Source organism: Protopterus annectens, chromosome 8.part0 (genome assembly GCF_019279795.1).
Source record: "Protopterus annectens isolate FY-2018-M chromosome 8.part0, PAN1.0, whole genome shotgun sequence".
Classification (NCBI taxonomy): domain Eukaryota; kingdom Metazoa; phylum Chordata; order Ceratodontiformes; family Protopteridae; genus Protopterus; species Protopterus annectens.
The window spans coordinates 1,078,446,530-1,078,518,618 of NC_056741.1; positions in this window are offsets into that span (position 1 = coordinate 1,078,446,530).

Sequence of the window (72,089 nt, forward strand, 5' to 3'; positions counted from 1 at the left end):
GTAAGTTGGCATTTTACAATCATGCAATACATCTGACACATTGTGTCAGTAACCATTTTACTTTCACACAGTAGCCCTGACACACTGTCGGTTCCCATTTTACTATCACACAGTACCCCTGACACACTGTGTCAGTTCCCATTTTACTGTCACACAATACCCCTGACACACTGTCAGTTGGCATTTTCCAATCACATAACATGTCTGACACACTATGTCAGTTGGCATTTTACTGTCACAAAGTACCTCTGACACACTGTGTCAGTTGTCATTTTACTGTCACACAGTACCTCTGACACACTGTGTCAGTTGAAAAATAAAAGGCAGCTGTTGCAAGACAGAAGCGACGCTTGGTCGATGGTAGATGGTAAATCCTTTATAAGCAGAAAGCTCCAAATCCAGAAAAATACAGACTATATTCATCCAAGATAAAACAGTACAAGCAAACACAGCAGTATTAAGTGCTTTCGTCTGGTAGATGACTTCCTCAGAATACAAAATACTGAAATTAGCACCTGTTTAAATACATTGCTTTCCCAATCACAAATAAACTGACATCATTTCCCCCATTAACAAGGCTACAAATACTTAATACAAGCCAAATATAAAACAATAATACATATAAAAAGTTTAAAACATCCCTAACAGTATATATGACTAAATGAAAAACATAGATTTTAATTTCAACAGAGAATTTAAAGAAATTCTATCATTTAACCCAGGAGCATGATAAGCATCAAGCCTAATTTGCCACTTGAGTTCTACAAACTCCAAATACTCATTCAAGGGTTCCCCACGAGGTCCCAGATCTGAGTTGCAATTTTACTTTCAGATAGTACCCCTGACATAGTGTCAGTTCCCATTTTACCATCACATAGTACCCATCACAAACTGTCAGTTGCCATTTTACTGTCATACAATTCCTCTGACACTCTGCGTCAGTTGCCATTTTTCTGTCATACAGTACCCCTGATACACTGTGTCAGTTGCCATTTTACTGTCACACAGTACCTCTGACACAATGTGTCAGTTGCCATTTTACTGTCACACAGTACCCCTCACACACTGTCAGTTGCCATTTTACTGTCACACAGTACCCCTCACACATTGTCAGTTGCCATTTTACTGTCACACAGTAGCCCTGACACACTGTGTCAGTTTCCATTTTACTGTCACACAGTACCCCTGACACACTGTCAGTTGTCATTTTACCATCACACAGTACCTCTGATGCACTATGTCAGTTGCCATTTTACTGTCACACAGTACTCCTGACACACTGTGTCAGTTCACATTTTACTGTCACACAGTACCTCTGACACTCTGTGTCAGATGAATGAAGTACCTCTACATCTAGGTTTGGCCTCCTCATTTAGATTACCCTTCTCCACTACACCCTCAACATATTTCAGGCTGTTTTCCTGTTCCACTATGTTCCATTCTATCTCAATGTTCAGCTTCTTCTGATTTCTCCATTTGCTGCCATGACTACTGTCTTGACAAGGATGGATGCAGAGCTGAACCCTGATGCACACCCACTCTCACTGGAAATCCCTCTGTGATTCCAAAAACTGTCGGTGCTCATGTCATCTGGTCCTTTTCCATAGCTGACAGTAATACCACCCATGTTTTTAATTTTTGCCTGGACCATATCAATTAGACATAAATGTAAATTTTCACAAAATTATCTGCCTACATGCTGGGTAAGCCACGGTGGTGCAGCGGTATAGTTGTTGCCTCACAGAAAGAGGTTCTCCCTTTTGATTGTCAGCTGGAGTGCCTTCTTGTGGAGTCTGCGTGTCCTCCCCATGGTCGAGTGGCATTCAAACGACATGCATGAATGGGCATGCCTTCGATGAAAATTGGGCATTGGGCTGGCACCTCGGCACTGTAAAAATCTACTGCCAATCATTAGCAGACCGGAGTTCCGCTGTGGCGACCCCTAACTGAGAAAAGCTGAAAGAAGAACAAACAAACCTGTCTACATGCTGCATCTGTTGTTGTTTATTTACCATCTGTATCAGTCCCGAGTCAGAGACCTAGCACAGATCATCATCATCATCATCATCTTCAATAATAGTCCCCCTTTTCCCATTTTATGAGCTAAGTTTGTTTCAGAACTCTAACCACTTCAAAGATATTCTTCCTGGTTTGCAGTCATGCTAGAGTATTGCAAATCTTTTTTATGCAGTTCATCCATCTGTTGGTGAATTATCCTTGTCTTCTCTTGTCTTCTTTAAATCTCCCCCAAATCTTCTTTACAGACTAAATCTATTCCCAAGTGACATTTTCTGCAATTGGAGGCATTTTGGCTTTTCTTCTGAGGTCTTCATTTCACATGTGTCTCACATCCTTCTAGCCACCTCAGGTACTTCATATCCATCACCTCACACTTTTTCAGCTTCACCCCCCCTCATTGTGAAAGTTTTTGTGCCATACAGAAGCATAGTTCACACCATTGTCTAGTACACCCTACCTTTCGTCTTCTTTGGCATTTTACTATCACACACCACCCCAGCACACTGTATCTGTTGCCATTTTAAAATCACACACTACCCATAGATCACTGTGTCAGTTGCCATTTTACCATCACACACTACTCCTAACACACTGTGTTATTTGCCATGTGACTATCACACACTACTCCTAACACACTGTGTCATTTTGCATTTTACCCTAACACAGTACCCCAGACACACTGCCATTTCGCATTTCTACCATCACACAGTACCTCTGACACACTGTCTCAGTTGCCATTTTACCATCACACAGTACTACTGACACACTGTCAGTTGCCATTTGAGTATCACACACACTACCCCTGACATACTGTGTCAGTTCCCAATTTACTGTCGCATAGTACCTCTGATACACTGTGCCACCTGCCATTTTACCCTCACACAGTACCCCTGACGCACTGTGTCAGTTCCCATTTTACCTTCACATAGTACCCTTGACAGATTGTCAGTTGGCATTTTACCATCAAACAGTACCTCTGACGCACTGTGTCAGTTGGCATTTTACTATCACACAGTACCCCTGACACAATGTCAGTTTGAGTTTTACCATCACACAGTACCTATGACACACTATGTCAGTTGCCATTTTACCATTGGACAGTACCTCTGACACACTGTGTCAGTTCCCATTTGACTGTCACAAAGTACCCCTGACACACTGTCAGTTCTCATTTTTCTGTCACATAGTACCTCTGACACACTGTGTCTGTTGCCATTTTACCATTACACAGTACCCCTGACACACTGTCAGTTGGCATTTTACCATCACATAGTACCTCTGACACACTGTGTCAGTTTGCATTTTACTGTCAAACGGTACACCTGACACACTGTGTCAGTTCCCATTTTACTGTCACACAGTACCCCGGACACACTGTGTATGTTCCCATTTTACTGTCAGACAGTAACTCCCACACAATGTCAGTTGCAATTTTACCATCACACAGCACCCCTGACACAATGTGCAAGTTCCCATTTTAATGTCACACAGTACCCTTGACACACTGTGTCTGCTCCCAATTTACTATCATGCAGTACCCCTGATACACTGTCAGTTGGCCTTTTACAATCACACAGTACCTCTGACACACTGTCTCTGTTGCCATTTTACTGTCACACAGTACCCTTGATACACCGTCAGTCCCATTTTACAATCACACAGTACCTGTGACACACTGTGTCAGTTGCCATTTTACTGTCACACAGTAACTTTGACACACTGTCAGTTCCCATTTTACTGTCACACAGTAGCCCTGACACACTGTCAGTTCCCATTTTACTGTCACACTGTACCCCTGTCACACTGTCAGTTGGCATTTTACCATCACGCAGTACCTCTGATGCACTGTGTCAGTTGCCATTTTACTGTCACATAGTACCCCTGACACACTGTCAGTTACCATTTTACTGTCACACAGTAGCCCTGACACACTGTCAGTTCCCATTTTATCATCACACAGTACTCCTCACAAACTGTCAGTTGCCATTTTACTGTCACACAGTACCTCTGACACACTGTCAGTTGCCATTTTACTGTCACACAGTACCCCTGATACACTGTCAGTTGCCATTCTACTGTCACACTGTACCCCTGACACACTGTGTCAGCTGAATGAAGCACCTCTACATCTAGGTTTGGCCTCCTCATTTAGACTTCCATTCTCCACTACACCCTCTACATATTTCAGGCTGTTTTCCTCTTCCACTATGTTCTGTTCTAACTCAATTTTCAGCTTCTTCTGATTCTCCATTTGCTGCCATGACTACTGTCTTGACAAGGATGGGTGCAGAGCTGAACCCTGATGTACACCCACTCTCACTGGAAATCCCTCTGTGATTCCAAAAACCATCTGTGCTCATGTCATCTGGTCCTTTTACATAGCCTACATTAATACCACCCATGTTTATGAAACTTTAAGCTGTCACAAGACTGCCCAAATCAGCTTTCTTGGGAACTTGTTATATGCTCTCTCCAAGTTTAGGAATACCTAGTTGGACTCTTCCCTTATTGCTGATTTCTTCTCCATTATCTGTCTTAACTGCAAAGGTCAGGTCAGTTGTACTGCATCCTGACCTGAATCAAAACTAATCATCTTCAGTCTTACTTTCTCTTCACTGTGCACTCGTATGTCAGTCATCCATCCTGTGCCAAGAGTTTCTTACATCTGTACTATATTACCAGAACATTCGCTACTAGCTACTTCAGTGATTGTAATCCCAATGGAGTGTTTCCTGGCAATAACATTTGTAAACCACCACACACCAGATATCCTCAGCATTTCTATAAAAGAAAATATGAATTATTGGCAGATCCCCTCGTTTAGCTCTTGGCATGTTTCAAGCTAACAACTGATATGTATTTTAATGTGTGCAGACTAGTAAAGAGACTATATTGAAATACTAGTAGGCTGTAACCGGTTTAACTTGTTGTTACAGGAAACAACTTTTGAAAATTTGTGTGTGGATAGCTACTGGAAACCACCAGTACACTTTGTTGATCCATATATATTATGGCACAATGTCTATATATGATAATGAAAGTATGCATTTTTCTGATTATATGGGAATTATGCATTTGAATATACTTTTGATCTGTTGCATGCTTGTCCCTTCATGTTATTAGTACACCTAGTCATAAGAAAGGGGTCCTGTATTTAATGCTATCCCAGAACTATTCTATTCACCTCTTGGGGTATACTTGAAAAAAGGTCTATAACATCCACTGTCAATAACTTAATTCCCTCATCCCAAAGTTCAGGTTTCAGTCTCCCCAAAAGTCCCAAGAATCTTTTAACAAGTGCATACAAATCTTGCACTGGTTTCAGGGGCCTGTCAACCCTCACTGTAAGTGGATAGGTCTTAGAGCCACCTGCTGCCACAATAGGCCTGAGGGGGCAGTTTAAAATGTCTTTGTGAACTTTGGGAATGCCAAAAATAGTTGGAGTAGCTTTATAAGTGTTATACCTTTAAATATTGTTTAGGTTGCAGTTACTTTTTAATTAATTATTGGCCATGTGACTAAATAAACCTGTAGATGTGGGAAAGACGACTTCTTCTGACGAAGTTCCATTGTTGTATTCATAAGGGATGAAAAGCATTTTAGCTTAAACATGAAGGACTAAGACATTTTATACTAGTCAATAAACAATTTCTTTGTTAGTGTGCTCCAGTGGTTTGCTGCATTCATTACTTCAGTACTGCTGCAGTATTTGAGTTTGTTGAGTCTAGTTTTCTTTGCACCGAAGCCTGTTGTGTGAAATACCCCGGGTCACCTGAATACAAGAAGAGAATCTTCCTTGTAGAAATTCATGTCAGTCATTTTGTAAAAAGATTAAAACAATATATCTCAAAGGCTTACATGCTTAAGGAATAAATTTACCTCTCTTTTAAACTCAGATTATTAATTCAGATTTTAGTTTGGAAGCAATGATGTGGAAACCCACAAGTACAACATGGGATGAAAGTTGCAAAAGTCCCACTTGGAACTAGTTTGTCAAACCTTCATACTTATGATGCTATGTGATCTCTGAAAGGTATACAGTTTTACACAATATAGATCTTAACCTGAAAGATACCCACAGTTTCCTTTCAGAATTATTTTTGTCTCTGAGAGGACATGTTGGTCAGGATCTTGTTGTGTCAGTAAGACAATCTCTACAGTAATTGGAGCTAAGCCATACTTAAGCAATAACCCACGCCTGGGTGTGGGTAATGCTGGATTTACCTATGGTTGGTGTGATTTGGTCATGAGGGCAAAGCCCGAGTGGCCAAACAAAGACAACCGTGGGTAATTTCAGCATTACACACACCCAGAAGTGGGTTATTGCTGTTATACAATGACATTATTTAAGAAAAAAAATATTTACTTTTCTTAAATAATGGCATTGTATAATGTGTCTGTACTGCCCTTCTGCAACTGGCCGGTATCCTGGAGCAGTTCTGATGTGTACTGCGCATGGGTATGCTTACACAGTACATCAGAGCTGTGTGTAGAGGAAGCAATGGAGAAAGGAAGATCTCCGTTGCTTTTTTAAAGTTGTTTCACTATGTTAAAATGATTTTGACATAGCAAGACAGCTTCAAAAAAAGCAATGGAGAAAGGAAGATCTCTGTTGCTTTTTTTTAAGATATCTTGCTATGTTAAACTCATTTAACATAGCGAGATTACAGCAATGTAGCTCTTCCATTCTCCATTGCTGCCTAACACAAAAAAAGTAAAGACTTACACTAATGGAAAAAGTCCGGGTGACCGGACCTTTGTCCATTATTATAAGTCTGATTTACAATGGGCATGCTGACCAATCAGCGTGCATGTTTTGGAATATTAATGGGGGTCATTGTATAATTAATTATAATCCACTTCATATCATTTCAAAATAGGCAAACTGTCCTTGAATCTGATAATCACATCTACTAGCCATATTTCAGGATTTTGTATGATGAGATAATTACTATTTGCTTAAAAATTATCTGCACAGGCATTATGTTTCAAAAAGAAAAAAAAAATCATGTACCAGCTAAGAATCAAAGCTCTCAAATTTTCTACATAGCTAGATTGACAATACTTTTGTTTTTATCAATGATATTAGAGCAGTTAGCTTTGGATGATGCAAGTGTTTTTCTGTAAGAGAAAATATGATTCCAAACTTTGTACTAATAGGCTGCTTTCCTTTCTACAAAATATCAAAAGGTATTCAAAAGAAATTTAACTTCATTGCCGCCTGACTGCCTAATACATGCAAGAAGAATATGAATGTCAATATGACAGTATATTAAGATAGGCCTCATGATCTATCAGTTCTTCAACACACTGTTCTGGACATTGCACTTCAGTTACTGTAGACCTTTTTCATCATCATCATCATCATCATCATCATCATCATCATCACCACTATCAACCCCTTTTTCCTATTTTCTACATGAATTTAGTGTCGCTTCAGCTGTCACAACCTCTCTCAATGTATTGTCCCTCTCCTACTTTTTTCAACAGTCATGCCTGATTGTCAAAGGTCTTCATTCATACTATCCAATATCCATCCATCTATTTGCTGGATGCCCTCATTTTCCTTTTGATGTTTGATGTCTGTTCCAAATATTCTACACCATACTGCCTTTTGCTTTCTTGTACATGTACCTGAGCCACCATTATCTGTTCTATTTCTCCTTCTCTGGAATTGGAGCTACTTGGAATTCAGCTTTGATGTGCATCCCACCACCCTTCTCTGTCACTTCATCTCCATCACCTCTAGTTTTATTAACTACAAACTACTTCTACTGTTCTTCCTTCACTGCCCAAGTTTCTGTACCATACAATTTGCATATTTTAATTTTAATCTTCTCTGACATTCTCTTGTTGTACACTACCCTTGACGTTCTGTGGCAAATTACTATAGCCCCTCTGATTCTATCTTTCACCTCCTCAACCAGACTTATCTTCTCTTTAACCACTCCTATCAGATAGTTAAAGCTGTTAACCTGTTCACTTTTTCCCTTTTATCTCAGTTCTCAGCTTCTTCTTCACCCATTGAACTGCATTAGAACTGTCTTATCGGTACTTAGTTTCATCCCTTTGCTTTCAGTTTTGCATTCCATTCTTTTTCTCATGATTAAAATCTTGTTCCAGATCTGCTTGTAATGCCACATCATCTGCATATGGCAACATTGTTGATTTGTACCCTTCAACTTGTTTGCCAATGTAGTTCATCATCAGCATGAACATCAGTGGGCTCAGAGCTGAACCCTGATGCACACCCACTCCCACTGGGAACCTCCTCTGTGAGTCTGAACATTGTTCATACTTGTATCATTGGGTCATTGTGCATAGCCTGCCCTAATTTTATCAGTGTTTCTGGGACTTCACAATATCACAGAATAGCATCAATCAGTTTCTTGAGACATTTTCATATACTTTCTCCAAGTTTAGAAATGCCCAGTTGTACTCCTTCCTTATCTCTTTTTTCTTCTCAATTATCTGTTTCACTACAAACATTAGGTCAGTTGTGCATCCTGATTTGAATCCAAACTGTGCATCTCCTATATTACTTTCTACTACTCTGCATATTCATTTATCAATCACCTTCTCCAAAACTTTCATGCAATGTGAGAGGAGTATGATACCTCTGTACTGTCCTCAGTTGTGGATGTCCCAATTATTCTTGCACTCTGACACTAGTATGCTTATTCTCCAGTCATCTGGGATACACCTTTCTCTACACACTGCTATGAGTGCCTTCAGGAATCATTTTTCCCATAACTCACCCAACATCTTCATCATATCTGTTGTGACCTCATCAAAGCCTGCTGTTTTCCCTAACTTAATTTTCATTAATGTTGTTCTTACTTCTTCTAAAGTGATGTCTTCTTCTCATTTTACTGTAGGCTGTGTCTGGGGCAGTACAACTTCTTTTACCTTTCTTCATTCAGGAGATGCCGAAAATACTCCCATCTGCCTTTGATGTCTTAGGGACTAGTGAGCAGATTGTTGATGGCAGCCGTTATGAAGGGTGTCTGATGACTATCTTTATCTTCCTGTCTTTGCCTTGCAACCTGAGAGTTTTTGTACCATCTACAGACTCAATTTTCAGAAGTTGGTAGAGTGACTCATACCTTGTTCTTCACTATTGAGACTGCTCTCTCATTCTTTGTTAGCCAACGGTATACCTTCTTTGACTAGTCCATCTTTTCCATTTCCCACTTTTTTACACTTCTTTCTTTTCATGACTTCTTGGACTTCTTCATTCCACCACAAGCTTTCCTTATGTACCTTATTTCTATACTTGTCTCTGCACATATCTATTCTATAGTCCTCACATATACTTTTTTGAGGCACTGCTTTGCTTGTTCAACTCCACTTACTTCCTTTACTTCCAGAAGTGATACAGCCCTGAGTATTTTCTTGAACTCATGTGCTTTCTATCCAGTCAACTTCCAGGACTTCAGCCAAGTCACTGTTGACCTTCGACCATCCACTGCTTACAGCTGATTGCTGTAACCACTAGTTTATGCTGTGGAATGACTGTTTCAGTGGTGAGGACTTTGCAATTTCTGATTCTGCCCTAATGTCCTTTGCTTCCTCAGGGGAAGTCTTCCTGAGATGCACATTGTTCACTGTTGCATGTGATCTTGTGGGTGTCTCTCTTGCTAAACCATGTGTTGACCATCATCAAGCCATTTAACAGACAGAAGTCTAGAATGACCTCTCCTTCTTTATTCCTGTTGGCCGACCCGTGGTGACCCATATGGATGCAGGAAGTCCTCATATCCTGTTTTTTTTTTGTCCCAGTACATGCATTCAGGTTCCGGATTGTCAGCCCAACTCTCCTTGTCATGCTTTATCTATTAGGTCCTGAAACTGCTGCCAGAATGCACTCTTTTCCTCTCTATCACAACCCTGTGATGTGGCATATGGTGAGAAGATGAATTGTGCCCCATCTTTACACTGGAGTCTGACATGAATTTGTCACTAATTCTGAAGACATCCCTGTCTTTTAAAGCTTCTTCATCACCACAGTTCTCACCCCATGTCTAGTCTGTTCTCCTTCTGAGAAGTATACTCAGGATCCCAAGCCAAGTGGCTTTTTTTCATTACTCTTACATATTTTCTCCTGGCTACAGAGGATATTAAGCCTCATCTTTACCATCATGTTATCCACTTCCAAATTGCATCCTGTCAGTGAACCTATACTGAGTTTAGCAATCCTTAGTTCATGTTTGGTGGATTTTATGTCCAGCTTTTGCTCAACAGAGCTATCCCAGTTAACCCAAGTTAGGCAACTGGACACAGTCCAGCCAATAGCTTCTATGGCAGGCAGACACTGGCCAATAGAGGCACATGGATCTCTACTACTGTTAGCATGAGTCCCTGGCATGATTTTGAGTAGACTGGGAGCTCAACTCACTTTTCACTGACAAATACCCATGCCCATTTCTGACTGCCTTAGTCAGGCTCTATTATGAAACACCAACTTCCTGAAAGTCATAATTTCAAAAGAATAGAAAACAATGCCCGAAAACCAAAGCGCTGAAAATTTCCATTTTCCTTGTTTTTTTTCAGGGGGGGGGGCACATTTCCCACACCCTCAAACTTATATATACAAACTCCATGGTCACACCTACTCAAAGAAGGGAAAAACATCTCTCTAAAAAGTGAATCATTGCCAGTGCACAATTAGAAATTGTACCAGCAATGATTTCCAATGAAAAAATCATTCAAAGTTATACCACTCATTTTTTTTTCCCGCAGGCTACTGACTTTTAAGCAATTTCATCTCAAGCATGTGTAGGGTAGCCCATTAGTCAACATAGCAAAATCATCTAGAGATAATTTTTACATTGTTGAATGATGAGCCCTGACAAGGGATACATTCTGTGATCTGTGTTCTCGTATACAGGGGATACTGTGCCAACTGTTATTAGCCAAAATGGTCAAACAGAATAAGTACTTCACACATGTGTTATCTGCAATACAACTAATAAGCCCTCACCCAAAAAAGGAAAAGACATAGATGACAGCATACCTATGACTGCACTATAAACAGATTTTGTTCACATTCAGAAGAGCCATTTGTCTTTTAACTGTGGATTGCTATTACAAGTTCCCTGAAATAATTAAACTGGCAAACACAGGAAGTGCAAGTATGACTAATGCATTAAAGTCTATATTCATGAAACAGCGAATACTGCATGTTCATGTATTTGTCAATGCTCACAAATAAGATAAAAGATTTGTGCAGAAGCAGAAATTCAGATATTTAATGTCCAGTCCACTCTACCCTCAGTACAATGGAAGAACGGAAACAACTATCTCATTTTGGAATATAGAAGCACTCCATTCATGAGCTCAGCCTCTTACCAGCTTAGATGTTAATAGACAAAAGGTTGAAAAAAAGATTATCTACTCCACTTACATTATCAGTGAGTGAAAATCAATATGATACACAACAAATGTTACAGATGTCAGCAGTGGCAAAATTATTACTGAGGCAGGAGTGGCAAAAGACTGTCAGACTTAAAGGAAAGAGACAAAGTAAGAGTGAAAATGCCAGCAAAAGCCTACAGCCATATTTTTAGTAAAGAAGCAGAACCAAGTTTCTTTGCTATTCTTGGAACATAGCTGTATGGAATAAATCACAGATGTTTGCATACGTTAACTACATTAAGACTGAAGTTCTCGCAACACAAGCAGCCACAACTGCCACAAACAGTCCTACTGCATGAAAATTGAAACTGAAAACTATGATGTTGAAGAGAATGAGAGAGACGTTGCAGAATTCATGTCTCCCAGTGAAGCTGTATTGTAGCAAGAACTGCCCCAAAGGTGAAGAGCAGGTACCCCAGTTAAGTGGGCATGTTAAATTATTCAAATATGGCAGACTGTTAAAGAAATAGAACAGACATATGGACTGGTTCAGAACTGAAAACAATTCTAAGGAATAAATAATTGAATAATTAAACATTCTACTTCAATGTGCATAAAGTATTTGATTTTGTGTCATTAGTCCATGATATACACATTATAGTACACAGGTTAATTTTCAATGATCAGTAATACAAAATATTGTTCTATATAGATATAGACACTCCATTGGTTTAAAACATAGGAATGCTAGATTTGGGATCTTTATACATTTAAATGCTAATGGGCTAAGTACAGTGATTTTATCTAACTTATTAGCATTTAAAGGTACACATCACATTTTAATGCTAATGTTAATGAGGTAGGTACAGTGATTTGAATGCCATGCAGAACACAGAAGATTTCAGAGAATTCAACTAAATGTATACCTTATGGAGGTTATATCACAATCATCACATGTGTGCACTATTTAACAAGCCTCCAGATATGTTAGTGACTTTACAGAAGCTCCCCCATAAAAGTATCTCCTAACATAACCCTAGATTTAACCCTAACCCACAAGCAGAAACTCAGCCAATCCCCTTACCTAACCCTAATCCCTCAAACACAAGCAAAGATATTATCGTCCTTTTAGAAAAAACACTGACATGATTTCTGGATTGTCTGTCTGCTTTTCTTCAACATCGTAGTTTTCACCAAACCTGGTACCTTTGCTTGTCTATCCTGCAATCAATGCAGATACATTGCCAATACTCATATCTACACACATCCTGATACACAAAGAATATATACATTCAAACATCATGCCACTTGCAAATCTACCAATCTGATTTATCTAGCTGACTGCCAAACATGTAGGAAATTTTATGTAGGGATGACAAGTAGATCACTAAGAGAACGCATTAGGGAACACGTTTATGCAATAACTAGAAGAAACGTATTGAATGCCTTGGCCAAACATACAGTGGACCTAGGTGACAACCATACGTTTAGATTTTTGGTCCTTGAAATGGTGCACACTGATGGAAGATTAGGCAATATAAAAAATAGAATTGAAGAAAGGGAAGGCAATTGGATTGTGAAGCTACAAGCCCATAGATTTGGGCTCAATGAAAGGCTTACCATTAAGCCTTTTTTAGCTTCAAGACCCTTGAAGCATTAATGTGTATATTTATACATAGATATACGTTTTGCACAGACAGTTGACGCATTTATTTTAACCAGAACTGTGTTTTAATGGAAATTGTGTGTTTATATGCTTGTTTCTTTAAGGGACCTGTGACATCATTATACACAGGTGTTTATAAAGGGAGAGTTTTTTATCATTTTTATGTCTGATGAAGCGTTGGTTAACAACGCGAAAGCGCTTACTACTTGCTACTTGCTGCAGTTTTCAGTGTCTACAATAAACGTGGATTTTATCTATCAAGAAGACCGTTTGGATTTATTTTATCTTACTTTTGATCTACAAACTCAGTCCATGGTGCACTCATCGTCTTGTTTGCTTGCTATTTTTATATTTTGAGGAGAGTGCTTTACCTGGCAGTGTGGTTCTTTTTCACAAACATACATTTGATAAATTGCATGAGAACCATAAATATATGTACAGAGTGTGTGTGTGTGTGTGTGTGTGTGTGTGTGTGTGTGTGTGTGTGTGTGTGTGTGTGTGTGTGTGTGTGTGTGTGTGTGAGTGTGTGTGTGTATGTATCTGTGACACAGATATTGAGAGACAGAGACAGAGAGAGAGAAAGAGAGAGAGACAGGCACTTCCTGTTAAAAAGCAGTCACACATCCATTATCAATACAGTTTTCTACAATGACAGTAAACCTAAGGTAATAAAATTAATAATTTACTTAAAAAATCACTTAGCTAAATTGTCACACTCCAACTTAATTCACCCGTTTAAATCTGAAGAAAAAAAATACAAAAACATAGGGGACATATGTTTTAATAATGCTGAACTTCTAATAACACTTCTAAAAATCAGCAATAGAAAAACTATATGGGCCAGATTCATGAAGGCTTGCACAAAGTCTAAGAGTAGAGTAAGACTCCATGCAGCCAACATGTCTGCCGAGCAATCCAGGAACAGCCGGTAGGGGCGTGCAACAGAGCTCTCAAAACTAGTCCTACATGGACAGGGCTTGCATATGCAAATTACCTCAATTGCAGGCGAAAGCTATGCAAATTAGGTAAATTTGCAATCCAGGAAACCCGAACCTGTCCGAGTAGGAGTAGTGTTATTTACAGAAATGTACTCAGTTGACAACTGAGTACGGTTCTGCAAATAGCAAAACGGAGCCGTGACAGCTCCAAAAAAAGGATGCATTTACAGAGGAAGCATGCCAATGGCCAAAAATACAGCCATTGGCAATGTTAAGTGATGCAAAATAAAAATAAAATAACTTTTTTTTTCATCCCGATCTCAGGGGTTTAAGCGTAGCGCAACGCCACGCAAACGCACTGTGCACTAAAAAGCAGAAAATCAATAATTAAGATCCACAAATGTGGATTTTATTGCTAATATGAATTTACAATGCAAGTGAATGGCAGGCTGAAGACAACATGGCCACTGAGTAGAGGTTGCTAAGGGGGGAAGCTCATTCTAAGAGATGTAACCAAGCATTAGTAGGCAGTCCTATGCAAATGAGGGTAAGGATAGTGAATCACAAGTTTACATAGCAAATGAGCACAGTCAGTGGAGTGTAGGAGTAGGATAAGGGGAGTAACAGAGTAGAAGATAGGTGACATCACAAGGGGAGTATGTATCTATGAAAGAAGTGAAGCTCATTGGAGCAGTGTGGCATGTGTCAGCTGTCATTTACATATCACTGAAAGAGGTGTGTCAACAGGTAGGCTAGGTAAAGTCAAGAAATTGAAGGTGTATGCCGTGGATAACACCAAAGTTTCTTGCTGAGCGTCTATGCGTGTGTGTGCACGCCAGTAAACCCGAGTAAAACAGTGTGCGCACGTGCAAGCCTGTGTGCATGCGTGTAAGCCGGATTAAGCATATATAAGGCTGTGTAAAGAGTTGTAAGCACGTTTGCACTGGTGTGCATGCATTTTAACAAGAATAAGCAATTTTTAGTCAGTGTAAGCATGTGTGCACATGTATGAGCTGCTGTGCGTGTGTTTGCACTTGTGTGCGTGGCGCTGTCCCCCTGAGGAAACAGAAAGGGAAAAAGGAAGAACAACAAAAAGTAGGAAGTTACCAGGGAGTACTAGCAGAGCTAGCAGGTGAAAACAATCAGAATCAGGCAATTACACAGGCAGTACACTAGCCCAGCCCAGCCCAGCACTTAAAACTCTGCAAACAACAGTCCATTATGTTTCTCTCAAGAGACACTGCAACACTACAGTAAGCTAATAGAAGTGAAAACTGAAAAAGCTTTACTGAGACAAAGAAATGTTAGGGGCTGCCATTGCTGTTATAAGGCGACATATGCAACATGCTGTGGGTGGTGACAATGCAAATGCTGCTGGACAACCCACAGTGAGGAGACGGAGAACAGTGTACAGGCCCAGGGTAACCTACCAGGGGCTACATGAGCTGGAGATAGTGGAGCGTTATTGAGTGGACAGAGACCTCTTGCAGCAAATTGTTGAGTTGTGCAGGCCACGCCTCACACACAGAACCAACCGAAGGGAACCCATCCCAGTGGAAACCAAGGTATGTGTTGGCCTAAGAATATTAGCAACAGGTACCTTCCAGAGACCAACTGGTAATATGATGGGAATATCACAGGCATCAGCATCCAGGGTACTGCACCAGTTCCTGTATGCCATGTCAGCACATGTTGGTGGTCATGTATATTTCCCCAATTCCCATGAGGTATTGGCCAGTAATATGCGTCTCTTCCAGCAAATAGTGGAATACCCTGAGGTAGTGGGTGCAATAGACTGTACGCACATATGCATCAAAGCACCAGCCAGTGAGTGGGGTAGGGTCTACTTCAAACGCAAGGGCTTCCCCTCCATCAACTGCCAGGTCATGTGTAATGCCCAGGGCATAATACTGAATGTGTGTGCTGGTTGCCCTGGAAGCTACCATGATTCCCATATCTGGCATCTGACGCAGCTGTACCAGACATTTGCCAATGGGGACATCCACATGGTCACCTAGTGGGGGATGCTGGCTATGCACTGGAGCCGTGGCTGATGACACCCATCAGAAATGCACACACACCCGAACAAGAACGCCATAATGAGGAACACGCACAAACACGAAATGTAATCGAGTGTGTGTTTGGGCTGCTCAAGTCATGGTTCCGGTGCCTAGACGCATCTGGTGGAGCCTTGCAGTACTCACCAACTACATGTACCCAAAGTGTCATGGCATGTGCTATGCTGCATGATATGATCCTGCGAAAACAGCTGCAGCAGGACCAGCATAGGCCTGGGCCAAACAGCCCCCCACCATTGCCAAGGCCATCACAGGCAGAGCGTGACTTGTGGGAGGAACAACCTGAGCCTGCCCCAGTAGGCAGAAGGAGGCGTGCCCAGTATGCTTTGGCCTTGGCAAAGAGGCAACGCGTAGCACATACACTGGCTCAGTAGGAACTCTGGAAATGATACCTCTCTCTGACTCACACATATAGTAAAAGGGATGCCTAAGTTGACACTACCTGGTTTCAAACATGTATAGGGAGTGTAGTATGTGCATCCAACATAGGCAGCCCTGCAGCACCACCTGAGGCATGATTGCTATGTGTTAACCAATATAAAGCAGTGCTAAACAGCATTTACCACCATGTAGTATATGTAAAGAAAATCGCACACACCAGCTAGCACAACTGTGGTCAACATTGAGTAATATTGGCCAATGTCCAGCAATGTTGGTTAATAGTGAGCAAAGTTGGACAAGCTGGGCCTAAGTAGGGCATAGCTGAACAAAAGCCAACATGCTCATATTTGCTCTACTGGCCCTTAAGCAGTCTGGTCTGCTCAGTATGAAAATATAAAGCAGTGATGGGCCTCGAACCCAGGATACTGCGCACTATAGTCATAGTACTGAACCACTCAACCATGACAGTATTGCAGTGGTCAGCCTGTATGAAGAAATGTTGAGAAGTCTATGCAAAGTATCTCATGGCAACCCTGCAGGCATAGCATAATCCCTGTCGAGTTATGACACAAAGGTGAGTCCTGCAGTAAGAATAGAACATGACTTTCAACACACACAGCATAAATGTTAATATTGGACATATACACATACATCAAAAAATGTAGTGGACCTCAGACAGCAACATACTGAAAGGTCACACTGGGCATGCTCACACACTTGAATAAATGAGACAAATGTCAGGCAACAAAACACTGACAGTCTGAACTGGGCATGCTCACACACTTAGGCCATGTTGGAGTACAGCAGTGGGCCACACATATCTGGCATGTGTTAACCCAGGAACCTCTCACTATCCAGCAATCTACCCTGTGCACACAGTTATATGACAACAGACACATATATAATATAGTGGAACCCTGTCATAATCAAATATGTTCTGCAGATACCTTGGTTGTTCATAGAAAGTGGGAAAGCAAAGACGATAAAAACCTGCAATCAGTATCATCAATAAACATCGTGCATCCTGAACATTATCATAGGTTCAGAGGTTGATACTAGGCTATCTGCCCTAGGGCATGTACAAGCCTAGCCAGAGTGTGTTTGGCTTTTGCAACCCTGTCAAATTAGAATACTGTGCCTGTCAATAGTAGGTCACACAAGATAGCCCATTTACTTTTAGTCTATTGTGCCTCTGTCTAGCAGGGACCCAGAAGATATCCCATGGGTTAACATACGATCACCCATCCACTTGTCAAGATGTCTCTGTAGGTAGTCAGTGGGTGGCTCTGCCTATGCGAAACCAGGATTACAATCCGGAGTGAGTGGAGCCTTTGGGATAAGAATCTGTCCCTCGAGCATGTCCTATTAACATCTGTGCTGAGGTATATGTCCCTGGAGTGTGTATCTCCAAGGGAGTCGGATATCCTGAAGTGGAGCATGTCCATAATTCTGGGTCAGATATTTCCTTAAACAACAGGTACACATCACATCCGAGTAGTAGGTAAGTGACTGAGTAGAGCTGGAGTTACTGTATCTGAACTGTGCAGGGCATCCATGTGAGTCCCTATATCTGCTTGTTGAGCAACATTTGTGGCCATTACAGTTGCTGCAGGTGTCGGGTAAGGTACATCCCAAATGTGGCATTGTAACCAAGCATGGTCATGATGAGCACAGGGGCACAATGACCTCACTTGATCTACATGTGAAACCATATGGGATAAGGTGGTCTATATAGAAGGTCTGTCTAACCACTTTGGCAATGTGATTGTCAAAGGCAAGAGTACGAACAAGTCGTGTCCCCAAACCCCTACCAACTACTACCGTATGTAATGGATTACTACCTATGTGGTCTGAGCCATATTTACCACTGTCCCAGGGTCTCTGAAGGATACCACTTTGGTTTGGAGAAGTGTGACGTTTGCTTTTGAGAAGTTCACCAAGATTACCCAGGATGGGTGTGGGGACGGGATATGGATGTCCAGTGAGATATCTCAGGTGTGGAAGATAGAGTCCCCATGTTGGTGATGATCAGGTCCAATATGTTGTCCCCTCTTGTGGGTGTGGTGACCGATTGTGCCATAGCATATGAGTTTACAAATAATAGCAACTGTTGTGCGAGGGTGTTGGGGCCTGAGTAGTATCCCCAGTCAATGTGTGGGTATTTGAAGTCACTCAATATAATGGTGTTTGGGGAGACCTTCATATTGTCCAGTGTTCCCAGGAAAGCCGAGTGTGGTTCCTGCATTTGTTAGGGTGGTCTGTAGCAGTCAACAAACTGAAAGGCAGATTTGCACAATGTTAATTGCATATGTATGGTCTGTGATGCTTTGTGCAGTGCTACTAACCTGGAGGTATGTGTATCTGTGATGTATATGGATACTCCCCCTATTTGTGTTGGCCATTCTGAGTTTTGTGGTCAGAAAGCATGGTATGAAATATAACCTGGTAGTGCTGGTGTGCATTTGGGAGCCTGAACCAGGTGTCTGTTAGTGCACAGATATCGCTATTCTCCATACTGAGGAGAGTCCTGACTGGGTGCAATTTGAGGGTAACACATCTGGTGTTGAGCAGCATTGGCCTTAGTTTCATATACTCTGTAATGTCTATGGAGGTAGGTTTGTCTTTTGGGCCCTGCTTAAAAAAGGCACTATGGTGGTATCAAGTGCCTTAGCCAGTATTCGAAAGTCCAAGGGTGACAGGTGCAAGCTGTCCATAGGGAAGCTACATGGCATGTCGAGCATGTCACCCCAGGCTGACAGACACTGGATCCCCTTTGAATGACACCAATATGTTAGCCAACTGTTAAACATGATCAGTTTGTTGGTATACTGTGACATCATACTTGGTGAGTGTAAGATGCTAGACAAGGTCAGGGTCATACTGTCCTGGGCTACATGATCAGAGAGTTCCTCTATGTATCATGTCATGTGGTCCAGGGAGGAACGTCTGAGGTTTTACACACCAGCATGGACAATGATGGAGCCAGTCCTGTACTTGCTTTGGAGTGACCTAAGTGCATGTGTTATGTGGTGGATCCTGGCACCCGACTGACAGCTCAAAGTGACTATTCCCTTATTTGGTCTGGTGAGTGGGACATCAGTGTGTCTGACAATACGTGTCACCTATTACAAGTGTATTAGGTGTGTTGTTTAGCCCGAAGGGCAGTGACTGTGTGGCACACTGACATTGTGAACTATGTGATATGTGGGTATTGTAGTGGGGTAGCAATTGTTTGTGTGTCTGCTTTGGAGGTCTCTGCTGCTTAGACAGAGTTTATTTAGAACCACCGAGTATGTTTATGTGTGATAATGTGGCTTGATTGCTGTCGCTATAGGTTTATGTGAGACTGATATGTGGTGTGTGTGGTTACCTTCACCACCTGATAGACTGTCCCAGGGTCTCTGAAGGATACCACCTTGGTTTGGAGAAGTGTGACGTTTGCTTTTGAGAAGTTCACCAAGATTACCCAGGATGGGTGCGGGGACGGGATATGGATGTCCAGTGAGATATCTCAGGTGTGGAACATAGAGTCCCCATGTTGGTGATGATCAGGTCCAATATTTTGTCCCCTCTTGTGGGTGTGGTGACCGGTTGTGCCATAGCATATGAGTTTACAAATAATAGCAACTATTGTGCGAGGGTGTTGGGGCCTGAGTAGTATCCCAAGTCAATGTGTGGGTATTTGAAGTCACTCAATATAATGGTGTTTGGGGAGACCTTCATATTGTCCAGTGTTCCCAGGAAAGCCGAGTGTGGTTCCTGAGTTTGTGAGGGTGGTCTGTAGCAGTCAACAAACTGAAAGGCAAATTTGCACAATGTTAATTGCATGTGTATGGTCTGTGATGCTTTGTGCAGTGCTACTAACCCGGAGGTATGTGTATCTGTGATGTATATGGATACTCCCCCTATTTGTGTTGGCCATTCTGAGTTTTGTGGTCAGAAAGCATGGTATAAAATATAACCTGGTAGTGCTGGTGTGCATTTGGGAGCCTGAACCAGGTGTCTGTTAGTGCACAGATATCACTATTCTCCATACTGAGGAGAGTCCTGACTGGGTGCAGTTTGAGGGTAACACATCTGGTGTTGAGCAGCATTGGCCTTAGTTTCATGTACTCTGTAATGTCTATGGAGGTAGGTTTGTCTTTTGGGCCCTGCTTAAAAAGGCACTATGGTGGTATCAAGTGCCTTAGCCAGTATTCGAAAGTCCAAGGGTGACAGGTGCAAGCTGTCCACAGGGAAGCTACGTGGCATGTCGAGCATGTCACCCCAGGATAACAGACACTGGAACCCCTTTGAATGACACCAATATGTTAGCCAACTGTTAAACATGATCAGTTTGTTGGTATACTGTGACATCATACTTGGTGAGTGTAAGATGCTAGACAAGGTCAGGGTCATACTGTCCTGGGATACATGATCAGAGAGTTCCTCTATGTATCATGCCATGTGGTCCAGGGAGGAACGTCTGAGGTTTTACGCACCAGCATGGACAATGATGAAGCCAGTCCTGTACTTGCTTTGGAGTGACCTGAGTGCATGTGTTATGTGGTGGATCCTGGCACCCGACAGACAGCTCAAAGTGACTATTCCCTTATTTGGCCTGTTGAGTGGGACATCAGTGTGTCTGACAATATGTGTCACCTATTACAAGTGTATTAGGTGTGTTGTTTAGCCCGAAGGGCAGTGACTGTGTGGCACACTGACATTGTGAACTATGTGATATGTGGGTATTGTAGTGGGGTAGCAGTTGTTTGTGTGTCTGCTTTGGAGGTCTCTGCTGCTTAGACAGAGTTTATTTAGAGCCACCGAGTATGTTTATGTGTGATAATGTGGTTTGATTACTGTCGCTATAGGTTTATGTGAGACTGATATGTGGTGTGTGTGGTTACCTTCACCACCTGATAGACTGTGCCATTCATGGGTCGAGAGAGCTCAGCCTCCTGTATGTCTATATAGTTGCATCTCTCACATATATCTGAGTTTGTTGGAAGGAGGAGAGGGTTGTCTGTGTACATGAAGCAGATGTGACATTGTGTCAAAATCACAATATTCACCAGCTGGACTGGAGAGTACACACGAAACCGACCCCTGGATATGCCAAGATATTAGGATGACATACTCCGTAGCCTGATCACAAAGGATCAGTAGGGTGTTAAGTGTGTAAAAGAGTATAACAGGGATTAGTGCTCAGGTTTGTTGGTGTTTTATAAAGACTAGCTGAGAAGGAGTCCAGACTGAATCATGACACCTCCTTCAGCTATGTCATAAATAGCAATGTACACTCATATATGTCCTGAGTCAGGGCCAACTGTACCTGACTGACAATGCCGACATCCTGTCAGACAGGTCCATATATACATACCCACCTCCTACTGATGATAGTCCCTATCATCATACCAGGAGATATCACATGTAGAATGGCTGAACAGTACCCCCCAAAGCCAAAAGCATGGCAGCAATTGGATTACATTGTTTCCCAATATGTGTCATGCATGAACTACAGAACAAACAGACCCTGCACCTGAACAGTCTGTTGAGCCTCACCCTCTCCACAGGATCTGGAACCGTTGAATGTGTTACAGCAACATATGGCACTCCCCACAAGTACAATGCACCATGGGAAGTATAGACCAGTAAGCCTATGAAGTCTGATCTGCAAGGCCATGGAGTCCATCATGGTTGAAGTCATAAAGACAGCTATTGGAAGCTGACAAATACACAACCCTACCAGCTGTGGTAAGTTCATGTGCAGATCATGGTTCCCAAACATGCTAGGCTGTTTGCAAGGCAGCCACCCAGAACATACATCACTGAAAAGAGCTACACATGTCCCACATAGACTTTGCATAGCCATTTATCAACATCCCAGACACATGTGGTATCCACAAAACCAACAAGCTGTGCATAAATATGTGTTGACATATGAAGGAATGTCAGTGTGTCCACAGATAGATCACACAAGGTAAGAAGTATGGGGTCCTGTTCAAGCTGTTGACACTTGCCGACCCACATGGCTCATCCCTGGAATTGCATAAAACAAAGTGTACACACATTGCCATGTCCAGTCTGATGATGTTAGCATCCTACAAATATAGCAGGAGAAGAGAAACCACCCAGTAAAGCATATAGCGTGCCATGTTAATGCGTATCTCTCTAGTATTATAACATAGTTAAGTAGGGGTTTGAATCCTGCAAATGCTGACTGTGTGTGTGTGTGTGTGTGTGTGTGTAGAAGTACATTCCTCTTTAGAATGTCTGATGATGTCAGCATCCTACAAATATAGCAGGAGAAGAGAAACCACCCAGTAAAGCATATAGCGTGCCGTGTTAATGAGTATCTCTCTAGTATCATAATATAGTTAGGTAGGGGTTTGAATCCTGCAAAAAACTGACAGTGTGTGTTTGGGTGTGTGTGTGTGTGTGGGGGGGGATGATTTCCTTTGAGAGGAGTGCCCTTTTTGGAGACTGGGAAAACACATTAAAAGAGGTACATTCCTCTTTGGAAAGTCTGATGATGTCAGCATCCTACAAATATAGCAGGAGAAGAGAAACCACCCAATAAAGCATATAGAGCGCCGTGTTAATGCGTATCTCTCTAGTATCATAACATAGTTAGGTAGGGGTCTGAATCCTGCAAATGCTGACAGTGTGTGCTTGTGTGTGTGTGTGTGTGTGTGTCTGGGGGGGGGGTGTATGTGTGTGATTTCCTTTGAGAGGAATGCCCTTTTTGGAGACTGGGAAAACACATTAAAAGAGGTACATTCCTCTTTGGAAAGTCTGATGATGTCAGCATCCTACAAATATAGCAGGAGAAGAAAAAACACCCAGTAAAGCATATAGCGTGCCGTGTCAATGCGTATCTTTCTAGTATCATAACATGGTTAGGTAGGGGTTTGAATCCTGCAAACACTGACAGTGTGTGTTTGGGTGTGTGTGTGGGGGGGTGTGTATGTATGTGATTTCCTTTGAGAAGAGTGCCCTTTTTGGAGACTGGGAAAACACATTAAAAGAAGTACATTCCTCTTTGGAAAGTCTGATGATGTCAGCATCCTACAAATATAGCAGGAGAAGAGAAACCAATCAGTAAAGCATATAGCACGCCGTGTTAATGCGTATCTCACTAGTATCATAACATAGTTAGGTAGGGGTTTGAATCCTGCAATTGCTGAGTGTGTGTGTGTGTGACACAGTTGGTCAATGCGGTGTGGGTTTTGCTTTTACTATGGTGTGACATATCATGATTAAAACAGTATGTGCATTGCACACATCAGGTATCTGCATGGCAAATAAATATGTGTACATGTGACCTCAATCAGTACATATGTGTGAAGCCTGCATACTACATGAATACATTTGTTTCCTTTGACAGATTGTGCCGCTGATTCTCAGATCATAGGTCACATATGTATGTATGTGACAAGGCCAGCCACTGTAGTGATCTGTGGCCAATGTCATCTGTGCCACACACACCCATGACAGTTACTATAGAGTAGTGTGAGTGAGGGTATATGCCTGGGGTATATGTCAGACATGTTCATACACAACAATGACTGGCAATAATGGACAGTCATTATAGGTGTACAACAACCTTGTGGATATGCATTCAGGCCCCTAATGTCTTATGTGATACACCAAGGGACTCCACAATACCTATGGATATGTGGATACCAAGGGACAGATGACATAACACGTGGCTGTATATACACATTGGTACCCAACATACATGTTGAGGGCTACCACCTATGTGGTACTGTTGGGATAGTATGTATAGTAAATGTGGTTGACTATGCCATAGCCGGCTTACTGCTATACAGCATGGATCGGACAACAGGTATCTGTCTGTATGATACCCTTGTGTAGGATATGCGTCCCATCCAGGGAATGCACTGTAGGCCAATGCATGCATTTCCAGATGCGGATGGACATATCCCTAGTGTGTTTGCATGTACCTAAGAGGGCTATATGCCAAACAGGTGTGGTCCCAGGAATGGGTGGCGGTCAATATCACTGGTTACTGTTATAGTATATTACCGGAAGGATCCAACTGTTACTGAGTTCCCTACAACTGTGTGTCATTTGTCAGGACATCATCTAATGATTGGTTATAGTCATGCTGTTGAGGTTGTGTATACTACCAGACTGCAAATCACTGACAGATATTAACAGTATCACCCACAGCATACTGTCAACCCATGTAATACACACATGTGTACCCATGTTAGTACATATCTGTAGTAGAATGCATACTGGCCATTGAAAGATACTATGAGATGTTAACAATGTGTACAACAGGGTATGTCACATGTCCCATGTGTCCACTATGCACGTACATGCAGACAGTGCGCACCCACCATGTTCACAGATGTACACCTGCTAATCTGTACTGCACACATCACACACGTACTGTCCACTCACTAACACATGCTGGCAACACTTTACACTTCAGCCAAGTGGCACATGGGTGGACAATACATACTCAGACCTAACACTGATGTAAACAATGCCACATTGACAACCAGAGCTTTGATGCATAATGCCTGCTCAGATATACCTACAAGAATATCATTACACTTTCCTGTTGACAACTTGCTATTATTGCTACACTGCTATAATGTCACCCTGTGCATCAGCACCATGTTAGCCTGTTCCTGAATCAATGTTACAGATGACAGGAGGTGGCACAGGTGTCATCATATGCACAGGGTGTGTTGTTGGTTTGCCAGAGGCCCAACATTGACCCATCCAATCAAACATGTGTGTGTGTGTGTGTGTGTGTGTGTGTGTGTGTGTGTGTGTGTGTGTGTGTGTGTTTGTGTGAGGAACAACAGTACACATGGGTCAATGTTGATGTAATGTGTGTGTGCATGTGTGAGCCCTAGTTGTTTGGTTAATGTGTGTGTGTCTGCATGCACACAGCTCCACCATGTGGCTGCCATATACAGGAGGTTGTAGGACAGCCACAGACTGTACCTGCTAAGCTGTACAGATCATTGTCTCCAGCCATGGACATGGTACCTGTGCCTGGCAGGGGTGCTACGGACAGTATTTGGTACCAACCCTGACTGGGTACTATCATCAGAGGCAGAGGTATGATGACTGGACCCATGTCCCTGCTGGGACTGGCCAGAGCCATGTGAACGTGGTCTACTAGGATGGTCAATGGACAAGCTGGGGCTGGTACTGCCACTACAGGAGCGGCTGTGATCTGTGGGCCGTCTGCGATGACTGCCAGCTGTTGCTGTTGCTGGCATGCATCCGCGTCAATGTCTCAACCATCCCGCATGGTCCTGGCTCATGGAAAACACATTGTGGAGGGCATCTAATGTCTCCCCCAATGGTTATCAATGACCTCGGTGTAATTCCGGATGGCACCCAGCAAGTCATGGATGCTGTCATTGATAGCGGTGTAATGGGCCCTCTGTGCTCTTAGTCTCTGTCTGGTGTACCATTCCATACGTGCCTGTGCCTGCATTACAGCCCGGAACATACTGGAGGTTGTAAGACCTGCGAGGGCACGTCTGCCAGGGGCAATACAACCAGTGGTGCTCCCCCCGAGAACCCCTGGACATCCGCCTATGTGGTACCATTCCAGGTATCTGGCTATGGCTGCTGTGAGGGGATGCAAGTGCCATGGGTACCACACTCTCCTGGTCAATGCCAACTGTATGCTGTCCCTCGGCTAAGGCCATTGGTGATGAAGGATGTATTGGCAGTATGAGTGTGCGCATAGATGGGGTTGAACGCTGTGTACTGTCGATTGGCGGACCAATGCCAGACTCTATCACACCTTCCTGTGCCAGAATACATGTCTCATCATCTCCACTATTTGTGGCAGTGACTTCAGGTTCCCTGCTGCTTTCAGCCACCCCAAACTCAGCACCTGTGAGAGGAAGACAGGAAACACACTTTACAATCTGTACATGATGTTAGCACAAATGCACACATGAACACATGCACACATGAACACATGCACACATAAACACATGCACACATGAACACATGCACACATGCACACATGCATACAAATACACTCCTCACTACAGCACATACACACACACACCAGCAATCCAACACATACTCAATAGTGGGTGAAGGTGGGTGACAGTATCACAAGGCAAACAGTCACCTCACACATGTCAGCATGCAGAATATGTGTTGTTCAAGACCATGTAGTGCAAGTGTAGACAGTCCTATTTAATGACAGTATACATGGCTTTGATGCATGTGTGTAGTTGTTCCGTGATTGGCTACACCCTGGCACACAATGTGTACATGGACACAACATTGCTGTGCAAGTATTATCAGCTCTGCAATGTCCTGTGCACCATCACTCACAGGTATACATACCATGGCTCCATGTGTTATCTGTGTGACACATAGATTTCCATGTCTGATTACAGTGTCTGTGTCCATAGCAAATAATAGTGGGCACAGATGTAGCACATGCATGTTATGTACACACACGGGATGAGTGGTGCATGTAGATGTGAAGGAATCCCAATGCTTGACATGGCCATTGTACAGTGGTTATTGTGAGTGTGGGACATATTGCAGATATGTTGGTTCCAACCATGACATGGCATGCTACACGACTGCAACATTAAACACCACATATGCCCAATGGGTGTCATGTGACCTATACACCCAATAGCATTCCAGGACATATATGGGACACTTTGTACAGATGGCGACTGCTGTGCATATTGTGTATACTGGCATATGTAAGCACACACACAACATGCTATGTATATTGTGTATAGGTGCATATATTTGCACACACACAACATTGAGGTGCAAAGCAATGACTGCTATGTGTAGTACTGTGGTCACTGTAACTGGATGAGGACTAGTACCATGTGTCATCATCATCATGCATCTTGTGGTCACTCACGGCTACTAATGTGTGACAGACCACCGCCTAGCATGCTGTACCTGAACTGCAGTGCCGTGGCTACGTTCACAATTACACAGCCACTTTGTACATGGGTGTGTGAGGTGCCCAATAGGGAGCATTGCCTAACATGACCGTGTTATGTGTTGAAGAGTGTTGCATAGCCCCATGATAGGCCTCTGCCCCTGAGGTACATCATGTGTGTGTGGATGACATGTGGGATACTGAAGTGTGACCTTACAGCTGGTGTGTGGTAATGCCATATGTAGCATGTTTTTGTGTACTGCGTATGATAAACATGTTATGTTGTGTACAGCTGTAGCAACTATGCCTATCCAATGTGCAGTATGGTGTTAACACAACTGTGTCTGATGCTCTGTGTATTGCATGTCATTGAGGCAGCTACAGACATTACTGAGCTGCGCAATGTCTTACAGCAAACATGTACAGCATGCATAATGCCTAGGTGTGTTACGTGTACAAGGCCTACACCTCACCTATGACATGCACATTTAATTACCAATATTGTAGTTATACCACACTTACCAGCATGGATCATCTGCCCTGCTGTCACACCAGAGGGACCTACAAGAATATGAGAGAGTTTGTCAGTGGCCACAACTGTGGCATTGCTACTGTGGGTATGCTAAACTACAGTAGAACAACAGTCAACAGTCACAGGTGTACAGATAATATTCCAAATATCAGTCTTGCACAACACTAGGCAGCACAACTGCTAAACACACAGTACACATCTCACGTAGACATAATCTAACAATACAGTTAACTGTAGTCTACAGATAGGGCATGCTACCTGCTCACTCCATGTGAACATGCTGGGTGGCTCCGGCCTCCATGACAACACATGTCAGTGGGAGTTGCTGCTGTTGTCCAGGAGCCACTATGCTTAGGAGCAGCTCCTCCACTCTGGTGAGGGGGGATGAATAGCCACCCTGCCACCTGTGGCAAGCTGTTGTATTTGACAATCAGACACATGCTGGCAGACATGTCTAATTAAATCACTGCAGTGATGGCGTATATGCTCATATGTCCGGTTATGCATGCCTATGTCATTTACCAGAAGAACAAGATCCTGCCACAGTGCAGTCTGCTCCTGCTGGTGCTGGCTGCTTCTGGAAAACAGCATTGTGTAGTGCTGCACCAGGCTTTGCTGAATCTCCTCTTCCTCCGCTGCTGTGTAAGATGGGTTACGTTGGTTGGCCATCTGGCTGAAAGAGATATGAACAATATGTGTGAGCGAGTCCTGTGGCACACTTTACACCTTTAACCACAGATATTACTTTACTGACATATATACCATCCATTTGTCTTTCAGAAGATACACACGTTCAATACCACTTATTGGTTCTCAGGCCACAACTGATTAACAGTGCCTGGCACACTCTATATATCAAACCACTATACAACAGTACCCGGCACACTGTTTGTGACACAATGCACAACCTCGCCACAGGGGTATATATCACGCCAATGCACGAACAGAGATGTCATCCATTGCAATGAATGTAAAGTACAGTTACAGTAGTACCTGTCAACCACCCTAGTTGTTGATGCCATAACCCTGCCTAACATATGTGCACAGTTATTACTATAGGTGGCATACTGCTGTAACAGACTATATATGTTGCTAGATACACACGTATACCCTGTAACACACATATGATTGCGGCCATGGTACAGGCATAATTACACACACATCAGACAAACATACAACACACCACTGTATGCCAACACAGATGAGCTTTACCTGTGTACCATAGAGTACTGTGTGCCACTACTTACAAACCCGTATGCCTGAGTTATGTCCTCTGTGCAGACAACAGGAAACACACAAGACAGTGTTTCCAAGCAATATGAACACACACCATACTGTGCTGTTTAGGCCTACAGCTTCAGGTAGTACTACAGTTCATATGGGAGTTGGATTCACCAGCAGTACCACAAAGTAAGCATACATGTATTGCTCTAGCCTACAATGAGACACCACGGTCATCAACAAGGAACTGCGTCACATTGTATGCCATACTACTATGTCTGCCTAACAGTACAGTACACATCTTTTGCTGGCCTCACAGTTAGGATAGACACTACCATGTTAGATACAACTTCACACTAACCTATCACACCTTTACAGACCTTGCACACATTCAGCGTTACACTTATTCAACCTCACATAGCAGGTATTGCATTGAGTACATGTGTGAGTGCATAGTGTCATAGGTAGGTAATATGCTATTGGCCCTAGGGCCTACAGCAGCCTAGCCATATGCTACCCTGGCCTTTCACACACGTACTTTGATTTCACTTGCCCCTGCCAACCAGAACCACAGAGGGGATTCCTGGGGTGTATTACCAATCTCCCAAACAATCATCAGGGGTATTTATGACAACTGCTAATGAGGAACCTTGTTTGCTATTGCTAGGTGGTCTATTCCAGTGTATGGCATATCTCTGAGATAGGGACATATCCCTCCAGCATGTGCTGTTTAGTGAGCTGACGAGGTTTAGGGCCCTAGAGCGTGTATCCTGGAGGGATTATGATATGTTGCCACGGTGGTTGTCACCCAGCTATGAGTCTGACATACCTCTGTATGTCCAGCAGAGGTCACTTCTGTGTGGCCAGTATGCAATACAGTCTAGATGTGGTTTTGTGAGTCAGTCTGCATAGGGTATCTGTTTGCAGCCAGTACTACTCTTTGTGAGGTATGTCTGTGGCCTTTCCACCTGCTGTAGTTGTCATGTGAGGTACATTCCACACAGGACATTGTGATGAGTAGAGGGGAACACTGACCTATATTTCCCTAGATAACATACCTGTTGTCATGACACATACCACACAGACAGATTACAGGTCTAGTGTGGCACTGTCTTTATCAAAGAGGAGGCTACTGTCCACCTGTGTCCCGTGTTCCCTTATCACACCTTCAGTGTTAGGTAGAAATCTACCTATGTGGAAGTTAATAGGTACAGTGTTTTGGAAAGGTGGAATGGCACTGCAGTATCGACACTTGTCTACAGTCCATGCCTTGGTCACCACACACCTGTTGCAGTACATATGACCCCATGTCTCTCTCTCTCTCTCTCTATATATATATATATATATATATATATATACACATACATGTACACATCCATTGCTGTACACATAGATGTACATATAGGCACATCTACAGTCCACCTTTCATGGTGGGGATATCACTTATGCGACAGTTGTGGGATGTACAGTTATGTGATTATATTGCACAGTGTTGTGCAGAATGCATTTTGGTGTCCTCAGCCCATGTAGCTTTAGCAGGCCTCACTGGCTGCAACACAGCAGATCTGACAAATCAGTCCCACAGCGTTTAACCACCACATGACATATATCAGCGGTGCATGCTGTTTTCTATGCCACACACTATGACCTACATAGATATATGCACATAACAACCTTCAACAACAGATATCTGTCCACCCTTCACTAACAGTTCCAGTATGTCCTTTGCCCTATGCACATGTGCAGATACTGCTGCCACACATGGATGATTTGCAGTGTGTAGAGTACTCTTCAGGAACATCTACTACATGCAAGCACTAACATATGAGTTACATACCTTACCTTTGTATTTCCCAGCTCCGTCTGTTGTTACAGTTTTGTTGTTTTTTTTTTTTTTTTTTTGGTTGTTTGTTTTGGGTTTTCTCCCTCTGTTTCTGTTTCTGTCTCTGTTGTCTCTGTCTGTGTCTCTGTCTCACTCTCTATCTCCCTGTACCTGCAATGATATTATTGCATATGTGGACAGCAGGTACAGCCTGCTTTTCTAGGTATCTGCACATGTGCATGTGATTGCCTCTGCACCAATTGCTGCCCACCATTCAGTAATTGCATGCAGCCTGCTGTGTGGTGATTGCAGCTCACTGCTATAAAATGCTAGGTTAGGTAGGTGTAGCCCTTTCAGCTTTCCAAGGTGGGGCCCATGCTTGTTTGCTCTGGACACCAATGTGTCATTCAGAAGGTTGGTATATGTCTCTTATCTGAGGCTAGGGTTGTAGCCAGTGATATGCATGTTGTACTCAAACCTGAATGTTGCTGCTTCCAGTACACACTTCTCAGTGTAGACATGTACTCACCCCTCCAAATGCTAACACAGGATACATGGGAGTATGTACTTTCTTTCTGAATTAGACAATTAACTGCCATACAAATGTGGTTATTGCACTATATTCCTGTGGTACATGCAGTGTTTGTGAACTGCTATACTGTAATTATTACGTTACTCACTTCTGAACAGTTTGTGGTTTGTTTGTGTTGACATTAGCACAGGCTGCTCAAAACAGCTGGACATATTTCAGTACTGAGTATGCCTACATACACCCTTGTTTTTGCCTGAATACACAGGTGTGTTGTACCTTTGGGTAGGGGTGCAGAACTGCAAAGAGCATTTTTTATTATCATGTGAAGTTTATCTTGCTGAACATACAGGGTTGCTGTGTACCTGTTAGTCTATCAAGGCAAGTAGTCTGTCTGCGTAGCTCCCACCTGTGGACATATCCAGATGGTAGCTAGAGGTTAGCCTATTATACTTTGTTTGCGCACCACACCAGTCTTTTCAGCACTGGCACATTGGTATTGTCACAGTTGGTTGCTAGCAGTGCATGGCTACATCCTGTGATATTTCTGTGTTGTACTCCTACATAAGAGTATGCTTGTGGAACTCCTTCCAAAGCTATTTGCAGAGTGTGTAACAGCAGCAATGCTGATATACCTGTGTGTTTCTGCCTCTGCCAGGCCTCAGATGCTCTCAGGTATATATTTGAATGGCCTTAGTGAAAGGTACATATAAGTGAGATACACCTGCAATATATTACAGACATATTGTAGTTGAAACTTTCTTGGGAATCAGAGCGTATGTATAACTACACCTTTTCTGATGTGCAAGCAGTGTCTACTCTCACCTATTGACATTATTCATTGCATGTGATTCCACACTTCTCTGCCTAATGTTAGTACTTTTCAGAGTGATTCAGAGGGGCACAGCTAACATTTGTTTACAAATCAGGGACATCCCTGTAAAGCAGTCACAGTTGGGGAGTCTGGCATCTGCACTATTCAACTTTGCCAGTGTTTATCCTGGTCTGATACTGTGTGGTGTTTGTAAGGTGCTACTGTAACATTATTCCCTGCTAGGATGGCTGGTTCTCTTTTCACAGTCATGTCATGCAATTCCACAACAACTGCTGGTAAAGACCCACAGAACAGGATTTGTGTTATGCCATTCCTAATTCCCATTTACATTCCCTCATTGTGATGCATGATATATTTATTTCAGCACCAAGTTATTTGTATTTCTGCTGTGGCTTAGTGGTAATTCATGCAGTCTATTGTGTCAATGGTCTGGGGTTCGAGACTGGCAGAGGTTTTTTCTTTTGCTGCTGAGCAGAACAAGGGCCCTGACATAGAGTGACTAAGGCACTTTTAAGCAGTTGTAAGTGGGTTTTTGCGGGTTTGCACGATGCTTAGCAATGCTTAGCTAAGCGCACACATGCGCACACTCGCTTAAACCCACTTACTACTGCTTAAACGTTCTTACTCCCGCTAACCACCGCGCTAATTTCTTTTAAAGAAATGAAAATGGGGAGATAGGAAAGTGGTGAAAAAGGGGGCACAAAGAGGGACAGACAGTAGGTAAACAAGCTTGGGATGTGCAAGATGGGTGTAGGGAAGGTCCATAGCTGCCCATTTCTTTACCAGCAACAGCTGTGTTTATGCAATAAATTTGGAGTGAAATTTGAAACCTTCCACCCCTGGTAGAGGGGTGAGGACAACAAAGTATGTTGTACTGCCAATTATAATTATCAGTTTACATGTCCAGTAGACATGTGTGCGAAATGGGCAGCTATGTATGGGGCGTAATTCTTTTGTGGGTACAGATTGCCCTTTTTTTTCAGGTGAGAGTGGAAAGTAAGGTAGAGGAAGTAGGTATACTCGGGGAGGTAGGTTGGGGAGGTAAACAGACAAGACAGACAAGATGCATACAGGGGCGGTGTATGACACATGGGGTGGGTGAACACAATTGACGGGGATGGATGTTTGGAAATCGCAAGCCCATGAGCCCACAGATGGTAACAGTGGAACTGAGAACCCCATCCATGGGCAGTCACCACTGCACCTGCACAGCACCGAGGGTGGCTGTGCTGGGGGCTGTGTAGGATGGGCAGGCTCACCCATGAGATGCGCCACTCTTGCCTTGAGCTGGTGTAGGGGATCAGTGACTGAACACTGGATCTCCCTACGCACCACAGCCTGGACCCTTCGAAGGGTGACAGGTGGCCCTTCTCCATCCACGCTTGCATGGGGGGATGAGCCCCATCCCCTGCAGCGCTTCCACCCGAAGGTGGCACAGGACCAATGGATGACGGATGCCCAGGCTGGGCAACGGACCTGCTGGTGCCAGGTGCACTCGCCAGCTGAGGAGGGACAGGTGGGTCCGGTGGGACTGGCCTTCCCATACGGTCTGTGATTAGGTGTGTTTAATTACAACATAAACAACAGCATTCCAGATTAGTTGCAACAGCATGCAGTAATATTCCCATTAACCCAACACACCAAGGTTCCAACAGTTGAACAGCAAGCATAACACATGCATATATTGAACGAGAGTGGATATTCCAACAGCATGCAGGGATGTTTGGTAGCAACAGGCCACCATGATTGTGGTGTTTGAACAAGGCACATGTATCAACATGAATGCAAATATAGAACAATAAGATATATGTCCCAACAAATATTTCAGATTACACATGCCCATTGAGGTGTGGACTTGCATGGTTTATGCACATACAGTAGGGTGTAGAAAAAAACCTCAATTAACATCTTATAATTACTTTTAGTCTACACTACATTCCTAGTGACTGCAAGTGTATATCCCCTACATGTATTATTACACTTGCCACCATGCATTAGGTTGTGTAATGGGTTTGGCTAGTTCAGTATATACCTGACCTATATCTGACATACTAACTGTCCAAGATGCAGATGTTACTGCTACATATTTCTTGACTGCATTTATATTTCTTTATCTACATAGCTGGGTGTTTTCACATGACATTTTCACTTCAATTTGTACAGAACCCTGCATTTCTTGAAGCACACTCACATTTCTGGGGAACAAATTAACATGCTACTCATGTGCCAGATTTACTTATGCATGCCAGCCAGTAACTGACTGTTGAGGACTGTATATGTGCTTCACAGCTACTAGCACTTCCATCACCCAATTTAGATGGGACTGCACAACTCTGGGTTGCTAGCACTTTTTAAAACCATACTATTTGAATAATGCAAGGGTACAACAACATTTCAAACTAAGTGACACAGACACACTCTGTGTTTTAGACCTTTATTAATGACATTACACACTTTTCCACAGGCTCACTCCTTTATTTGTTATAACAGTGCATATGGAAAACATATTCAAGACATATTATACCTTTATTAATAGGTTATAACACTCTTTTTCAGGCTCACTCACTTATTTTATATGACAGTACCTGCAGAGATATTATTCCAGACATATTGTACCTTTCTTAATGGGTCACTACACTCTTTTTCTGGCTCTCTGACTTTTTTATCTGACAGTACATGCACAGGACTTATTCAGGCCATGTTATGGCTGTATTATTGGACTACAACACTTTATTTCATGCTCTCTCCCCTATTTTATATAACAATTCATGCAGAATAATCACTAACCTGCCTGGTGGCACAGCCTTAGCAGCCTATCTGCATAGGCTTGCTGATTTGCAGCACGGTCACCTGCAGCTGTAAAGTGAATGAAGGGATATTGAGACATACCTATCGGTTATACAGAATCGATTATCAATTCTTACATACTGCATTCCATGGCTACCTACTCAGTTGTGGGGCATCTTGCATCCCACGGGCCTCCTGTATCCATTGGTTCAGGTGGTCCTGCTTCCGTCTATTCAGGTCTGCATGGTGGTGATGGACCTGCTCACCAGTCCGCGGAACTCCTGTGACACTGGTGAGGTCATGAGCTAACTGGTTCCAGGCCTCTGCCTTGTACTCCGCCCCTTGGCACTGGCCCTGCAGGAGTCTTGACTCATGATTGTGAACAAGGAGCCAAACCACGTATTTCGACTCCTCGATGCCCCAACGTTGCGCTCGGAAGCGTGTACCCTCTGCAGCACCAGCCATTCTAACTGCAGATGTGAGCTACAATCAGTTATGGCGAGTATTCCCGCCTATGGGGCTTAAATATGCCACATTTCCTGCACTTTGTTGTGATTGGCCATTTTTGAAAATTCTCGGCTGACTGCAGACCTGCTTAGTAATGGTTAATCTACCATTTCTAAGTATATGTATGTTAACAGTGGCTGTTTCTCCTACGCTGTCATGGCTTAGTGGTTCTGTACTTTGATTATGATGCACAGAGTCCTGGGTTCAAACCTTGTCATTCATTTTATTTTAATACTGTCCGGACAGGCTAGGGGGTGTGGCTGCATTTAAGCAACTTTGCTCTACATTGCTCCACGGAGCCCTGGTTGGCGCGGCACGCACATCCGCGCAAACACATTGCGCTGGTTAAAGTGCTATTTCGCTATGGGCACCTCTATTGTGCTGGGTAAAGCACTCTTAAACTCTGGGCAACTCTATTGCACTGGGTAAAGCACTCTTAAACTTTGGGCAACTCTATTGCACTGGGTAAAGCGCTCTTAAACTTTAAGCAACTCTATTGCTCTGGGTAAAGCGCTATTAAACTATGGGCAACTCTATTGCACTGGGTAAAGTGCTGCTTAACTGTGGGCAATTGTATATCAGGATCCTTTAAAAATATATATTTTGTTTACTGATACATTGGCCATTTCACTGCTTTTTACTAATATTTTAATCATATATGTCAGGTATTATTTCATATACTGATTTAAAACATAAATAAGAAGGTGAGTGGTGGGACTCGAACCGTGAATGCCTCCTCTTTGTGCGAACGCTCTACCATTACGCTATTGCTATTTGGTGTGATTTGCATAAACATTCTTTCTTATGCTCTTCCATGTCGGATATGCTAACTACAGCTAAGCAATGGGCACACCCACGCACACATGCGCAAATATGGGCAGCTATTTCGGGAATTTAAAAAAAATAAAAGTAATGTTTTACCTTTTATAACTGTGATGGGGGTTTACAATGTCAGGCAGTGTGGTGCTGGGTGCAAGGACATTTGAGCGGACTCGCTCTTGTGTATTTTCATTTTACTTTACCAACCCTTGCAGGGGCGTGGACGTTTAGACTGATTGGCAGTCGGACATGCCCCCTGCTTTCCTTACTGTTGAGTCAGCGTGCCCTCATGAATATTCATGGCATGCTGACGTCATACTGTTCAACTTCAGCCTCCGAGTAAGACTTATTAAGTCTTACACGGAGGATTTGTGAATCCGGGGGTATGTTTAACAGCAATTTGTATAATGCCAGGAATAACACTGATACTGCTGAAAGTATCTTGTACTGGATATCCCAGCAAATTAACCATGAAACTACAATACTTGCAGAATTAAATATAGACTAGCAACTTATAAATTCCACTGAATCCATAAACTTGTTCAACTTCAGACAATTAACCATGCCTACTGGAATCAATAAAACGTCAGGGACACACTCAATATTAGACTGGATTCTTACAAAGAAACCAGACAAACTGAGAAAAGTAGGCTGTCTGTCAGCATAAGTGACCTCATACCAACATAAGCTATTAGAACTCACCATAACCTAGATATACATATCATCTATAATCAAGTATGAAATTCAACCAATTTCAGCAAAGATATTTTCAATGAAACACTAAAAGAATATAACTGGAATGTACTTAGAACAATGCCACTAGATACTGCTGTAGAACACTTACTAGGTTCATAGGTGTGTACTAGGCTGATGGCCCTTGGGCCTTTACAAGCCTAGCTCATAGGATTACCCTGACGTCGGTTCACCCGACCTTAGTTTCCAGTGGCTCTGTTGAGTGCAGCCACTGTAGTGATCCCTGGAGTGAATTTTCTAGTTTCCATCCAATCACCAAGATTTCTCTTGAAGAGGGCTAGTAAGGTGCTATGTTTGGGAAGTCTATTCCATAGCATGGGGAGTCTTTGGGTTATGAACCTGTCTCTCCAGCACATTCTGTTGATTGTGGTAATGAGGTTGAGGTCTCTGGAGTGTTTGATGTGGAGGGACTGGGATGTCTTTAGATGTATCATTTCTAACAGAACTGGCTCAGACATGGCTTTATAAGTCAAGCAGAGTTTGGCTCTAAGTAGGTGATTTGAAACAGAGAATAGTTGGTGTTTTTTGAGTCTGTCCCTGTAGGACAAGTGTTTAAGGCCTAGAATCCTCTTTGTGAGGTACTTTTGTGGCATCTCCAGTTGTTGCAGGTGTCTAGTGAGGCACATGCTAAATGGGGCATTGTGCTCAATGATTGGCCTAATGAGGGAGAAGTAGAGGGAGACTATGACCTCTTTCTTCCTGGATGCAAAACCCTTAGTAATGAGATATGCCACATAGAAGGACTTTCTGACCAAAGTGGCAGTGTGGTGGTCAAAAGAAAGGTTGCTGTCAACCTGTGTTCCCAGATCTCTTATAACGCTTTCTGTGTTCATGGACTACCATCGATGTAGTAGTTCATCGGAACTGGGTTTTTCTGAAAGGGGATGACAACACATTTTTTGGCACTGAGCTTAAGGCCATGGTTCTGACATCAGTCATTGGTCTCAGTGAGTTCGTTCTGTAGGATATCAACATCAGTTGGGGAGTTAATAATGGCTCCCAACTTGCAATCGTCTATGAAATTTGTCAGCCAGAGTCCCTTTGTGTTGGACTGGACTTCTGAGAAGTAGATACCAAACAGGAGAGGACCCAGGAGTGATCCCTGTGGGACTCCACTCGTGACTGGTCGGCATTCTGACTTGAAGTCAGCTACTTTCACACTGTGGGTTCTACCTGTGAGCCAGTTTGCAACCCACCTAGTGATATAGGGGTTGATGCCTAGCTTAGTGATTTTTTTCTATGATTCCTGAGTGGGGAATGGTATCAAAGGCCTTGCCAGATCAAGGTAGGCTGTATGAACCACCTTGCTTTCATCCACAGCTCTATATTCCTACAGACCTTAAATAATCTAGTACCAGTACATAATAAAAGAGTAAAATTTCCACCCCACATCATGGCTGACAAAAGAAAAAAAATCATGACAAAAAGGGATAAAGCCTGGAAAACCTGTATAAAAATAGAACTCAAATGCCTTCCAGTAATTTGGACATCTTAGAAACATTGCAAAACTTTATGTCTAACATGACAAGCAAAGACAGTATACCATACTTCAAGACAAACATAAAAACAACCCAAATCTTTTTTGGACATCACTAAATAAACTACTCTGCCCTGTCAAGACCACCACTCCCTCTCCAAAAACAGACAATATGACAGACTCTATCCCCACACAATTTTATTTCTACTTTATATAATCAATATCATCTCTCTTAGACACTAATACATCTTCTCCCTCCTTCTACATCTGTCCAATCAAAACCACCCACAGCTCTTCAGTTTTGGTCCAATACCTACCTTGCTCATAAGGAAGTTGATCCTTAAATTAAATACTACTTCCATAGCAGTATACCAACTACCATCAGACTACCTAAAAATGGCCGTAGAAGTTAAAACCTTCCCTGTATCCATATTAATAGGGCCATAGCAGAAAGATACGTCCATCATTGTAGAAAACTCCTACATCATACCACTGCAAATAGGTGGGACATCTACAGATTTTAATAACTACAGACCAATAGTGATTTTCTTCCCCCTCTCCAAAATATTAGAGAAATGTATCCATATTCAGCTGATGCAATAACAAACCTCAAATAACCTGGTCTCAGAAACGCAACATGGCTTTAGGCCCCAGCACAGTACCACTACTACATTACTACATTTCTGGTATAATAAAGCAACATAGAAACTATGGTCTGCTTCCACCATGTTCTTAGACTTGTAAAAGGCATTTGATACTGTCTCGCACCAGCAACTGCTCATTCGACTCTCTTCAAAAGGACTTTCACAATACTCCTTGTTGTGGATTCTAAGTTACCTATCTGGAAGGCAACAAGCCGTTAAATGGCAACAAACTTATTCATCCTTTCATCCAGTTACTACAGGTGGCCCTCAGGGCTCTATCATACCTCTCAACTTCATAGAGCAAGAAATGTGGACAAATCCATCAATAATGGGGAAAAAGGGCAAAAAATACGGACACTTTTTAAAAATTGCTCTTACAAACTTAGAAAATTGATAGAATGAAAGGATTTTTATTAGCATGGATTTTCTGAGGGGTATGAAGTTTGAATCTCAAACATCTGTCATTATTTTCATACTTCAACTCTCAATGATTTGCCATTGACTTTCCAGAAAAATCACAATTTTATGAGAAATGGGCCCAAAATATGAGGCAAAAATCTGGACGGACATTCTGCAAAAATCTGTACAGTTGAGAGGTATGGGCTCTATCCTGGGTCGTCTCCTATTTAATATATTTATAAATAACCTCCACTCACCATGCTAGTTTAGTTCAGTATATAGACAACTCAATATTGATATGTGCAACCTCAACAATAAATAAGTTCCAAGATATTCCCCAAAAATTCTTCTCGTCTGTAGAATCCTGGCTCAAAGAATCAAACCTACTCAGCCCTAAGAAAACTAAGTTAATGCTTTTTACCTCAAAAAGTCGCCAAAATCAAAAGCAATTTTTTTTACCATAAAGTTAGCAAATAATACTGAAATTGAAACTATAACTCACAGTAAACTTCTAGGCATTATAATAGATACCAATCTCAAATATGACTGGCATATACTGCACACCATTAAATCTACTCATCAGAAACTAGGTCCCTTTATAGGATCAATGGATTCCTTACAGATACTACAAGAAAAATTCTAGCCACCACTTCTTATTGCCAACTCTCTTATATGCTGCTCCTATCCCAACAAACTTAAACCATATTCAAAGAAAGAAGCCTGGCTCCTGCAACAATAAAGTAGCTAAATTTGCCATCAATCTCCTTCATAGAACTCACTGTTGTCATAGCATAAAGCAATTAAACTAGCTTGAACTACACAACTACCTAACATATTTACAACTAACTACAGCACACAAACTCATTCATCATACAGAAAAATGCCCAACGCTACAAAATGTATTACTGACTTACTGTCCAGCAAGGGAGGTCTGCTCTAGTGACAAATTCGTATTACTTACAAATAAGTCAAATAATGTTGCAGGAGACTCACTTTACTCCCAGTATGTTGCTAAACTCAGTAATAGTAGCCCCACAAAAATAAAACTTTCTGACAAACTCAATAGTTATAAACCACTGCTTAAACAACATGTTAATCAATCTTGATCCTGCACATGCTCATCACCAGGTTTAGACTTTGTGTTCATGTTACGATATACTCTCCAAATATTCTCCTTAAACAGAATACTGTCAAACTCTCACTGAAATGACAAACAATTTGTATACATTACTGATGCCTGCAAAATCCACTTAATTGCATGTGGGCTTTCCTCTTTAGTAACTTCCACAACTGTAAAATCTTAGAATGTATAAATGCAACTACTGTTTGTGTATAAGTGTAAATAGAAATGCAACTACTCTGTGAACTGGAACTTAGTGTAATGCGACATAAGCAAATGGAGTTTTTCTGCTCTGAAAATGGATATCACCCAGTCAGACTTTTCCAGTAAACAAAGACATATAAATAAATAGATATCTGTGTTCACTTCTGAAACATTTAGGTTCATAGGTTCATAGGTTCATACTAGGCTATCTGCCCAAGGGCATTTACAAGCCTAGCCCATCGTTTTGTGGCTTAGGCCACCCCTTTAGTATGGGGAACTATACCCATTATTTTTCTGTGCCTCTGTCGAGCAGTGACACTGAGGTAATCCCTGGGGTATATCTGCGATCTCCCATCCATTGGTCAAGATTTCTCTTGAACAAGGCCAGCGAGGTGCTCTGCCTCACATGTACCGGGATTTTGTTCCACAGCATAGGGAGTCTTTGGGTGATGAATCTATCCCTCCAGCACGTCCTATTAATAGCCGTGTCAAGGTTTAAGTCTCCTGCCCTTGTGGCTCTGATGGATCTAGATTTTTTGAGGTGAAGCATATTCATCAAATCTGGGTTTGACATGGCCTTGTATGTTAGGCAAAGGTCACCTCTGAGCAAGCGGTGCGACTGAATAGAGCTGGAGTTCTTTCAGTCGGGCAGCATAGGACAGATTTTGAGACCCTTTATCCTTTTGGTGAGGAACTTTGTGGCCTCTCCAGCTGCTGCAAGTGTCGGGTCAGATACATTCAATGGGGCATTGTACTCAATCATTGGTCTGATGAGTGATGAGTAAAGGGAGACTATGACCTCCCTTGATCTAGATGAGAATCCCTTCATGATAAGGTGGGCAATGTAGAAGGTCTTCCTAACTACTTTAGCTACATGGGTGTCGAATGACAGACTACTATCAACCTGGGTCCCCAGGTCCCTGATAACTTCTTCTGTGCTCAGTGGATTGCCACCTATTTGGTAGCTAGGGGTAACCTTGTTTTTCCCGAAGGGTATGACTATGCATTTTGGCATTTAACTTTAGGCCGTGGCTCTGGCACCAGTTATCCGTTTCTGTGAGACCCTTCTGAAGGATATCTGTGTCAGATGTGTTTTCTACTATGGCCCAGTTTGCAGTCATCTGCAAACTTTGTCAGCCATAACCCTCCTGTGTTTGCTTGTACTGGAAAAGTAGATGCCAAACAAGAGTGGGCCCAGGACTGAGCCCTGTGGGACACCACTTGTGACAGGCTTTGAGTCTGACATGGCGCCAGCAGCTCTGACCCTGTGGGTTCTGTCACTCAGCCAGTTTGCAACCCATCTTGTGATGTATGGGTTGACATTTAAGCTGATGAGTTTTTCAATGATACCGAATGGGGTATTGTATCGAAGGCCTTAGCCAGATCGAGGTAGGCTGTATGGACTGCCTTTCCCTCATCAATGGCTTTGGTGACTGTTTGAAAAAGTCAACCAAGTTTAAAAGGCATGATCTGCCTTTGACAAAGCCAAACTGGGTTGGATCCAAAGTCTGCAAATTCCCTATGTCTTTATTTATGAGGTCCATTATGATCCTCTCCATGGCTTTGCAGATAAGGCTTGTCAAGCTAATGGGCGGTAATTTCCAGGGTCGGTGGAGGCACCGCCTTTGTGAAGTGGTACCACAGTTGCAGTCGCCACTCCTGAGGTACGATCCAGAGGTAAGACTTTGATTAAACAGCTGTCCTAGCTGTGGGTTTAATTCCTCATTGAGTTCATGGAGCACACAGCCGGGGACACCATCAGGTCCCATGGATGCTGTGTTTTTGCTTTGGAGAGCAGTTCTCACTTGGGCTGGAGATGTTTGGGGGCTGCAATCGTTTGGTATAGATATCTCTCCTTTGGGGGAGGGGAGAAGTTTGCACTGAACCTGTCAGCCAGTATGTTGGCAATGTCTGTAGGATCAGTAATCTTCACATCATTTTGAACTAGCTCTGAGCATATCTGGGAGTTTCCTCCCAGGTTTCTAACATAGCTAAAGAAGGCCTTATGATTGTCTTTTGAGTCTTTAGCTATTTTTCTCTCGAAATTTGCTTTGGATGATTTTATGAGAGCTCTTAGTTTTTACTTATAGTGATCAAGGGTGTCTTACCTTTTAAGGATTTTGCTCTATCTTGTAGTAGCTTCCTCCTTTTGTTGTAGAGTTTGTTTATGGCTGGGGTCCACCAGACTGGATGCTTGCCTTTGGTACAAAGAGTCTTTGTTTTGCTTGGGATTGCCTTATCCATGCAGTCCTGCAGGTGCTGGTAGAAGGCATTTGTAAGTGATTCAGCGGCTTGAGTACTGTTTTCCGCTCGGGGCCTTAAAGGAGACCACACTAGTCTTTAGAAGTGTGAAGTCGGCTTTTGAGAAGTTCTTTACTGTGGTCTTTTATTCCAGGTGGGGGTGGGATGAGGACCTCCAGCGAGATTAGTTTGTGGTCTGATCTCACCAGTGAGGGGTACACCTCCGGTGTTGAACATTGTGCTCCCATGTTCGTGATGATGAGATCAAGTATGTTATCTCCTCTTGTGGGGATGGTGACTAGTTGTTCCATGGCATTTGAGTTTATGAATTCCAGGAACTTTTGGGCTAGGGTGTTTGGGCTTGAGTAGTGTTCCCAGTCTATATTAGGGTAATTGAAGTCACCTAGTATGATGGTGTTTGGTGATACATTTATCCCTCTAGTGTTTTCAGGAAGGCCATGTGAGGTTCCTGAGTTTGTGAGGGTGGCCTGTAACATGCTACAATTTGCAGAGCAGTCTTGCCTATGGTTAATTGCACCTGGATGGTCTCCGATGCATCGTGCCACCAGTCTTGAGGTGTGGGTGTCCTTGATGAATATGGATACCCCTCCTTTCTTGGTATTGTCCAGATTTTGGGGCCGGAGCATGATATGAGGTAAAACCTGATAGCGCCGGGTGCTCTCAGGAGCCTTGAACCAGGTTTCTGTCACAGCACAGACATCGATGTTCTCCATACTGAGAAGGGCCTCGAGTGCGTGCATTTTGAGATTTAGACTTCTGGCATTGAGCAGCATTACCCTTAGTTTTTTCCTTTTTGTGTTCTAGGGTGGTAGGTTTAGAATTTGAGCCTTGCCTAAAAGGCACTATGGGGTGGCAAGAGCCTTTGCCAATATCCGAATCCCAGGGTGACAGGTGCAAGCCGTCCCTTGAAGCAGCGTGGCTTGTCCAGCATGTCATCCCAGGCAGACAGACACTGGATCCCCTTTGAATGACACCAGTGTTTAAGCCAATTGTTAAAGCTGATCATCTTATCTCTGTATTGTGGCATCATTCTTGGTGAAGGTAGGATACTGCTCAAGGTCAGGGTCATACCTGTCTGGGCTACATAATCAGAGAGCTCCTCAATGTCTCTTTTCATGTAGTCCAAGGAGGTGCGTCTCAGGTCGTTTACACCAGCGTGGACAATGACTGAATCATATTTGTACCTGCTGTTGAGAGACCTGAGTGCTTGCGTTATGTGGCGGATTCTAGCCCGACAGGCAGCTTACTGTGACCTTCTCCTTACTCAGTCTGGTGAGCGGGACGCCAGTGTGTCTGACTATGGAGTCACCAATGACTAGTGTGTCTGGCATTGTGTTTGGCCTTAAGGGCTGTGACTGTTTGACACTCTGACTGTGAGGTCTATGTGTTGCAGGTGTTGTGTTCTGAGGTGGTGGTTGTTTGGGTGTCTGCTTTGGTGGCCTCTGCTGTTTTGGTAGATTTTTGATCAGAGCCTCAGTATGTCTTTGTGTGTTTATGTGTATGATTTGAGGTTGTAATGGTAATATGTGAGACTGGGTCTATAGTGTGTGTGGTAACCTTCTCCTCCTGACTGGTCTTGCCAGTCCTATGTTGAGAGAGCTCAGCCTCCAGTTTGGCCGTGTAGTTGCATCTCGCATGTATTTGTGTTTTGTGGGAGGAGGAGAGGGTTGTCTGTGTACATGAGGCAATTGTAACATTGCCTCAATATTCCCAGGTTCACCAGCTGAGCAGGAGAGGACACTAGCAACTGATCCCTCGACATGCTAGAAGGAATAGACAAAAAACTTTAAAAAGATTCCGGGGACGTGGGTGACCGAGAAATGGGGGTTGCCTTTTGGGGTACTATCTATGACAAGAGTGCATCAAGGTAATAAGTACTGTAGGAGCAAGTGCTACGTTTAACAGATAGAGAATAGTCTACTTGGAGTCAAGTAGAGATGATCTTTTAATTATAGGATACGCTGATTAGATCAGTAGTATAGTTCGAGGAAGGTAGTTTTAAGGGAAAATTTGAAGAGTGGACTTTAGGTAGCCGAATAGTTTAAACCTGCTTAACCGCTGCCCTAGTGTGCAACAGTAGCAACTCCAATCGGCTAAATCGGGCTAAATCGCTAAAGCGTGCTTTATAGCAGGTGGCTGGAAAAGCCAGCAAATGCCCCAAATTGGCCAACAAACCACAAGTCACTGCCCTAAACCACTCCTCCGAGGACAAATGAAGGAGTTATGGAAATGACCCCTAGTGGCCAATAAAACTACAGTTTCAAGTCAGTAACCACCTCTCCGGGGGGCAGGGAAGCTGCTCAATGTTAGTCACTCCCACTGATAAACACAGAGACCCTCCTTCAGCCCAAGCAAAAATGGCCTCACAGAAACTTTCAAACAGTTCAGGAACAGCAAGCCTGTAACTGAACTTTTTTAACTCTCAGAAAAGTGGGAAAAAAGCAAGATTTTTTTTTTTTTTTTTTGTTTTTTACAGAGATAGCAGAGGTTCACAAGTAATATCAAGTTATAACAGTGCAGTAAATGACCCCACACAAGAGTGCTAGGTCAAGGACAGAAAATATGCAAGTTTTAAGAAAAAAACGATTTAAAATTAAGTGCAAACAGGAAATTCAGCAAACAGCTTTTGGTTGTGCTCTAAATACAGCTACTAATACAGAAATCAAGTTTAACAAGCCAGAAAATGCTCAAGCTAGGCAGCTATGCAGAAAACTTAGCAAATAAACAGAGAAAAAATACTTAAAATCTCAAAAGTGGCTCCCTTCTTCTCTCAGTTTCCTCTTGGAGGGTGCTTCACCAACAGCCAACAAGCCTGAAAAGACGCTCAAACCACGAGGCAACTAGGTTTTAAGAGAGGAAGATGAAGGAGTTATGGAAATGACCCTAGTGGCCAATAAAACTACAGTTTCAAGTCAGTAACCACCTCTCCGGGGCAGGGAAGCTGCTCAATGTTAGTCACTCCCACTGATAAACACAGAGACCCTCCTTCAGCCCAAGCAAAAATGGCCTCACAGAAACTTTCAAACAGTTCAGGAACAGCAAGCCTGTAACTGAACTTTTAACTCTCAGAAAAGTGGGAAAAAGCAAGATTTTTTTGTTTTTGTTTTACAGAGATAGCAGAGGTTCACAAGTAATATCAAGTTATAACAGTGCAGTAAATGACCCCACACAAGAGTGCTAGGTCAAGGACAGAAAATATGCAAGTTTTAAGAAAAACGATTTAAAATTAAGTGCAAACAGGAAATTCAGCAAACAGCTTTTGGTTGTGCTCTAAATACAGCTACTAATACAGAAATCAAGTTTAACAAGCCAGAAAATGCTCAAGCTAGGCAGCTATGCAGAAAAACTTAGCAAATAAACAGAGAAAAATACTTAAAATCTCAAAAGTGGCTCCTTCTTCTCTCAGCGTTTTTCCTCTTGGAGGTGCTTCACCAACAGCCAACAAGCCTGAAAAGACGCTCAAACCACGAGGCAACTAGGTTTTAAGAGAGGAAGATGAAGGAGTTATGGAAATGACCCCTAGTGGCCAATAAAACTACAGTTTCAAGTCAGTAACCACCTCTCCGGGGCAGGGAAGCTGCTCAATGTTAGTCACTCCCACTGATAAACACAGAGACCCTCCTTCAGCCCAAGCAAAATGGCCTCACAGAAACTTTCAAACAGTTCAGGAACAGCAAGCCTGTAACTGAACTTTTTAACTCTCAGAAAAGTGGGAAAAAGCAAGATTTTTTTTTTTGTTTTGTTTTTACAGAGATAGCAGAGGTTCAAGTAATATCAAGTTATAACAGTGCAGTAAATGACCCCACACAAGAGTGCTAGGTCAAGGACAGAAAATATGCAAGTTTTAAGAAAAAACGATTTAAAATTAAGTGCAAACAGGAAATTCAGCAAACAGCTTTTGGTTGTGCTCTAAATACAGCTACTAATACAGAAATCAAGTTTAACAAGCCAGAAAATGCTCAAGCTAGGCAGCTATGCAGAAAAACTTAGCAAATAAACAGAGAAAAAATACTTAAAATCTCAAAAGTGGCTCCCTTCTTCTCTCAGCGTTTTTTCCTCTTGGAGGGTGCTTCACCAACAGCCAACAAGCCTGAAAAGACGCTCAAACCACGAGGCAACTAGGTTTTAAGAGAGGAAGATGAAGGAGTTATGGAAATGACCCCTAGTGGCCAATAAAACTAGGGTTTCAAGTCAGTAACCACCTCTCCGGGGGGCAGGGAAGCTGCTCAATGTTAGTCACTCCCACTGATAAACACAGAGACCCTCCTTCAGCCCAAGCAAAAATGGCCTCACAGAAACTTTCAAACAGTTCAGGAACAGCAAGCCTGTAACTGAACTTTTTTAACTCTCAGAAAAGTGGGAAAAAAGCAAGATTTTTTTTTGTTTTTGTTTTTTACAGAGATAGCAGAGGTTCACAAGTAATATCAAGTTATAACAGTGCAGTAAATGACCCCACACAAGAGTGCTAGGTCAAGGACAGAAAATATGCAAGTTTTAAGAAAAAACGATTTAAAATTAAGTGCAAACAGGAAATTCAGCAAACAGCTTTTGGTTGTGCTCTAAATACAGCTACTAATACAGAAATCAAGTTTAACAAGCCAGAAAATGCTCAAGCTAGGCAGCTATGCAGAAAAACTTAGCAAATAAACAGAGAAAAATACTTAAAATCTCAAAAGTGGCTCCTTCTTCTCTCAGCGTTTTTCCTCTTGGAGGTGCTTCACCAACAGCCAACAAGCCTGAAATCAAACCACGAGGCAACTAGGTTTTAAGAGAGGAAGATGAAGGAGTTATGGAAATGACCCCTAGTGGCCAATAAAACTACAGTTTCAAGTCAGTAACCACCTCTCCGGGGCAGGGAAGCTGCTCAATGTTAGTCACTCCCACTGATAAACACAGAGACCCTCCTTCAGCCCAAGCAAAAATGGCCTCACAGAAACTTTCAAACAGTTCAGGAACAGCAAGCCTGTAACTGAACTTTTTAACTCTCAGAAAAGTGGGAAAAAGCAAGATTTTTTTGTTTTTGTTTTTACAGAGATAGCAGAGGTTCACAAGTAATATCAAGTTATAACAGTGCAGTAAATGACCCCACACAAGAGTGCTAGGTCAAGGACAGAAAATATGCAAGTTTTAAGAAAAAAACGATTTAAAATTAAGTGCAAACAGGAAATTCAGCAAACAGCTTTTGGTTGTGCTCTAAATACAGCTACTAATACAGAAATCAAGTTTAACAAGCCAGAAAATGCTCAAGCTAGGCAGCTATGCAGAAAAACTTAGCAAATAAACAGAGAAAAAATACTTAAAATCTCAAAAGTAGCTCCCTTCTTCTCTCAGCGTTTTTTCCTCTTAGAGGGTGCTTCACCAACAGCCAACAAGCCTGAAAAGACGCTCAAACCACGAGGCAACTAGCACTGTTTGTTACTTCAATAACTAGCTTATACTGATAACTTTGGTATAAACTGAAGTAGTTTGAAATATTTCAGATTCCCTTACTATATAAAAGGCATTAAGTAAAGCTCTCATTAGCAGTTTTATTTGATCTGACTGCATTACTTCATGCTTGAATCTGGACGGATAAACAAAACTAAGAATCTCCACCTTCCCATCTTCTGCAATCTAAAATAAAAAAAAACTTTTAGTTTTACTGGCAGAATGCTACCAATACTTCCATTATGAGTGGATGAAAGTATATGTATGTATATGTAATATGTATATATATATATATATATATATATATATATATATATATATATATATATATATATATATATATATATATATATATATATATATATAAACTCCACAGTTGCACCAATTCAAAGAAGGGGAAATTACTCCAGAAAGGGAATCCCTTCCAGCACAACTCAACAATAATGATTTCCTATGTAGAAACTCTACTTGTCAATGGGTCAACCATCAAGCATTTGAATCTAAAGCATTTGATCTACTTCCGCCAATAGGTCACCCCCAGTGAACAGGTGGGTTTATATGTAAGATAACTCTCATAAATAAGATACCAAATGTTGGTGTGTCACTCAACTAAATCATCAGATCCTCCTTACAAAATACAAAATCCTCCATCCATTATGAAGTCACTCAGTAAGTTATCCCTTCCATCATCATTTAAAACCCTGTTCTTGCTTCTTCCTTACATCATGTTTTAATATGGTATACAGAATATAACTGGTACTATAATAATGTAATACAGTACAACAGTGACTATAAGACGTTTAGTGGGAAGTAAATGCTATGAGAATTTGAATATTATCATGGTGTGCATCTCTAAGGTATGAATATGAGATATTATTAGAAAAGAATGCCTGTTTCTGTATAGCTCTTTGACAAGTCACAATAAGTTTGACAGTTATTTTGAACAGAATGACTGTTCTAACACTTCTGTCAGGCAGACACCATTGATACTTGCCTCATATCTTGTTGCAAACTAAAAATTATTTCTGTCAGTTATTAAATGTAAATTATTTTAAAAATCTACTGAGTGCAGTTTTCAGCTACTGGTATCACACAATAATTTTTCCAGTGTAGAATGATTAATGTATTAATAAAAACTTGTGTCTTTCGGCTTTTCCCGGTTAGGGGTCGCCACAGCGGAACTCCAGTCCACTAATGATTGGCAGTTGATTTTTACGTGCTGAGTTGCCAGCCCTAACGCACAACCTTCAATGAAGGTACGCCCATTCACGCATGTCTCCATGCAGAAGATGCTCTAGTTGAGAGTCAAACCGATCAGCGTCTTACTGTGAGGCGACAATGCTAACTAATAAAATAAAAAAACAACATGCATCATAGTACAAAAGCAGCAATGCTTGCATCTCAATATGTATTATCATTCAAGTGACAGTTGTAGTACTTTCTAGTCCATTCTGAGATACTAATGATATCTTAGTTTTAATAAAGTATTTCATACCTTCAAAATACGATCATTTTTACATTGTTTTTCTTTTTTTATTAACATATTAATGAAATATAGCAAGAAACTTTCCAGGACTTTACAGTTACTGTATCCTGTATTTCTGTAAGGTTATGCTAACACATTCAAGCTAACACAACTGAATTTAGCAGTTAAAGTGAGACTTCTATTTTTAAAGGTAGTGAATTCAGTGAATATAACTTCCTACTGCAAAACAATTGTTCTCAATAAATAACTACCAACAATTTTTCAGTGTCAGAAAATAGTTCCATAGTTCTATATATTCCTCCTACTGCACACTGAATTGTATTTGGGATATGAGGTAAAAAAATACATTATAGTTAAAGTCTCTTATATAGGAATCTACTATTGCTACACTATAAAACACAGACAAAGAGGCATATAAACATACACGCACACAATTTATAGACCCCCCTCAACACATTTATATGCCCACAGACGCAAAGATGCATGCACACACATGCACACAGACACACACACGCACACATGCACACATTTATAGACAACCTGAACACATTTATATACCCACAGACACAAAGATGCATGCATACACACACACACACACACACACACACACACACACACACACACACACACACACACACACACACACACACACACATGCAAATACACATGTATATGGAGTCAAATGTTTAGATAAAGATATAGATGTGTGTGTGTGTGTGTGTGTGTGTGTGTGTGTGTGTGTGTGTGTGTGTGTGTGTGTGTGTGTGTGTGTGTGTGTGTGTGCGTGTGCACATGGGCATGCATTTGCATTTTTACTTTCTTCTTCTGAATACTGATTTGCTCACAAATCAAAATGAAGTATTAGCTATGGCCAAAAAATAGAACACAAGCACCAGACAGACGTTAAACACAGCAGTACAAGAGGTCTAACAAGCTGGCCATCTTCTTTTGTACCCACATTTCTGCAAACAGCTTTAAAGCTACAGACTAAGAAGGAAACCACAAAGCCACTGGAAAAAAGTAGGGACAGTTCAGAAGTACTAAAGACTATGTTTCTTGTCTATCATTCTCACTATTGTAAAGCATATTTAGTGTGGACTCAGAGCAGCCACTCTCACCCAAGAAAAGACCTCTTAAGTTCCTAATACAAGAAATTTGGACAAAGCTTTTAATAATGGGGGGCAAAGACACCAAAATAGGTTCAGATTTTATGTATTGCTCTTATAAACAGAATGTTGTTAGAATAAGAGGTTTTGTGTTAGGTTGCATTTTCTGAAGGATATGAAGTCTGAAGCTCGAATGTATGTCATTATTTAGTGACTTCAATCCTCTACAGTTTGCCAGAAAAACACACATTTTAAGAGGAACAAACCACAAATATGAGGCAAAAATCTGGACATTCTGTGAAAATCTGGACAGTTGAGAGGAATGCCCAGCAAATCATGCCCATGGATTGCGTCTACTCTGAAGATCATCTATATAACAATATGCATGACATGCCATATAAAGTGTTGCAAGAAGGCTGTAGTGAGCTCAATATTTATTTGTTTGTTAACCTGCAAGGTGACTGCTCTTTGGATCCTTTTCATTCAGAATGGTTCAATTTCACATTGACCCTGAAACTGAATTAAATTATTGTATGATATGTAAATCATCATAAAAAAAACTTACACTACAGTCTCACCACCAGTACATCATGGTCAAATAGTCAAACCATAGTCAAAAGCCTTTCCAAAGCAAACTTCAAACTACTTGCATCCGAAGTGGAAAGCTTCACTATTCCCTTGCAGAAGGATAATGATATCCAGGATGCGGAATGCTACACCAAGGCACTCTATATGCATCTTCAAGATTGCATGGACCATGCTATCCCAAATAAAACCAAGACTCCTTCCTCAAGCAAGAAGAAACCAGTCTGGTGGACCCCAGCTATAAGCAAACTTTACAATAAAAGGAGGAGACATACAAAAAAAGGTCAAATCTCAAGTAGAAAAATCATCCCTGATCAGCATTAGTAAGAAATTGAGGGCCCTGATTAAGTCAACTAAAGCTAATTTTGAAAAGAAAGTTGCCAAGGATAATCATAAGGTCTTCTATGGCTACATCAAAAACCTAAATGGCAACGCTCAAGTCTATTCTGAGCTAGTACAAAATGGAACAAAATACACTGACCCTTCTGACATTGCCAACATCTTGGCTGACAGGTTCAGTGCAAACCCCCCCCCCCCCAATCACCTAAAGGGCCTATTACCATTCCAGGGGATTGTGTACATTCAATTATTACTGATACGTTGGTTAACAAGGCTCTATCTAAAGCTAAAAACACTGCCTGCATGGGACCAGATGGTGTCCCAGGCTGTGTCATACGTGAACTCCAAAAGGAATTAACCCCGCATCTTAATACCCTGTTCAGTCTCAGCCTATCCACAGGATATGTACCCATAGAATGGCGCACGGCAACGGTGGTCCCGCTACACAAGGGTGGGGCCACAACTGACACTGGGAACTACCGACCTATAAGCCTGACCAGTCTGATTTGTAAGGCTATGGAGCGATTCATTGTGGAACTCATAAATGGAGAGATTAGGAACCTCCAGTCGTTGGACCCCTCACAGTTCAGCTTCGTCAAGGGCAGATCATGCCTCCTGAACCTGGTGGATTTCTTTGAGACAGTTACTCAGGCTATAGATAAGGGAAAGGAGGTACACACGGCTTACCTTGACATTGCTAAAGCATTTGACACCGTTCCCCATTCAGGTATTATTGATAAGCTCACCAGCCTGGACATAAACCCTTACGTCACAAGATGGATCGCAAACTGGCTCTCAGACAGATCTCGTAAAGTAAGAGTAGTGGGATCTATGTCCAAATCCAGACTAGTAGTAATGAGTGGTGTGCCTCAGGGCTCTGTCCTGGGGCCCCTCCTGTTTGGCATATACTTCTCAGAAGTACAGGCAAGCACAGAAGGGCTGTGGCTGACTAAGTTTGCGGACGACTGCAAACTGGGTGCTATAATAGGGTCTCCAGCCGACATGGAGATCCTCCGGAAGGGCCTAAATGAGACTGATGCATGGTGTCAAAGCCATGGTCTCAAGCTAAATGCAAAAAAATGTGTAGTAATCCCCTTTGGAAAAAACAGAGTACCTGCAAACTACAACATAGGAGGTAATCCCTGAAATCTGAAGAAGAAATAAGGGATCTAGGGACCCAAGTAGATAGTCAGCTTTCCTTTGATAACCATGTTGCCAAAGTGGTTAGAAAATTCTTCTATGTGACCCATCTGATCACGAAAGGGTTTGCATCAAGATCTAGGGATGTAATGGTGCCCCTCTACTCTTCCCTCATCAGACCCATTATTGAGTACAATGCACCAATTGGAATGTACCTGGCTAGACATCTCCAGCAGCTGAAGAGACCACAGAGGTACCTAACCAAGAGGATTACTGGCCTCAAACAGTTGCCCTATGCAGCATGATTGAAAAAGCTAAGACTGTTATCTGTTGCATACCGCTTTCTCAGAGGCAATCTCTGTCTAACGTACAGAGCCATGTCCAACCCAGAATTGTTGAACATGCTCCATCTTAGCAAAACTAAATCTACTCGAGCTACATGCTCTAGGGATATAAACCTCAACACAACAATGAATAGAACATGCTGGAGGGATAGATTCCCTTAGCAGAGACTTCCCTTACTATGGAACAGGGTCCCGATCTACATAAGACAGAGCCCCTCACTATCACTATCACTCTTCAAGAGGAACCTTGATGAGTGGATGGGTAACAGAAAATTCACACCGGGGATCACACCAACAGCACTACTAGATAGGGGCCAAGGGTACTAGCTGCTAGTACAAGGGTCTAGGGAACTACTAAAGGGGCGGTGAATACCACACAACGTGGCTGGGCTAATATATGCCTTCGGGCAGATAGCCCAGTACCAACCTATGAACCTATGGTAGTATATTGCTGTTGTGTTAAAATAGACAACATAGCATGGCATGTTTTTTTTTTAAATAGCACTAAGTGCTTGATGACATTTTAGTGCATAGAAAAACAAAATATAAGAAGTACAGTCTGAAACTGTATTAGAAGTTTCTCAGTGTGGTTTTAACTAGATAGACACAGAGTTAGTAACCCATACAGTATCATTATGTAATATGACAAGATTGCTACTATGCAACCGTGCATGCATGTAAAACACATAAATGATTTCAAAGTCAAACGCACAAATGAATAGGTTTGAACTGACCAACAGTGTTGAGATGCATGGATGTACTATCCAGATATTTCAGTGAATTGTGTGATAAAACACTAAACATGTCAGGGGGAGTTCATTAAAGCTTACATGATTTTCTATTTGTGTGATGCGTGCCACGAGCATGAACATTTTTTGATTCAATAAGTATTGCTTAGCGGTATGCAAGCAGGCACAAACAGGGAAAGTTCTGTGAAATGCAAATTACCTAATAAGCAGTAGAATTTCATGCAAATGACACAGGTGGAGTGATCCAACAAGTAGAAAGGCATCCGTGTAGACTCTGTGTCAGTATCCATAGTGTACACAAAATTTTTCCATGTACAGGAGGGAACATGGACAAAAGGAGATCCACAAATATGAACATAACTCCCCAGAAAATGTTAGAGCACATACATATATGTGCAAAAGGTACATACTAGATGTCTGAAAAAGGAAGGGAATATATAAAAGTAATAATATATTTTTTAATAATTTCAGCATGCTTGTGCTATGTACTGCAGTGCACAAACATTCACAGAAATTTACAACTGCACACAGGAACATCCAGGACCAAGCAGAGACGTTGAAGAAAATGTTGTTTAATAGCAGCAAACACCGACTAAGCGCTTTCGCCATACAATGGCATCATCAGAGTCAGTGCAAAATCACAAACACACAATATTTAAATAAACTTCCATCAATTAAAAAATTGCCAAATGGCCATGTTGCCAAAGTGGTTAGAAAATTCTTCTATGTGACCCATCTGATCACGAAAGGGTTTGCATCAAGATCTAGGGATGTAATGGTGCCCCTCTACTCTTCCCTCATCAGACCCATTATTGAGTACAATGCACCAATTGGAATGTACCTGGCTAGACATCTCCAGTGAAGAGACCACAGAGGTACCAAACCAAGAGGATTACTGGCCTCAAACAGTTGCCCTATTCAGCATGATTGAAAAAGCTAAGACTGTTATCTGTTGCATACCGCTTTCTCAGAGGCAATCTCTGTCTAACGTACAGAGCCATGTCCAACCCAGAATTGTTGAACATGCTCCATCTTAGCAAAACCAAATCTACTCGAGCTACATGCTCTAGGGATATAAACCTCAACACAACAATGAATAGAACATGCTGGAGGGATAGATTCCCTTAGCAGAGACTTCCCTTACTATGGAACAGGGTCCCGATCTACATAAGACAGAGCCCCTCACTATCACTCTTCAAGAGGAACCTTGATGAGTGGATGGGTAACAGAAAATTCACACCGGGGATCACACCAACAGCACTACTAGATAGGGGCCAAGGGTACTAGCTGCTAGTACAAGGGTCTAGGGAACTACTAAAGGGGCGGTGAATACCACACAACGTGGCTGGGCTAATATATGCCTTCGGGCAGATAGCCCAGTACCAACCTATGAACCTATGGTAGCATATTGCTGTTGTGTTAAAATAGACAACATAGCATGGCATGTTTTTTTTTTAAATAGCACTAAGTGCTTGATGACATTTTAGTGCATAGAAAAACAAAATATAAGAAGTACAGTCTGAAACTGTATTAGAAGTTTCTCAGTGTGGTTTTAACTAGATAGACACAGAGTTAGTAACCCATACAGTATCATTATGTAATATGACAAGATTGCTACTATGCAACCGTGCATGCATGTAAAACACATAAATGATTTCAAAGTCAAACGCACAAATGAATAGGTTTGAACTGACCAACAGTGTTGAGATGCATGGATGTACTATCCAGATATTTCAGTGAATTGTGTGATAAAACACTAAACATGTCAGGGGGAGTTCATTAAAGCTTACATGATTTTCTTTTTTGTGTGATGCGTACACGAGCATGAACATTTTTTGATTCAATAAGTATTGCTTAGCGGTATGCAAGCAGGCACAAACAGGGAAAGTTCTGTGAAATGCAAATTACCTAATAAGCAGTAGAATTTCATGCAAATGACACAGGTGGAGTGATCCAACAAGTAGAAAGGCATCCGTGTAGACTCTGTGTCAGTATCCATAGTGTACACAAAATTTTTCCATGTACAGGAGGGAACATGGACAAAAGGAGATCCACAAATATGAACATAACTCCCCAGAAAATGTTAGAGCACATACATATATGTGCAAAAGGTACATACTAGATGTCTGAAAAAGGAAGGGAATATATAAAAGTAATAATATATTTTTTAATAATTTCAGCATGCTTGTGCTATGTACCGCAGTGCTCAAACATTCACAGAAATTTACAACTGCACACAGGAACATCCAGGACCAAGCAGAGACGTTGAAGAAAATGTTGTTTAATAGCAGCAAACACCGACTAAGCGCTTTCGCCATACAATGGCATCATCAGAGTCAGTGCAAAATCACAAACACACAATATTTAAATAAACTTCCATCAATTAAAAAATTGCCAAATGGCCATGTTGCCAAAGTGGTTAGAAAATTCTTCTATGTGACCCATCTGATCACGAAAGGGTTTGCATCAAGATCTAGGGATGTAATGGTGCCCCTCTACTCTTCCCTCATCAGACCCATTATTGAGTACAATGCACCAATTGGAATGTACCTGGCTAGACATCTCCAGCAGCTGAAGAGACCACAGAGGTACCTAACCAAGAGGATTACTGGCCTCAAACAGTTGCCCTATGCAGCATGATTGAAAAAGCTAAGACTGTTATCTGTTGCATACCGCTTTCTCAGAGGCAATCTCTGTCTAGCATTACAGAGCCATGTCCAACCCAGAATTGTTGAACATGCTCCATCTTAGCAAAACCAAATCTACTCGAGCTACATGCTCTAGGGATATAAACCTCAACACAACAATGAATAGAACATGCTGGAGGGATAGATTCCCTTAGCAGAGACTTCCCTTACTATGGAACAGGGTCCCGATCTACATAAGACAGAGCCCCTCACTATCACTCTTCAGGAGGAACCTTGATGAGTGGATGGGTAACAGAAAATTCACACCGGGGATCACACCAACAGCACTACTAGATAGGGGCCAAGGGTACTAGCTGCTAGTACAAGGGTCTAGGGAACTACTAAAGGGGCGGTGAATACCACACAACGTGGCTGGGCTAATATATGCCTTCGGGCAGATAGCCCAGTACCAACCTATGAACCTATGGTAGTATATTGCTGTTGTGTTAAAATAGACAACATAGCATGGCATGTTTTTTTTTTAAATAGCACTAAGTACTTGATGACATTTTAGTGCATAGAAAAACAAAATATAAGAAGTACAGTCTGAAACTGTATTAGAAGTTTCTCAGTGTGGTTTTAACTAGATAGACACAGAGTTAGTAACCCATACAGTATCATTATGTAATATGACAAGATTGCTACTATGCAACCGTGCATGCATGTAAAACACATAAATGATTTCAAAGTCAAACGCACAAATGAATAGGTTTGAACTGACCAACAGTGTTGAGATGCATGGATGTACTATCCAGATATTTCAGTGAATTGTGTGATAAAACACTAAACATGTCAGGGGGAGTTCAATAAAGCTTACATGATTTTCTTTTTGTGTGATGCGTACACGAGCATGAACATTTTTTGATTCAATAAGTATTGCTTAGCGGTATGCAAGCAGGCACAAACAGGGAAAGTTCTGTGAAATGCAAATTACCTAATAAGCAGTAGAATTTCATGCAAATGACACAGGTGGAGTGATCCAACAAGTAGAAAGGCATCCGTGTAGACTCTGTGTCAGTATCCATAGTGTACACAAAATTTTTCCATGTACAGGAGGGAACATGGACAAAAGGAGATCCACAAATATGAACATAACTCCCCAGAAAATGTTAGAGCACATACATATATGTGCAAAAGGTACATACTAGATGTCTGAAAAAGGAAGGGAATATATAAAAGTAATAATATATTTTTTAATAATTTCAGCATGCTTGTGCTATGTACCGCAGTGCACAAACATTCACAGAAATTTACGACAACTGCACACAGGAACATCCAGGACCAAGCAGAGACGTTGAAGAAAATGTTGTTTAATAGCAGCAAACACCGACTAAGCGCTTTCGCCATACAATGGCATCATCAGAGTCAGTGCAAAATCACAAACACACAATATTTAAATAAACTTCCATCAATTAAAAAATGACATCATCAAATACTCAACCAATGAGCCAGTCCAAATAACAAATACTAATTAACATTTTAACCTTTTCTAATCAACCCACCTTAAGCACATTTACAATACTCCACTGGGCATTGCAACCCCAAATTAGATATATAGCAACAAACTTGACTAAGAATCAAAATAATAACTAAAAAAATAATAATATTTGCACAGTTGTAAGTGCAATGGTTTTAAAAAGTTTTTATTTTTTGTAATAGATAGGGTATACACTGATCAGGGGGGGTGACATTGGTAACAGGGTGGCTGTTTTGGAAGTTGAATGGCAGTTAAGATTGGATGCCATGAGATTTCCTGGCATTAATGATTTTATTTCCATTAAACCAGTGTTGAAGTATAAATCCAGCTTAATATAACTAGTTTTTGCACTAGTAGTTTATATACACATATGCTATTATGCACTGTTTTTATTTATGTTTTATTCAATGTTTTCATTTATTGTTTTCATTATTATTTTTTTAGTTATTATTTTGATTGCAGTAGCACACAGCAGTGCAGCATGCACTAAAGTAGGGCTTTTAAATAATGTTAATTATATTCTATGCAGGTGAACTGCATCATAAATAGCCATTCCCACACAGTGAACCTAAAGCAGAACTGTATAAAGTATGCATACACCCTACATTCTGTTTTTCCCACAGTGCTCCAGACTATTGGACTAGAGACTGGGAACTGTAACTGGGATAATGTTAGGGTCTGCTACATCTGTATGTGCTAGATGCTGAAGTCAATGCTGCTGGTGCTGCTGACAATAGGCCTAGGCCAAGAAGGAGAAGAGTGTTCATGCCTAGAGTAACCTTCCAGGAGCTACATGAACTGGAGATTGCAGACAACTACAGAAGAGAAAGGGACATATTACAAGAAGTCACTGAGCTCTGCCGCTCTCAGCTCAGAGCCAGAGTTAACAGAGGGGAACCCATCTCAGTGGAAACTAAGGTATGTGTAGCCCTTAGCATACTAACTACAGGTACTTTTCAAAGTTCGACTGGGGACATGATACGGGTGTTGCAGGCATCTGCATCCAGGATACTCCACCAGTTCCCAAATGTCATGCTCATACATGTCAGTGAGCACATATATTTTCCCCTTACTGCTGAGGAGAGGGCCAGAAATATGCAACATTTCTCCCATGTAGCACACTACCCTGAAATACTGGGTGCCATAGATTGCACACATGTACACTTCAAGGTACCAGCTGGTAAGCAGGGAAGAATGTATGTTAACTACAAGGGGTACCACTCTATCAACTGCCATGTTGTGTGCAATGCTCAGGGTATTATCCTGAATGTGTGTGCTGGCAACCCTGACAGTTATCACGACTCCCGAACTAGCACACATCAGCTGTACCAGATGTTTGCTAGGGAGGACATCCCATATGGCCATTTATGGGGGGATGCTGGCTATGCCCTAGAACTGCGGATGATGATACCCATCAAAAATGCACACACACCCACAGAAGAATGTCATAAATAGGCACATGCCCAAACTAGGAACATCATAGGGTGTATGGGCTTCTGAAGTCATGGTACTGGTGCCTCAATATAGCTGGTGGAGCCCTGCAGTAAAGTCCAGCCACATGTGCTCAGATATTTATAGTATGTGCTATGCTACACAGTCTAATCTAGTGGAAACAGCTGCAGCAGGATCAGCAAAGGGAAGGAATACACAACCCCCCACCAGTGCCTAGGTCACCACAGCCACAGTCAGAGGAGGACTCTGAGGAGGAACCTGCTGATGTCCCTGTAGGCAGATATAGGTGTGTGCAGTGTACCCTGGCTGGCTAAAAGACAATGCATAGCACATTTACTGACAACCTAGAGATCTAGGGCTGACACCTTACACCTACTCACAGGCACAACATAAAACTGATGCCAGGTAACTCACACATCCTGCACCTATGCATGTATTGGCTGTGTACTGCTTGCATCAGACAGGGTCAGCCCTGAATTACAGTTAAGTCAACTGCTGAATATGTTAAGTCTGTAATCTACACATTACTCAAAATAATTATTATGATATGTCATTGTATGTATGGGCAGAAATGGCATCCACATGGGCTACAGATACCCATTCCACTAACATGTTTCCATTCTTATTCAGTAGGCCTCATGCATGGTATATTCATGCAGTCCTAGTGCAACAGATTACTGGTCCATCACTGAAGGGAGATGTTAGACAGTTGGGTCAGACTACTGTGCATCCCAGCTGAACATGTGTTGTTGTTCCCCCACTCCAAGACAGCAGAGTTCCCTTCTACCTGCTGTAACAGTAACTCATCAATGGTATATGAGCATTTCACTCAGTCTCAGGACAGTGATATCGAAATTGATCTTACATTGTTTGGCTTAGGTAACAGAGGAAGAATAATGTGCATATTTATGCAGGTGATTGTGTCATGAATGGCCCCTTGTCTACCAAACAGCCTCTGTGGCCCAGAAGACTAAGGCAATTACTTTTTGTGATGGTGTTCATAGTTCTAATCTACAAGTATCCACTTTTTTTGTATGTGTGGTATTAATAAGTTTTGTTTTATAGACTATCATTCTGTATGTGCTGTACTATTAGTAACCTGATTCAGATACTAATTACATAAGACAACTGTAGAACATCTTAGCCAGTGTGAGGGAAGTGCAGCAGTGCAGAAACGGGGTCTGATGTCATATTGTGTAACACACAGAATCCTGGACTGGAGTACAGCTAGGTCTGGGTTGGAGTAATTTTTAAGTAGCCAAAACTCCCACTGGGCATGCTCATACACTTAGTTAAGTATAGTGCACATCCACTGAGCCTCACACAATGATGTTTCAAATATGGATATATATTTCTACATATATATATATATATATATATATATATATATATATATATATATAAATGGATCTAGGACATTTCACTGCAAGCACATTTCACTGAAACCCATATGACTGAACACAAATCACTGAAAGCACAATTCAGTGAAAACTCAATTCACTGAACACATTTCACTGAAAGTTATATATGACCTTTTCCCCACTGTAGTGCGACCTTGGAGTTAGTATATATAGTAAGGGGGGTTGTGGGGGGCACCGCCCCCCCACATTGGGGGGTGTGGGGGCATAGCCCCCCACATATTTTAAGTGTATATTATGTTCAGAAAGGAGTAATATAGTTGAATTGCAAGTATCCATGTATATAGTTCAAAATATTTAAAATATGTGGGGGGCTATGCCCCCCCTTACTATATATACTAACTTCAGGGTCGCACTACAGTAGAGAAAATGTGATTCAGTGAAAAGTGAAATGTGTTTCAGTGAACTGAGTTTTCAGTGAATTGAGCTTTCAGTGAAAAGTGCATACTAATTTGAGTTTCAGTGAAATGTGCTTTCAGTGAAATGTCCCAGACCCATATATATATATATATATATATATATGTATATATATATATATGTATATATATATATATATATATATATATATATATATATATATATATATATATATATATATATATATATAAAGATAGAGATATATATACATGTCTGTGTCTCCCAATATATCTAGATAACACAGATATATATATCATGCATACACACACACCTATATATATATATATATATATATATATATATATATATATATATATATATATATATATATATATATATATATATATATATATAAACCTGTTATGTACATAGATATCTATGATGTCTATATGTGTGTATGTCTGTATTGTCTGACATACCCAAATTAAATTGCATATAGTAGCACTATGACACATATATCATGTTGGTCAAAGGACCAAAAGTAAGGGCTCAACAGTAGGTTATGCACTGATGTAAAGCCCCCTGTAACTGCTGAATTTCACCACACATAAACCAAGAAGTGAACAAGTTGCGTAATGTATAATGTTGTGTACTCACACATTGACATAGTAAATTGTTTTTGGCCACAGACTTGCCCAGACAAATGCAAACAGACACATATGGCCAAAACAGCTACTGTTGCCACATAGCTAGAATAAAAAACAAGTTATCTTCCTGCAAGGCTACTACATGCAGATAACAGTAAGAACAATATCACTCTGCAGTCCACGCATGCTGTTCAACACAGGCCTGGTTTACCTACTCTGCAAGTAGTTCACCTGCTGTCGTTTATAAATCAGACTTAAGCTGTGGCACATGCATGAAGTACTGTGATCTGTAGTGTGTAGGACTAGATAGGTTGGGATTCTAATCTCACTACAGCTCCATTGATGTGTTTGCTTATGTATGTGCATCTCCCTACAAACTCAAGTGTGACTCCCCCACTGACTTCTACAGTGCAATAATTTTGCCCTTCTTTGGCCCTTGCAGTTGCTGCAAGCCTCCAAACTCCTGCCTTTCACCAGGCCTGCTGATGTCATCTACCATAAGACTACCAACAGCCACAGTAATTTCAGACTTAAGCCATGGCACGTGCATTAAGTACTGTGTTCTGTAGTGTGTAAGACTTTATAGGTAGGGTTTCTATTTTCACTGCAGCCCACTTGGTGTGTGTGTTGACATGCATCTCCCTACAAAATGCATATGTTCTGTAGTGTGTAAGACTTGATAGGTAGGGGTTCTATTTTCACTGCAGCCCACTTGGTGTGTGTGTGTACATGCATCTCCCTACAAAATGCATATGACCACCACAGTGACTTAGAAAGAGGCAGGGTTTTGCTGATGTCAGCTAGCAAAAGAGTGCCTGAAGACATATTAATCTCAGACCTAAGCTGTGGTATATGCATTATGTTCTATGATCTGTAGGGTGGATGAGTAGTTAGGTAGGGGTTCTAATCTTATTGTAGCTAACTTGGGATGTGTGTGTGGTGCCATGTTCTATAAACATGAATTGGTAGTGTAGCCAAGTTAGGGTGTGTGGATATTTGTCAGAGCATTTTATATCACCCTATGAGATAATAGCAATACTGGAGTTTACTATGGTAATAGCCCTAGGGCCCTTACAATCCTAGCTAAGTTCTTACTGTTATTTACATGATTAGCACCTATAGTCCCTGTACAAGAGGGACACATGCAGAATCCTCAGGGTGAACTTATGGCACCCATCTGATTGTGGTGAATGCATTTGATGATGGCCAGTGAGGTGCTCTGTTTGAAAATTGGTATTCTGTTCCAAAGGTTACTTTCTCTCTGGTATACATAGCTCACTCTCCAGCATGTATCATTGATGCCACATAGCAGGTTATGGTTGTTACAGTCATTAATCCATGTTCCATTTGAATTACGAATATGCAGTAGTTTCAATACAGCAAGGTCAGATATTTCCTTATAAGCAAGGCAGAAGTCACCTATGAGTAGTCTGTATGACACAGACTGAAATGACATTGATAGTAGATGACCCCAATAGGACAGATGCTGTAGACTTGAATTTTCTTTGTGATCTTTGCAATTGCCACTGGTGCTTGTATAGGTACTTAAACTGGACATTGCATGCATATATTGGTCTGATGGGCAAGAGTAAATGAAGGCTATAAGTACGTCATATGTGGGTGACAGTGCCATAAGTTATGACATGACCAGCATATCATTTCCTTTTTACCACTGTGGATACATGGTGATCTAAGGTTAGGTAGGTGCAAACCTGTGTGGCCAGGTCTCTTATCCCTGAGTATGTACCTAAAGTGTTGCTGTTGATGTGCTATGTAGCAGGATCATTGCTGGCCCCAATAAGGATAATACTACATTTATTTGCATGTAGTTTATGGCCATGATTGTGGCAACAAGTATATGTTTATGTAACACCCTCATGTAGGATGTTGACATAATTTGCATATTCTATGACCACTACTGGTTTACAGGCATCAAACAACATTGACAGCCACAGACATTCACTTTGTGTTTGTACTTCAGATAAATGGATTCCAAACAGCAGAGTACCCTGGACTGAGCCCTGTGGGGCACCATGGGATGCAGCTCTGACATTTGAGCTGGACTCCCCTATTTTCACTATATGTGGGGTGCCATTTAGTGATCCCACTAATTATATTACTGTTGATGGCAAGCTGGGTGGTTTTGTCAATGATGCCTGAGTGGCTGATCATGTCACATGGCTTGGCTAGGTCCAGGTGGTTACATGCACAGAGGGCACCCATCCAGGTCATTGGTGGCTGTGACTCATAGGTGTCTACCAGGTTTAACACACATGATCTCCCTTTCACAAATCCAAACAGTGTAGGGTCAAGTGTTTGTCATTGACCTATGTATTTGTTGATAAGGTCCATGGAGATAGATATGGCTAGTTGGCTACTAGGTCTATATGTCCCATGGTCAGTAGATGCACCACCTATGTGCAAGGGGATAACAGTTGCCATTTTCTAATCAGCTGTGATGCAGCTGGTGGTTACACTATGATTGCAAAGAACTCTGAATGGCTGTAGAAATCCATGGTGGATCCCATATAGGACGCAGCATGACATGTTAGCAGGTTCAATACACGCTGTGTTTTTCACATAAAAGAGAGCCCATTTACTATCTGGTCTTTAGATATACAAGGTATGAGACAGGTTGTGGGAATGTCTTCTCAACCTAATCTGCTAAAACCTTTGTGGTTCATTCTGTAATACAGTACTGTCTTACAAAATCTTTTAAAATATGTTCTCTAATATTTTACGTAAAGCTCTAAGCTAATACATCTTATTCTCATAGAACACAATGCTGACATTATTTTTGTAGATGTTTTAATATGATGTCTCATGCACTAAGTAATGTCCTAAGTCAGTACTTCTTATTCTCATTGAACACATTTCTGAAAAATGTTTTGTTCTTGTATTATATGAACTATGTATTATCTTTTTCTTATTAATTACTTTTGTCATGTATAATTGTCTAATGTATGGAGCTTTTCTCCCCGGGCCTCCGCTGAAAAAGGGCTCTTCATCTCAGTCAGGCATATCTGGTCAACAAATGTAAAATAAAATAAATAAATAAATGTCATGGTGTACATGTGGTGGGGACAGGGGAGTGCAGTGGTCACAGCACCTGCGGATGACACCACACACTGAGGCAATTATTGAAGCCACTCATACTTTTTTAATGAGCCATCATCCTAGGTGATGGTAAAATGCATCTGAAAGCCAAGGGCATACCTGCCTGAGACACATAGACTGTAAGCTCAGTCATGTCTCTGCATGCAGTCCGGAGAGGTATACCTCAAGTCATACACACCAACAGGAAGTATGATGTACTCATAATAGTACCTCATGTTGACATATGTAAGTGCATGTCTCATGTGGCATTTCCTGGCACCTCACAGACAGCTGACTGTGATGTTTCCCTTATGTAGCCTGATGAGAGGCACATCAATATGTCTCATGATGTAATCATCTATGATTCATATGTTTGAGTTTTTCTTTTGGCTTCTGTGTTTAACCGTTGAGATAGTGGTGCATGAACTATTATGCATACTGTGTTCTGTAGAGGTATGACTGTGTAGTTGGCTTGCATCTGGGTTTCTAAGGTGCCTGGTACTTACTTATGTGTCTGATAGAGGACCTCTGCACATGTGGGTATGTGTGATGTTGGTTTGGGTGGAGTAGGAGGTGAGGTGTGCATGTTGGCAACCTGATGACTGTAATATGTACTGACTGGTGTGTTTGAGAGCATGGATTCAAGGTTTGTAATATTGTCACATCTGTCACACTTTGTATTTGTGTGAAGTACGAGTAGAAGGTTGGTGATACATTTCATATCTCATCAGCAGTCAATGATGATGCCATTAGCAATAGAATCAATAGAATCTGGCTTGTCTGTACATCACAACAGGCCATGGTTAGGCAATGCCCTGACAGACGCTTAACTTTAACATGTTATCATCTGTATGGTGTCGACCTTAGAGAAAAACAGTACTTACAATGTGGCATAATGAGCTAGATTGAGTATGATGCTTTGCCAGGTATTTGGTACTTGCATTAACCATAATCCTGTTGTTAGGCATGGTCGTAATACCATACCCAAAAATGTGATCCTGTTGAACCCCAGCAAAATTAGGGTATGCAGCAACACCTTTCTGGTTGACAGCCTCAAACACACTATCTGTAGGCACTCAGTGCAGTGAAGATGTGGATATCCATGCGTGCACAGAAAATGTGTTCATCTTTGCATTTATTAATTCTGCCTTGAAAGTGTACAACATGCTTTGGAATGGGAGGTGCATGCCTGCCATGCAGGGAGGTGTCAGACCCCAATGTATATCTCCTGCATATCCAAGTAAGGACTAGCATGAGAGTTACCTGTCCAACATACAACACCTTGACTGTGTTATAAACAGGACATGCCAGAGAGACAGGTATGTAGCCCAGACACTACAGCCAATATGCAACAGGCTCCCCATGCATGTGATACACAATTCCGCCCTAATGCAAATCATGTGCAAGTTACACAATAGGATGGGGAAAATAACAATGCTAACTGCTTTAGGACAAATGCTTCTAGTGCACGCAGGTAAAGTGTAGATGGTTCACCTCTCACACCCTGGATTGTCCATGAGTCACCTTCCAAAGCCCTGCTTACAGTTATCAAGGGTATCAGACTGAGTTACTGAGTTAGGGTTGCAATAGGTGTATTTCTCAACATATACTTGCATACTTACATGCTGTTACATACCTCATTTACATCCATTATTGTGTGCATGGCTTTATAGGTTGTGATGACTGTGCCCTGGCCCAGCAATCAAGGAGCCTCAATCCTCACCACTAACACCAGGGAGTTCGTGTCATAAAAGAGAGGAAAGGATAACTAATACACACAGTAAAGTACAATTTCCTTTAAGTGCACACAGAGATCGCAGTCAGTCTGGGGCTGGTTGTTCCCTTGCTCACCAGGTCCCCAATAAGACTCCCCACTGGCAAGCTATAGGGTCCAGGTTTCAGCCTAGCTGGGCAAGCTAAGACATCCAGTACCCTCTTTGTCCAACCAGTGCTTTGTGTCCCTGCCCAAGTAGCTGACACAACACACACACACTTTGAAATAAGTATTTATACTACTTCACATACACTCCTGGGAAAGGCTGACAGATTCTCCAGCTGTGCCGCTTTACCCAGACTATACGGTAGTAATTACTGCCACCATCCAACTAATAATATCAGCTACTAAAAGGCCTGTAAAAGGGTGTCCAGTTATTACTGTGTAATATTATTATCCAATGGTAGTATGACTAACAGTCAAGGTTTACTTTAGAGTGGCCTATTACAATAACCTCTATACATATGCAATGCACTCTAAAGCTTATCTCTACACAAATCAACCACAGGTAGAAGGTTTTAAAAATATTTAATAATAAATAATTAAAGCACAAGACAAAACTACTACACCACAGGGATATCTAAGAGTTCAGAGATCACACAGAAACTTAAAATAATACAGCAGGACAGGTCTGATTTTAAAGAAAAATAGCTAATTAATCTTTGCTAGCTTTAACTGTTCCTACAAGAAATAACAGTGCTAAAACTTACATGTGAGCACAAGGCAGAGTGCTGATAAGTTGGATACCAAGATCAAAATGCTCCCAGTCCCTTGTGAGAAATAGTATTTAAACATTACTAAGAAACATGTCTCTAAGGCCCTTCCCAAATTACATCATTTTTGACACTTAGGTTTTCCCAGTATTGATATTGCATCATCTTAACACCTGGTCTGAGTTCTCAGGCCACAAACTGCATTATTTAGCAATCTAACCACTACTCAGAAACTTACAACAATACAAGGCATTTCATGTGTATATTCTAACAGAAACTAGAGCAATAAAGTACCTTCCACATCTAAATTCTGGTCATAAACTTTAGCCTTAAAACACTGGGCATGAAACCTTCATCCAGACTCACTGGAACTGACTTGTAAAACATTAAAGGGATTTATAAGATCTTTTCAATTTCAAAAGACACATTTGAAATGCTTGGCTTGGTTTTCCTTACAGCAGATGGCAATGTTTCAACAATCTTGAAGTTCACATTTTACAGTGTTTTCTTTCATTTAAAAACACAAGCCTGTATTTTACATTTATGTATACAGTTGATAGAATTATGTATCAAATTCTATTTGAGTAGGCTGGCAGCCTTTACCCATCTCTCCACAATTGTCACCCCCCCCCCCCCAGGGAACTCAAGCAAGTTTTTCAAGTGCCCCTTGAGAAACGTCGCTTGAGAGTGTCAGGTTTATCTGGGTGTACCTCACCCCATTCCCTGTTTTGAGAGCCCATCTGCATTGGCATTGCTACTCCCACTGCGGTGCTGCACTAACATATATGCTTGCAATCCCAGACTCCATCCTAGCAACTTGGCATTTTACTGACTGGTTCTGTTTAACCATGTCAGAGGGTTGTGATCTGTCATCACAGTGAATATTCTTCCATACAGATAAGGCTGAAGTTTTTGTAGTGTCCACACTATGGCTAGACATTTCTTTTGTACCGCTGCATAGCATTTCTCCCTGAGTTGGAGCCTACAACTGAGATAAACCACTGGGTGCTCTTCTCCCTCTGAAGAAATATGGCTAAGTACAGCCCCCACCCCATAGTTTGAAGCATCCACCTGCACAGCAAATTATTTGCTGTAGTCTGAACTGTCTAACACAGGGGGTCCTCCCAAAGCTTCATTAAGCTTCTGAAATGCCTGGTCAAATGCTAGGGTCCACACTACCTTACCTGGCCTGTTCATCCTTGTCAGGTCTGTGAGGGGAGCAGCTATGGTACTATAATTGAGAACAAACTTTTTGTAGTACCCTGCTGTTCCCAAGAATGCCCTCACCTGCTTTTTGGTAACAGGTGCAAGCCATGCCTGAATAGCTTTCACTTTGGCAGGTTCTGGCTTTATTTTACCACTCCCCACTCTATGTCTTAGGTAGGAGACCTCTGCCATATCCACCTGACATTTGCTCAGCTTAATGGTCAACCCTGCCCTCTGTAGTCTGCCCAGCACCTCCATGACATGCTGAAGGTGCTCTTGCCAGGAATGGCTGTAGATAGCAATATTATCCATGTAAGCAAGGGCAACCCCCCCCCCCCGCTCCTGCTAAGATATGATCTACCAGCCTCTGGAAAGTCACTGGGGCATTCTTCATCCCAAAGGGCATCTTTGTGAACTCATACAAGCTAAAAGGAGTCACAAAGGCTGACTTCTCTGTAGCACTGGGAGTCAAGGGTACCTGCCAGTAACCTTTAGTAAGATCAATGGTTGTAAGATACTTAGCCCCATCCAGCTGTTCTAGGGCCTCATCTGCCCTAGGCATGGGGTAAGCATCTGACTCTGTGTGACTATTTAATTTCCTGTAATCCACACAGAACCTGGTGCTGCCATCCTTCTTTGGCACCAGTACCACTGGTGAGGCCCAGGGACTGTTGGACTCTTGAATCACCCCTATTTTCAACATCTCCTGTACCTCCTCCCTCAGAGCCTGTTTGACTCTCTCAGGCACCCCATAAGGGGCCTGCCTGATAAACCATTGCAGTCCTTTATCCACCTGGTGCTTCACCAGGTGGGTGCACCCTGGTTTCCCAGTGAACATGCCCCCAAACTCCTGCAACACTGCTCGGATTCCTCAAACCTTGGTAGGAGATAGCTGCTAGGACATTGCTACCCCTTCCACCGAGGTGTCAGCCCAAGCCTCACTGAGGAGATCAGTCACAAGATCTCTCTCAGACTCCTCCTGTAATCCAAGCACAAGGGCCTCCTTATCATGGTAAGGTTTCATCATGTTAACCTGGTACAATTTGTGCCCCTGCCATCTGCCTAGCACTTCCACCATGTAGTTAACATCACTTACCTTTCTTAACACCTTGTAGGGTCCCTCCCAAGCTGCTTGCAACTTGTTGTGTCTGACAGGAATGAGAACCATCACCTGCTGCCCTACAGCATACTCTCTAGCTCAAGCATTCCAGTCATACCACACCTTTTTCTGTTGTTGGGCTTCTGCCAGAATCTCTTTGGCCAAGCCCATGAGTTCCCTGAACCTTGTCCTGAGAGTTAGGATGTATGCCACAACAGACTCCTTGTGAGACTCACACTCACCTTCCCACTCATCTCAAATTAAATCTAGAGGTCCCCTCACCCCATGCCCATACAAGCAACTCAAAGGGTGAAAAACCTGTGGATTCCTGGGGAACCTCTCTGTAAGCAAACAACAGATGGGGCAAATATTTGTCCCACTCCCTCTTAAACTGATCTGCAAATTCCCGTAGCATGGACCTGATTGTAGAGTTTAACCTCTCAACAAAACCATTAGTCTGGGGATGGTAGGGGGTGGTGTTCATGTGCTTCACCCCACAGGACTTCCACAGACAAGCCAGCAGGTCTGACATAAAATTGGCACCTCTGTCAGACAGTATTTCCTTTGGGAAACCTACCCAGCTGAAAATCTCTAGCAAAGCATTTGCCACCTTCTCGGCCTCAGTGGAGGAAAAAGCCACTGCCTCAGGGTATCGTTTAGCATAATCTACAATCACTAGGATATACTTTTTCCCTGTGGAACTTGGGGTACACAGAGGACCCACAATATCCATAGCTGCCCTCTGAAATGGCTCCTCAATCACATGCAAAGGCATCAAAGGAGCTCTCACCTTGTCTCCTGCCTTGCCTACCTTTTGACACTGCTCATGGGTCCTGCTGTACCCTGTTACATCTCTGGAAATTCCAGGCCAATAGAAGTTTTGCATAACATGCATCTTTGTATGTTTTATGCCCATATGACCTGCAAAGGGAATATCATGGGCTATGGCTAGAAGCACCAGATGGTTAGCTCTAGGCACTACCAACTGCTGTACTCTTTCACCTTCTAGCCCTCCCTCAGGGGTCCACTCTCTGTACGGTAACCCTTTGTTCCAGTATAGAGATTCCCCCTTCCCTTGAGAATCAGGTGCCTCCCTAGCTACCTGCCTTAGGCCTTGCAATATAGGGTCTGAGAGCTGAGCCTGTCTCAAGTCTCTCCTTGTAACCCTTCCCAGCTCCCTTTCCACCGGTAGTCTGGCATCATCGGACAGCAGTGCCTCACTGTCAGCCTGGGTACTAATACTCACCTCTACCTTTGCAGTCAATCTGTCCAAGGGAACATCAGTACCCACAAGCAGCTGTGGCTCACATTCAGTCTTATTGCTACAGCATAGCTCACTCCCTAAAGTAACCACCTCAGCAGTCCTGGCTGCAAGTATGCAGTCTGCCTGGGTCACTCACAGGCTACCAGACTCACGTGCTTGTCTCCTAGCCTCACTGCAGGTAACTGCATAAGTACATAGTACTGCCTCATCCAAATCCTTCCCTCTCAGGTCAACTGCAGGATGATAGTTCCATACCCCTGTTGTCTCAAGACAACATACTGTTAGCATTTTGTCTTTCCCACTTACTGGCCTCACCTTTGGTTCCCCACCTTGCCTCCATGGACACCTGTATGCCACATGGCCCCACTGGTTGCATTCAAAACATTTAACCCTATCTCCTGGAAGTGTACCTGGACCAGTGACTTCCCCTGCTACTGGTGGATTCTGTTGGGGCAGTC